This window comes from Medicago sativa, chromosome 2 (genome assembly GCF_051527215.1).
Source record: "Medicago sativa cultivar Bolivia chromosome 2, Bolivia_mono, whole genome shotgun sequence".
NCBI classification, from domain to species: domain Eukaryota; kingdom Viridiplantae; phylum Streptophyta; class Magnoliopsida; order Fabales; family Fabaceae; genus Medicago; species Medicago sativa.
In genome coordinates this window covers 5,595,933-5,666,570 of record NC_140750.1, presented here as the reverse complement: position 1 = coordinate 5,666,570, position 70,638 = coordinate 5,595,933, and the positions used below count along the sequence as shown (strand labels likewise).

The 70,638-nt window shown below is 33.7% G+C and overlaps 6 protein-coding genes and 1 non-coding gene across 10 annotated transcripts in view; 4 read left to right on the top strand and 3 right to left on the bottom strand.

Annotated features, from left to right (window-relative positions):
* The window catches only part of LOC146943909 (L-type lectin-domain containing receptor kinase VII.1-like), a 2,513-nt gene extending 931 nt beyond the window's left edge, over positions 1–1,582 (bottom strand). Inside the window, exon 1 of the mRNA XM_085742215.1 lies at positions 1–1,582. This exon is cut by the window's left edge and continues 931 nt beyond it. Within this exon, the coding sequence (XP_085598341.1) occupies positions 1–1,519 (1,519 nt within the window). The 5' untranslated portion in view covers positions 1,520–1,582.
* A 16,720-nt stretch (positions 1,583–18,302) lies between these two features.
* On the top strand, positions 18,303–24,763 carry LOC146943908 (putative hexosyltransferase MUCI70). Its single transcript, XM_085742214.1, has 9 exons — positions 18,303–19,088; positions 19,545–19,781; positions 19,999–20,212; positions 20,385–20,494; positions 20,574–20,773; positions 21,561–21,664; positions 23,657–23,844; positions 23,934–24,133; positions 24,346–24,763. Exons 1-9 carry the CDS (start codon positions 18,857–18,859, stop codon positions 24,574–24,576), a joined length of 1,716 nt encoding a protein of 571 aa, XP_085598340.1. The 5' UTR covers positions 18,303–18,856; the 3' UTR covers positions 24,577–24,763.
* A 9,903-nt stretch (positions 24,764–34,666) lies between these two features.
* On the top strand, positions 34,667–35,409 carry LOC146943907 (uncharacterized). Its single transcript, XM_085742213.1, has one exon. It carries the CDS (start codon positions 34,791–34,793, stop codon positions 35,226–35,228), a length of 438 nt encoding a protein of 145 aa, XP_085598339.1. The 5' UTR covers positions 34,667–34,790; the 3' UTR covers positions 35,229–35,409.
* An 18,455-nt stretch (positions 35,410–53,864) lies between these two features.
* On the top strand, positions 53,865–59,963 carry LOC146943906 (putative ubiquitin-conjugating enzyme E2 24). Of its 4 annotated transcripts, none has more exons than XM_085742212.1 (9): positions 53,865–54,012; positions 54,777–55,656; positions 55,810–57,272; positions 57,376–57,483; positions 57,645–58,055; positions 58,143–58,206; positions 58,444–58,583; positions 58,687–58,998; positions 59,526–59,963. In XM_085742212.1, exons 3-9 carry the CDS (start codon positions 55,821–55,823, stop codon positions 59,757–59,759), a joined length of 2,721 nt encoding a protein of 906 aa, XP_085598338.1. In that variant the 5' UTR covers positions 53,865–54,012; positions 54,777–55,656; positions 55,810–55,820; the 3' UTR covers positions 59,760–59,963. The 4 variants fall into 4 exon arrangements, with proteins under 4 accessions (XP_085598338.1, XP_085598336.1, XP_085598337.1 ...); XM_085742210.1 differs by having other exon boundaries at positions 57,376–57,513; XM_085742211.1 differs by having other exon boundaries at positions 53,865–54,165.
* Positions 59,964–61,285: 1,322 nt separating this feature from the next.
* Positions 61,286–64,464, top strand: LOC146943905 (DUF2921 family protein, putative (DUF2921)). Its single transcript, XM_085742208.1, has one exon. It carries the CDS (start codon positions 61,575–61,577, stop codon positions 64,365–64,367), a length of 2,793 nt encoding a protein of 930 aa, XP_085598334.1. The 5' UTR covers positions 61,286–61,574; the 3' UTR covers positions 64,368–64,464.
* A 2,214-nt stretch (positions 64,465–66,678) lies between these two features.
* Positions 66,679–70,638, bottom strand: part of GSL1 (glucan synthase-like 1) — a 6,777-nt gene continuing 2,817 nt past the window's right edge. Inside the window, exons 1-4 of the mRNA XM_085742207.1 lie at positions 67,942–70,638; positions 67,561–67,663; positions 67,276–67,462; positions 66,679–67,027 (exon numbers count right to left, since the gene is read on the bottom strand). The exon at positions 67,942–70,638 is cut by the window's right edge and continues 2,817 nt beyond it. Of these exons, the coding sequence (XP_085598333.1) occupies positions 67,955–70,638 (2,684 nt within the window). The 3' untranslated portion in view covers positions 66,679–67,027; positions 67,276–67,462; positions 67,561–67,663; positions 67,942–67,954. The remainder of the gene's footprint in view (positions 67,028–67,275; positions 67,463–67,560; positions 67,664–67,941) is intronic.
* Positions 70,236–70,314, bottom strand: LOC146943904 (small nucleolar RNA J33). Its single transcript, XR_015029561.1, has one exon. It is a non-coding gene; the product is annotated as a small nucleolar RNA J33 (small nucleolar RNA).

The following is a 70,638-nucleotide window of genomic DNA, read 5'->3' as shown; positions in this document are numbered from 1 at the left end:
CATGATCTTGCATTCTAGCTAAACCAAAATCACCTAACTTGCCATTCATATCCTTATCAAGTAAAACATTGCTTGCCTTAATGTCCCTATGCACCACTTTTACTTCCCACCCTTCATGCAAATACAAAACAGCATGAGCTACATCTTTAATAATCCTTATTCTATCTTCATAGTTTAACATCTTGCTCTCATCACAATCAAACACCCTTTTGTCTAAACTTCCATTTTCCATATGTTCATAAACTAATAAGAAATTTCCAGCATCTTTCTTACACCAACCTCTTAACCCTACTAAATTCCTTTGCTTTAACCTCCCAAGAGTTGAAACTTCTGCAAGAAATTCTCTCATACCATTATTCTCATGAGAAATGTGTTTCACAGCAGTCACTACTCCTCCTCTTAAAACACCCTTATAGACTTTCCCATTCCCTCCAACACCAATCACATTTTCCTCAGAGAAACCTTTTGTGGAAGCTTCAATTTCTTCATATGTCATTCTGTGTGGCCAATACTCTAACTCCCAATCTTCCATTTCACTTCTCTTCTTGTCTATCTTTCTCTTCTTTTGAATCAAAAACAGTACCAACAAAACCAAAACACAAATAATAAAGAAAACTCCTACACTAAATCCTGCAACAAACCCTTTGGACTTAAAAATTGAATCTTTTGGAAGAACAAAAGAAGGTAATCCACTAGTAACAAGGTCATCACTCAATGAAAAATTTGCATTGCTAAAACTCCAAGCTAAAATCTTGTGACTTTCAACTAATTGCCCAGTTGAGCTAGTAAATCCAACAAACATATCATCTTCAAAAACTTCAGATAAATTGAGAGAAACATTCAATAAAGGCCTAACAGGTCTTTTCATACCCAATTTTGCTATAGTAACGTTAATCAATGAATCTTCATAATCAATCCAAACTTGATAATTTTCACCATTATTCAACACCAATTTCTCAAAAATCTGATCTTTTTCAGTTTTCTCATCATCAACCCAAAACCCAACATCATGTGAAACAACAGAATTAAGAGAGTTTATGTCAATTCCAACATGGTTGGCATTGATATCATTAAACTCTTGGTTCATAAAAACATCAAACTCAACACCAAAAACATGGTTGTTGGAATTTCCATTGTTTGAAAGATTAAAAAGACCAAGATGTTGAGCTGAACTTGTACCTTCTATGCCTTTAACAGGTGTGAAGATGAAAACTAAGCCATGACCAGGAAGAGTATCTTCAAAAGGTGCCATGGAAAATATGAAAGAAGTAGAAAAAGGGTATACATAAGAAGAGTTTTTTGTGGGAATTTTTTGAGGGTAAAGAGCACGACCAATAGAGAAAGATTGTTGATGCGTGAGTGTTACAATTTGAGAATCAATGGTGGCATTGCCAAAGAGAAGCACGTTTGAAGAGTTGAAACCGTTGAAGATGAAATCAATGGCTGAGATTGAGTTGAAGAGAAGGGAGAAAATTGTTGCTGAGAGAAGAAGAAGATGAAGGTTTTTGTGTTTGGTCATGTTTTGTGCAGAGAAAGAAACCGTGTGTGTTAGTGTTTTATTTGCGACAAAAACAATAAAGATGAATGGTTGGGTTAGACACAAACACAAACAAATAAGGAATTAGTTAGAAATTTTTATATCAAATTGATCTTTGTCTGTCATTTTCAAATTAGTTCTGACTTTATTAATATTTTAAAATAGTATATGATTTTATTAAAAATTTATGAATTAAATCCTTTGACATGTGACAAAAACATCAAGACGGTGATCTAATTGCGAAACTTTTGACATTTTTCAAAATAGTTTTTGTCTTAGTCAAAAGTTTTGCAATTAAATGTATGATCAGAGATTTAATTAAGAAACTTTTAATAAAGATGGAGACTATTTTAAAATATTAATAGAGTTGAAGACTAATTTGAAAATAACTTATAAAAAGAGAGACCAAGTTGGTGGTTTAATATATTTTTTTGGATTTGATATTTCTTTGGTCAACCATTTGAGCTCATCGATTAGATTTTGTATTGTGGACAATGAGAATGGAGAACAGAAGTTAAATTATACTATAATAGTTATACAGTATAACAGAGATATAATAAATTATTTTGACATCTTTAAAAAATATATATATTTTAACATGTTGTGTTAACCTTTTTCTTATGAGAAGGATGTATTAACCACCTCTCAAAAACCAAAAGGGTGTACTAACTAATATTAAAATTCATTAAAGCTGTAGTGGTGGCCAAGTTTTCTTGCACTAGACAAAATCAAACCAAAACAACGACCACAACGACAACCAAGCCTTATCCCACTAAGTAGGGTCGACTACATGGATCAAATGACGTTATAGTGTTTTTATCAAAAATCATATTTGAATTCAACTCATTGACCTCTAAATCTTTTCTAATGGTTTCCCAATGGTTTTCTTAGGTCTTCCTCTATCTCTTTTAACCTGACCCTCCTCCATTTGATCTACTCTTCAAACTAAAGACAATTCAAAAATAAATAAAAATCAATCCAAATAAGTTTTTATCTACTTTGTTAAAGACTTTTTATTTTTTATTTTACTAAGTTTACTTGTCTTTTTTACTAGGTGTACTTGTTATAGAATTGACTATGTGACTTGTGGCTTTCTTGTTTATTGGGGTACACGGTTTATTAAATAACTTGTGGCTTTCTTGTTTATTGGGTACACGGTTTATTAAATATATAGTGCCACCATTGGTGGGTCATAAATTTATAGTTTGTGCCTTGTACTTTAGTACCCATCTTATATCCCTGTTGTTGACTTTTTTTCCTGTTGGTATAACTTTTGTGAGATCACATTCACAAGACTAATATTGATCTCTTCGAACATCTTCAATGGATAATTTTATGGAAGTTATTTTGAGTTTTATAACTACTAATAAGTGGTTTTACAATGTCAGATCATATTTATGCACCTCAAACTCTTCATTTTGTTTCGATGGTAAATAATGAAGGGTTAAATATGTTTTTGGTCCCTATATTTTGCGCTACTTTGAATAATAGTCCTTACATTTCAATAAATGTTTTTAAAATCCCTATATTTTACTTCCGTTAACACAAATGGTCCCTGCCGTCTATTTTTATATAATAAGCAAACAGAATGCTGATGTGGCTATATTTATATTTTATTTTATTTTTCTTATCAAAATTAAAATTGGGTTTGGGCCAAAATGGTTGTATTTGACCCGGTTCATATGAAATTGACCCATGTTCATCATTTTTCCACCATGCTCAATTTTGCTGCAAGTTCCATTCCAAAATTCACAACCGTAAAATCATTTTCCACCATGCTCTCTTCAGCTCTCTCATTGCTCTCTCTTGTAACCACCCTCCCTCTTACACGACCCTTGTCCCTCCACCATCCAGCCACCGCACCACCACCATCTTCGTCACTCTCGCTGCCGTAAGCGCCGCCCCATCACAAATCGGAACTCCCATCCTCTCTGCGCTCCATCGCATCCAAAACAAAACCTCACGAAGATGACGACCCGCTTCAAGAAGAACAGGAAGAAGAGAGGTCACGTGAGCGCCAGTCACGGTCGTATCGGAAAGCATCGCAAGCATTAGGAGGTCGTAGTAACGACGGAGGAATGAACCATCACCGTATCCTCTTCGACAAGTATCATCCATGTTACATCGACAAGATCGCTTCTCTCATTCCAAAAGATGTGAAGGAGAAAGCTTCTCCTGTGATTGATGTTACTCAATTTGGGTACTTTAAGACTAAGCTGATTTCGAAGATTGCTGAGAAGAAGAACAAGGAAGTTGTTGGTGTTGGTGTTCTTGCTGCTTACTTTTTGTGTATGGTATTTTGTTTCGAACAAATTAGGGTTTTTAGCCCTTTTTAATTTCGTTTGTTTTTGTTGTTGTAATTGAGATCTATGTTATGCAATATTTTTGGGATTTAAAAAAACAAAAAGAAGAAATCCATTTAGATTAATGTTGTTGATATTGCTTCTAACGAATTTAGAAGGAAAAGATGAGAAAGATGAAGGTCAATTTGGTCCATTAGATTATTTTTTTTATTTACAATATGCCTGCTACGTAAGACACAAAATGGGATCCACTCTTATGCCACACAAGCATTCCGTTTGATGATTAGGAAGTAATTGACAGCAGGGACTATTAATGATAACGGAATAAAAATGTAGGGATTTTAAAAACATTTATTAAAATGTAAGGACTATTATTCAAAGTAGCGTAAAATGTAGAGACCAAAAACATATTTAACCCAATAATGAATGACAACCTACCTTTGTAGATAGATGCTTTTGCTCTAAGTTTTAAAAGCTCATAAAAACTTATAAGAGTTTTTTTTTTTAAATAGAAAAAACTTATAAGAGTTGTGTTAGAGCGTTCATGATGGACGTCATGACTCTATCCTGAAAAGAAACAAAATTTTAAAATTTGGAAAACTGATTATTATTATTTTATTAATTATTACTATTAATATGTTGTAGAACGAAGTGGACAAAATACTAGTGTGCTATTCAAATTCGCACATGTAACTTTGAGGATCCAGGCTGAATCTCTTAATGAAAGTGTTTAGGTTTTATGAATTCAATTTGGTCTCAAATTTTTACATTGTATTTGATCGATGAAGACAAATAGAGAAAAGACTTAAAGAAAAAAAATGAAAAGAAAGGGAAAAAATTCTGAAAACATTATCTAGAAGTTTTGTATGAAAGGAAATGATATAAAAACTAAATATATGTATTTATAAAATAACATAAATATATTTAATTCCACACATGATGAAAAAAATTGAAAATAAATTAAAATATGCAGTTGATTACATATGTATTTTTTTTCTTTTACCATTTAATTTTAGGTTATGCTAACTTATGTCCTGAGTTAAGAAACTAAAAAAGGAATCAAAATATAATTTTTGTATTGAAAAAGTATTTTTTTAAGCTTTTAAAATATTGAATGAACGATTTTAAAATTATATTTTTATATTTGGTTTCTTATTTTGTGGTATAAGAGCACAGATTAGTATTTTCCTTAGTGCACAAATTCAATTTTACGTTTTTTTATAAGCAAATAGTGGAATTAAACAAGGAACACAAAGGAAATTCAAGTTTATGAGGGGGAAAAATGTAATTATAATCCCCGAGTTCAGGGCCGGCCCAAAGATTTTTCGTACCCTGGACGAAACAATAAATTGTGCCCTTTTAATTATTCAAATATTTTTTTTCTTGCATTTTTTTGTAGAAAAATATTCATTTATAATCAAAGTTATCTAAAAAATATATTTTTAATGGAATTAATCAAAGCGAATTAAAAAAAAAATATATATATATATATTACTAACTACTAAGTAAAATTAATAATTTTGGTGCCCCTAAAAAAATGGTACCCTGGGCTGTTGCCCCTCAAGCCCTTCCTCAAGGCCACCCCTGCCCGAGTTAAAGTTTGAGGGAAAACACCAAGTTTTTAGTGGAAGAAAATGTGATGTGTGCCAAATGCCAATCCGTCGGTGTGTTGTTATCTTTTCCCATTGTGTGCAATCTGTTGATGGATGATGTTTAGATGGAAAGGAAAAAGAAAAGGACATGACAATAAAACCATTTTAATTTGCATAACATAAGCAAGCAACTATTGACAAAAACTATTATCAAATGAGAAAACTACACTTTATTTTTTTTAACAAACTAAATTAGTTGACTCAAATTGACATCTTATTTGCGAGTTTGGAGGAGAAAAGAGGGGAGAGGGGTTTGGAAAAAAAGGAAGAGCACGTAGAAGAAATGAATGACATTGAGAGAAAAAAAAAACTTTGGGGATTAATTTTTTTCATAATACAAAATCATCACCATTTGTGGAATTCAAAAATTGTATTGGAGAAGAGTTTGAGAGGGTTTACATAAATTCTTCAAATTTAATCTATGTAGTTATAATTTTTTTTAATTAAAAATATATTAATCATAAACATTAATTTATCATTCTCTAAAAAATCCCTTTTTAAAAAAATGTGATTTTTTTTTTACCATTTTTCTTTATATTTCCAACCCTTCAAAGTCTTCTCTTTTCCTTCCCTCCAAACTCCCAAACAAAATCTAAACGAATCAAATTTAATTTAATGGTCACAAACCAACACCATCATATCAATATAAGTAGATTAAAACTACACTCTATTAACAAGCTTTAAATGTTTCAGTTCTTTCCGATAAGAACAAAATATAAAACGTTCCCATCCCATTGTTGTCGATTTGGTAATTAGAGATACTGAAGCTTAATTGCATTATAATTTTACTATCTCGTTCTAAAATATATGTCGCATTTTTGCAATGTGTACTATTCACATGATTTATTTTGGCCATACTTTTTAACTAATATTGTCGCGTCATTTTTCGGAGATCAAAACTATTTGGTTAGCGTTTGACTCACTTTTTATTTCACGACTTTGAAAAAATTTATTTAAATTGGGGGGTCCGAGGGTTGGTTATATTTAGGGAAGGTATTAGCACCCTAAATATTCGTAGTACTCTACGAGAACCTTTTGGTTTTATTTAACGTTTTGTGCTATAAACTTGCTTGCTTTTTTTTTAAAAAATGAAACTTTGAAATGATTAAAAAAAGGAAGACCTAATTATCTACATTTTATTGATTTGGAAGGACGAGTGTCCTCTGCCTACGTACCCGTGAGGGATCAAAACCTCGTAGTTCGGGGTTAAAAAAATGACGTTTGATTTGTTTTGGTGTTTTTTATTAATTTTGAAAAAAGGTTTTAAAATAAAAGTCAAGTGGCAAATGAGTATTTGTTTGTATTTTTTATATTGAAAGAAAGATGACTCAAAGTATGATTAAAATTGATTTGATATTTGGTTAAGAAAGAAAGTAAAAAGAACGATCACTTGATTGAAAATCAAGGTTTATTATGAAAATATTTTTATGATTTTTGTTATTTGAATGTTTTTGTTGTTTTGGAATAATAAATGAAAATTAAACTAACGGAGCAATAAAAATAAAAGCGCGTGGATTTTTGTAGTGACGTTGGGTCACCACAAAATCCCTAATCTAATTTTTTTTGTTTTTTTTGATATATATAAAGCGGTAAAGAAATAAAAGACACACACACACACACTTACTTTTCTCGTTTATATTTACATTGGACCTAAATACATTCTAATTGCTGGAAAATAAATGACAATAATTAAAATGCTAAATAAAAATAAAAATAAAATGCTAAAAAGAAATAAAATGCAAGAAAATAAAAGAAAGGGACAACCGAAGGGACAAAAATTACCGAAGGGACAAAATTCCGAAGGGACTTATTCCGAAGGGACAGAAAAAAGAGGGAGAAGAAAAGAAAAGTTCTTTAACAACTCAAGAGAACTTTTGGTGTCTGAAATTGTGAAGGATGAGAGCACTATTTATAGGTTCTAAGGTTGATGAAAAATGGAAAATTGGTTTAATGCACTTTGATGGGGATTTGAATGAGATTGATGGTTTTGGAATGTGATTTGAATGATTTTTCAAATGGGAGAGTTGACATGTAAAAATGGCATGATTGGTGACACACTTGAGAAAGAAAAAAAAAATTGGACCTTGACACTATATTTTTTGACAATTTTTGGACTCATTAAAAAAAAGTTAATAAAAACCTAAAGAAGTAATTAAACGAAAAAAATAAAAACAAAATGGTAAAATGGAAAATAAAAAAATATAAAAATCAAGACTGAATAAAAATGAAAGATAAAAATAAAAACTAAAAGTTAAAAAAAAAATGACTGATAAATTAAAAAAGTGAGAAGAGGTATTGATGATGAAACGCGTTCCTGATGAAAAATGGGAAGAAAGTTTTGACTCTACACTGATTATGGCATGGCTTGGAGGAAAAATATTTTGGACCCCTGGACACTTAATTTTGGACTCATTGACACTTTGGTTTTTTTTACTTGGACAATAAAATAAAAGTGACTAAAATAAAATATGAAAAATGACTAATTAAAAGCTAAAATAAAAATTGGAAATAAAAACTAAAATTATAAAATTAAATAAAAGATGGAAATTAAAGAGTAAATAACAAATAATAAAAAAAATAAAGAAAACTAAAATTATAAAAATATAAAGAGCGAAGAGGGCCCGACTCGGAACCAAACATGAGGTATTTTAAGATACCTTTCTGCTGAGATTTCCTTTGAAAAGTCAAAGACTATTCAGGGTCAGACAATGTATGAATGTAGGATGTTAGGTCAAAAATTGGGGTATGACAGATGCCCCTATTTAAGTTTTCTTCGTCCGAAGATTTGAAGATGAACTCTTTGAGTTGACGGGACGAAGAGACTTAAATACAAAAGTACACCAATTTTTGACCTAAGATGTTGTGAAATGCTCATGATGCAATTATGAACGCAGGACGGCAAAGATGATTTGACTGGGACGAGAAACAAACAACGGGATACCCAATTTGTTGAAGAAAGGGATCCGACTCCGCTAGGGAATTGCAGTTTCACTGGGGAAGAGATTGTCTACTACCGTATCGGTTTGGAACGATAGCTTAATGAAAACAAAACATTGTTAACGACATCACTTGAACAGCTAAGCTGGGGATGACACTGGAGAAAATAAAATGTGATTTCAAACTGTTCATTGGTTGGAACTGACCATGACGAAAGGTAAACTAAAGCGGTCCGTTGTTTAGGACTGGCAGCTTGAAACAAGACAAAAGGTAAACTCAAGCGGTCCGTTGTTTATGACTGACAGCCTGAAACAAGACAAAATGTAGACACAAGCGGTCCGTTGTTTTGGACTAGCAGCTTGAAACAAGACAAAAAAAGGTAAACTCAAGCGGTCCGTCGTTTAGGACTGGCAGCTTGAAACAAGACAAAAAGGTAAACTCAAGCGGTCCGTTGTTTTGGACTGGCGACTTGAAACAAGATTAAAAGGTAAACTCAAGCAGTCCGTTGTTTAGGACTAGCAGCTTGAAACAAGGTAAACGTTTGCGAGAATCCACCCGGCTTTTGATAAACATTTGCGAGAATCCACTCGGCTTTTGATAAACATTTGCGAGAATCCACTCGGCTTTTGATAAGGTTTACGAGAATCCACTCGACTTTTGCGAGAATCCACTCGGCTTTTGCGAGAATCCGCTCGGCTTGGTAAACATATGCGAGAATCCACTCGACTTTTGCGAGAATCCACTCGGCTTGGTAAACATATGCCAGAATCCACTCGGCTTTTGCGAGAATCCACTGGGCTTGGTAAACATATGCGAGAATCCACTCGGCTTGGTAAACATATGCGAGAATCCACTCGGCTTTTGCAAGGTTGTGCCGGAATCCACCAGGCTTTGTAAAAGATTGCCGGAATCCACCGGGCTTTGTAAGAGTTGGCCGGAATCCATCGGGCTTATAATGAGTGACATCTCTGGACCACACACACTGGGGATGACACTTTTGATGATAAGAAGGTAAATGTCAGATGTTCATGTGTAGAAACTTGCGGCTTGACGCAATGATAAGTAAAGACCGAACTGAGGAGACACGACCGAAACAAGATTTTGGTGACTAATGCAATCATGTGTGAATGATGCCGTGTGTATGTTATGTATGCATGAGTGTATGAATGTGTGAAAGTATTAACGTATGAATGTATGATTGTATGAATGCATGAATGTATGAATGTATGGACTGGATTGTGACAGGTGACTTGACAAACAAGACAAAACAGGTAAGATGGAAGGCGGACTGACATCGTAGTACAAACACTCGGCAAACTTCCTTGGGGATGATAGTATTGCGAACAAATCGAGCCGCTGACGGGGCAAAACCTGGCACAAGGTAGCAGCTGATGCTCCTGGGGATAAAGCCCATTGTTGACAAAGAGTCTGGAAGAAGTCGCCATTTGTAAATCGACGCAGAGTGTTCTTCCACTGGTATGCTTCAGCAGTCATGTTTTTTTTCTTTTTTTTTTTTGAAAATCCCTAACTTTTGCCTGGACCGCCCTTTCGGGTTTTCAGTCCAACGGGAGTATATTCCTTTTTTATGTCCCTAATTTTTGCCTGGACCGCCCTTTCGGGTTTTCAGTCCACCGGGACGCTCTCTATTGCCTAAGCCGCCTTTTCAGGTTTTCAGCTTAGCGAGCTTTTTTTTTTGTAAATTTTTTTATGTTTCTAAATTATGACTGCGTCTTGCTCGAAGCAGAGGTCCTCTCCATTGCGCTTAGCCATGTTTCTCTTCCGAAATGTAACCGTTTTCGAGGCGGATGCTGATGTACGCTTCAACTACTCACAAGTTCAAAGAGAGTGTGCTTGTTGTTCACACTTTTCAAAAGATGTAAAAAGTTTTGCATTTTGAAAATTTTTGCTTTAAGTATTGCCATCAAAAATAGAAGAAATTTTTCAAATAGAATAAATGAGAGTTCCAAATAAATGGGCACAGGCTCAAATTTGATGAATTGAGTGGTGACCTGCCAATGGCATGGCTCCACGGATCTTTGAAAAATTTGGAAAATGGTAAATATATGGGAAGATACACAATAACCGTTATTCTCCCTGACAACTTTGAATGCCCCTGTTCCGAGTCTTTGATCTGCAGGTGCTTTGAATCGGAGGTATTTTGATAACTGAAATGCCCCAAGTGGATTGTGCTTGCCTGATGCAGTTACTTTGTCATGATCCTTAAATTTTGCATAGATTGCCCTTTTCGGGTTTTCAATCTATCAGGATAATTATATATATATATATATATATATATATATATATATATATATATATTTTTTGTCTCTAAGTTTTGCCTGGACCGCCCTTTTGGGTTTTCAGTCCACCGAGACGCTCATTTTTGCCTAAGCCGCCTTTTTAGGTTTGCGACTTATCGATTTTTTATTTTTGCCAAAGTATTGCTTGACTGCACCAGCATTCATAGGACGTGCGAGTTTGTCACCATCCATAGTTGTAAAGGTCATTGCACACAAGTCATCATAATTAGGCGTCCACTTGCCCCTGACCTCTTTTGATATAGTTGTGCAAGGTCGTCATGCATTTTAAGTTTAATCAAGCTTGGATTCCAGTAGAACTCCTATTGACGGGACTTTGACCTCCACGGGAGGCACCACCTTCATGTTGTATACTTAGGGATTGGAGGGGGGGTTGCCCCAGTTGAAGGGTGTACTGCAGTACAATTGTCATGAAGTGTAGATGGTAGCATCTTGTGTAGTATTTGTAAATGAAAGCCATCTTCTGGACAATCTTCTTGATTTTTGTTTGCAGCTTCGACGGCTAAGATGCCCCAGTATGCGAGAGATCTTGTCGGAAGTCTCTTCATTCTTGTCTTCATCAACTTCAGATACAAGGAAACTCAAAGTTGGAAGAGAGTATAGGTTTAATGTGTTCAACGGGCTTATCAATGTTTAATCTGCATTTATGTTTGATTTTAGAAAGTGAATGATTGTATGCAGACATTTGAAAATGATTAAAGAAAAAGAATTTTTTTGGTTTTTTGTGTTACCATTTTTCCAGAAAAGGCACAAAATAAAAGCAAAGCCGGGATAAAAACGACTTTTTATTAATGATGGAAAACACATGAAGCAAAAAGCCCTACATAAGTTCACTTTTGTCTCGGGCGGGACGAAAGGATTTTTTTGAAAAGCAACAACAAACTAACTCATTATTTGAACATATAAGTAGTAGAAGGAACATCAAAAACGACCCAATTACAGCTATCCACTCCATATGTCACAATATAGTCCGGTAGTGGATTAACTTGCACATCCGAATTCAATCTTCGAAAAGCAAGATATTGGCTTCAATCAGTTTCTGGACTTCAATCTTCAAAGAGAAACAGTGCTCGATGTCATGGTCGGGTGCCCCTTGATGGAAAGCACAGGAGAGGTTAGGTTGATACCATACCGGCAACTCGTTAAGCACTCGAGGAGGCGCTCTAGTTTGGACAAGGTTCTTCATGAGCAAGATGGGAAGCAGCTCCGCATATGTCATTTGGATTGGGTCAAACTGCATCCTTGGAGCCTGTTGTCGAGGATGTTGATATTGGCGTTCGAGCCCTTGCTGGAACTGCGAGGCTACCAGTGAAACTACTAGGGTACTCAGTCTCTCTAACTCGGCCAGGAGTGTTGTTACCTCTTGTTCAAACTGATATGTTCCCTCTTTTTGTTTTCACGAGTGTTGTAGGTGCGAGTTGGCTTTGGACAAGGACAGTCCGACCACTTTTGAAATGGATTGACCTTTTATTGTGTAAACAACATAAGGAACATTGCTTCATTTGATAATTTGAAGTGTTACAAATAGTTTCCTTAAGAGCAAAAGAAAAGTCAAGGAAAGAGACCCCAACAAAAGCTAAGGTCTGGATAAGACTTTTGAAAATGTATTTCTCGATGTTCCTTTTACAAGGTTCATACTTCTGATGTTTATAAAAACTTATCGAAGTCCTTCGGTATTTAATGAGAAAAAGTTTATGAATGTATGCATGTATGCATGATTATGCAACAAGAACGGTGAAAACATGGTGAGGTTTAAGTCCATATGTTGGAGTCAAGGTAACACGCCATTTGGTAAGGACTATGGTTTTCAAATGTACCTGTATCACGGGTTCTACCAAGTTCCCAGAGTTATCAACCACTTCCGAACACCATCGGGTTACGGAAATACTTCAGATCCAACATGTTCGTTAGAAAGTCTCGTCTGAGTGTAGTATCGCGTATCGATTAAACCAAGATTACTCATGATTAGCCACCGCACTACGTCCTAAAAGGCCAAGAGGGGTTTATAGGTAACTAAAGGTCCTCAACTTCGACGGTCACTTGAAAATAACATGTCAAACACGAATACTCATGCCAACATAGTATATTTCCAAGATCCCTTAGTTGAGTGGGGTTATCACGTGTGTCACAAACCAAAATTCACTCTTGGCAAGGCACTATGATTATACCACCGTCCTATCTTAAATTTCTCTCAAGTCCGGGTGTAGGACTTATCTCACCACTCACGTTTTAAGAAAGGAGAAAGAAGAAGGAAGAACAAATATACACGTAATTTCCGTCTTTTATTTTTTGATTTTTTTAAGCAAGTTTAAAGCACAAAATTTTAAACAAAGCCAAGTTAGGCTTAACCCACTTAAGGTATCCCCAGTGAAGTCGCCATTTCTGTCGCGTCATTTTTCGGAGATCAAAACTATTTGGTTAGCGTTTGACTCACTTTTTATTTCACAACTTTGAAAAAATTTATTTAAATTGGGGGGTCCAGGGGTTGGTTATATTTAGGGAAGGTATTAGCACCCTAAATATTCGTAGTACTCTACGAGAACCTTTTGGTTTTATTTAACGTTTTGTGCTATAAACTTGCTTGCTTTTTTTTAAAAAAATGAAACTTTGAAATGATTAAAAAAAGAAAGACCTAATTATCTACATTTTATTGATTTGGAAGGACGAGTGTCCTCTGCCTACGTACTCGTGAGGGATCAAAACCTCGTAGTTCGGGGTTAAAAAAATGACATTTGATTTGTTTTGGTGTTTTTTATTAATTTTGAAAAAAGGTTTTAAAATAAAAGCCAAGTGGCAAATGAGTATTTGTTTGTATTTTTTATATTGAAAGAAAGATGACTCAAAGTATGATTAAAATTGATTTGATATTTGGTTAAGAAAGAAAGTAAAAAGAACGATCACTTGATTGAAAATCAAGGTTTATTATGAAAATATTTTTATGATTTTTGTTATTTGAATGTTTTTGTTGTTTTGGAATAATAAATGAAAATTAAACTAACGGAGCAATAAAAATAAAAGCGCGTGGATTTTTGTAGTGACGTTGGGTCACCACAAAATCCCTAATCTAATTTTTTTTGTATTTTTTGATATATATAAAGCGGTAAAGAAATAAAAGACACACACACACACACACACACACACACACACACACACACTTACTTTTCTCGTTTATATTTACATTTGACCTAAATACATTCTAATTGCTGGAAAATAAATGACAATAATTAAAATGCTAAATAAAAATAAAAATAAAATGCTAAAAAGAAATAAAATGCAAGAAAATAAAAGAAAGGGACAACCGAAGGGACAAAAATTACCGAAGGGACAAAATTCCGAAGGGGCTTATTCCGAAGGGACAGAAAAAAGAGGGAGAAGAAAAGAAAAGTTCTTTGACAACTCAAGAGAACTTTTGGTGTCTGAAATTGTGAAGGATGAGAGCACTATTTATAGGTTCTAAGGTTGATGAAAAATGGAAAATTGGTTTAATGCACTTTGATGGGGATTTGAATGAGGTTGATGGTTTTGGAATGTGATTTAAATGATTTTTCAAATGGGAGAGTTGACATGTAAAAATGGCATGATTGGTGACACACTTGAGAAAGAAAAAAAAAATTGGACCTTGACACTATATTTTTTGACAATTTTTGGACTCATTAAAAAAAAGTTAATAAAAACCTAAAGAAGTAGTTAAACGAAAAAAATAAAAACAAAATGGTAAAATGGAAAATAAAAAAATATAAAAATCAAGACTGAATAAAAATGAAAGATAAAAATAAAAACTAAAAGTTAAAAAAAATGACTAATAAATTAAAAAAGTGAGAAGAGGTATTGATGATGAAACGCGTTCCTGATGAAAAATGGGAAGAAAGTTTTGACTCTACACTGATTATGGCATGGCTTGGAGGAAAAATATTTTGGACCCCTGGACACTTAATTTTGGACTCATTGACACTTTGGTTTTTTTTACTTGGACAATAAAATAAAAGTGACTAAAATAAAATATGAAAAATGACTAATTAAAAGCTAAAATAAAAATTGGAAATAAAAACTAAAATTATAAAATTAAATAAAAGATGGAAATTAAAGAGTAAATAACAAATAATAAAAAAAATAAAGAAAACTAAAATTATAAAAATATAAAGAGCAAAGAGGGCCCGACTCGGAACCAAACATGAGGTATTTTAAGATACCTTTCTGCTGAGATTTCCTTTGAAAAGTCAAAGACTATTCAGGGTCAGACAATTATGAATGTAGGATGTTAGGTCAAAAATTGGGGTATGACAAATATATAAATATAATTGTTGTCATGTAAGATGTTGTTCGATTTGTCTCAATAAATATTTTTAAAATATTAAATTATTATAATTGTTTATTAAATAATTAAAGATACTAAATACATGTATTTTGAAACGGAAGGAGTGCATTATAAGGATTATCTTACATTATAGTATGGACACCCGAGTTAAATATGAGCAAGAAAATCATTTATTTTTTTTCTTTTTAAATTTAACAAATATTGTTTTATTTATATATTATTATTTTATTTTGAAAGGGGAATTGAGAGTTTGAATCTATGCAACACACAACTTAACTTTCACTCATAAAAATATAGATGATTTTGGACCACAATGTATATATTATATATATAGTTTTAATAATTATTTTATTTTGTTGCAAAAATAAGATGAAAGTATTCATTTTTTCTTTCTAAATTATAATATCTTTTGGGATGAAGAACCAAAGAATGGCCGTGAAAAATCATGTTGGGTTACCATGATTCTAGCACATCGATCGTGACATCAAACATAGTCTTAATCAACTATGATGAAAAGGATAAATTAATTATACTCCTTCATTGACTCTGTTAGAAGTCCCACATTGAGTAGATACATGTGTTCAATGTGGTATTTAAGCCATGAGACTCTTCCGCCTAAGGGACATGCCTTTTGGGTTGGACTCTGCTCATGGGTTTACGTCCTAACAATTTATGTTTTCATTGAGATTTTGACCACGAGAAAGACTACATATATGTTAAACTAAGGTGCTCTACCGAATACTGATAGGTCAGTGAAGTCAACAAAAAGATATGGCTACCATCGGATCAGTACCGATGGAGTGAGTGTCGGTGTGGACGTCGACTCTTAAAGGTAGTGGAAATTTTACGAGTCTGACATCAAGTAGATAAAAGAGTTCAATATGGTGTTTATGCTACGAGACTCTTTCACCTAATGAATCAGTCTTATAGGTTGGACTATCCTCGTGAACTTAAGTTATAACATGACAATTACAACGACTTATATTTTCAGAAAGAAAGTGTCGAACATTTCAGAAAATACATGTGAATTGGTCTAGTAGCAGTTGACTAAGGCTTAACTACTGTTAGTTAGCGAATCATAGGGCAAAATTTGGTTTAAAGCTTTAGCTTCTGTCTACAAATACTAAAATTATACATAACGAGTTAAGCACACAATCATTAATATAACTTCTATGTTTTGCTCAATTTCTTCTTGTTAGCAATTGAGTTATATTTTTCTTTAGTCAATAGTGCTTTTTCACCAATAACATAAACTTAACACTTTACTGAGTGGTTAATGAACTTGCAACAAAGTGACAAAAGGGTGATTGTATGCCAAAAAATAAACCAAAATCACTTCTTTTAGATAAGTGAAGGTGAATTTCTTTTAAAAGAGGATGTAGAATTTCTCTTTCTAAAAGAAACCAAGGTCATTATCATAAGAACTCTTATAGAGTAAATTATATTAGGGTTAATTAATTAAATGAACCCTATTAATATTTATAATTTTGTTTTTAATTAATCTCTACAAAAAATGCATTTTTTAGTCTCTCTAAACTTTCGACCAACATTTTTAGTATTTGTAAAATTTTATCCACTTTTTTCGTTCTTGTAAAAATTGTATCAACATTTTTGGTCCTAAAATGTTAAAAGAAAATGTTATAAGGATTAAAATGTGTGTGTGTGTGTGTTTTTTTTTATAGATATTAAAAATAAAATTTTAGATATTTATAGAATTTTTTTGAGTCAAGTGGCCTAGTCGTTAGTAATTCACCTTAAAAGGTGAATAAGTATAAAACAGATGAATAAGTGTAAAATTTGGGGTTCGAACTCTGTCCACAGCATATGAATGCAACGTTCCGTGTCAAGCGAGCTAAGCTCACGAAGACGTATGATCATTTATTTATTTATTTATGTTTCTCAGGCAAATAATCTAGTGGTTAGAATTCACTTTTTCAAGTGAATGAGCGGAGTGTTTGGGGTTCGAGCTTTAACCTTGTATATTACCATGCATTATCTCTACCAACTAAGTAACGTTTACAAGGGCCATATAATCATTTATTTAATTAATCCATTATATTATTATGTACTAACTAGCGTTCATACGGGTACTATGCGCTCGTTTGTCTGCTTTTTTTGCTACTTCAACACGTGTAAACTATAAGCAAGATTTTTTTATGAAATTTTGATTATGATTAAGATTATATGTATAAAAGTTTGTGACTTTTAAATAGTAACAAACAATTTTAATCTTTTATCAACAATATAATAAATAGATAAATATTTTTTTTTTTCAATAACATTAATATTATCACATTATCTTTTTTAGGAAATGATCTCTCCGGTGAGGATGGATGAGAGACAACGATGATAGAAAGTGCTTCGGTACGGTGGCGATGAGTCTTCGCGGTGGGGCGAAAGGTGCCTGCAGGCACATTAGCACTCCAACGCTCAAGTCAGTAATGGAACTCAGAAAGAATGTGTAAAAAGTGTGGTGAAAAGTGAATTGTACTTTGCTCAAAAAAAAAAAAAAGTGAATTGTACTTTGATGGTGAAGCTAAATCACCTTTATATAAGTGCACGTGAGGATAACCGTCTCCTGAACATGCAGCGTCTAATTAGGAAGCATTTACAGGACACATGTAGGGTGATTGTCGCGCAGAGACGTGCTCAAATATATACAATGCACTGATATTAACGTGTTCCTTCAGGCAACGTGTCTTAGTGCGGTGGACGTTAGTCTACGTGTTGCTATGGATTGATCTTCAGGCTAATATTATCATATTCTTAAAAAGTAAACTTGTTTAAATGTGTAATTATAATAATAAAAAATCCAATCCAATTCTTTTTGTATTCTCTTCAAGTATAAATATAAAACAAAAATAGGTATACTAAGAATATAAACAACACCAAGAATAAACACTAATCATTAAGGACAAGCTGTGCGCGGCAAAATGTTTATGGTATTATCACTAAACAAACCGTTTGTCATTAATTAATTATATTAATTAACTGTTATTAGGACATGCTGTCCAATGAATCAAAAGATTATATTGTACTATTAAAAATGAAATTGAATTAATAATAATTGACCTTATGTCTAACTTCATTAAGATGCCAAATGTGAACGACTGACGCAATGTAGCACCATGTATTTCTCTGTCATGTCACGCTGTGTTAATTAATACTGTCCAAAATAATAAAGATTTATTTTTTCACATAATCTTGTATATAAATAAATATATTCCATGAATATTTAGTAGTATTTTTCTCCTTCGAGATCAACACTGCTCAGTTTTCAAATTCAGCACCAAAATTAAAAAAAAACAATTTTCTGATCCCTAATTTCTTCTTCTCTGCTAAAAACTAAAAACCCTATAGTGTCAATCATTGAACCCTAGATTCATTCATCCCCTTGTTTGTTTCTTAAAAAGTTGCAATTTTTCTCGGGACCCATTTTTTGATTCAGTGTCGTATAATCGAATTTCACTTCAATTTTCTAAAATCACACGTTTTGATTCGATTTTGATCTTCTTCTCCACTGTGATATTATACATAATTTTGCATAGAATTTTCAATTTTCATTTTTCCTTGTTGAGTTGAAACTTAGTGTGGCATTGCTATAGTGCAATTTCATCAATAGTAGGTGAATTTGATTTGATTTCATGATATTGTAATTGTTAGGGTATTCTTTAAGTTTAGGGGAAATTGGTGAAGTGGGTTTTGTGTGTTGGAAGAATTTGAAAAGATGAAATTTTTGATGAAAGGGTGTAAAGGGCAATGAGAGGAAGGTATGATCGTGAGGTTTTAGAGAGAAGATGAGTGGTGGGTCATTGGGTATTCGTTCTGGTAGTTATGGATCTTTAGAGAAACAATTACAGAATGGTTTGTCTCCTATTCAATCTGCAAGGAAGCCTTCTAAGATGCTTAAAGAGAAAGAGAAGTTGTTTCATTGGATCTGTAAATTTGCTGGTCGTAAGAAGGTTGGAATGCTGTTTCTTTGTGTTATCTCTGCTGCTGTTTTCATCTGGGTTTTGTACGTTGGAAAAGGTTTCATAATTTCTCTCACTTTCTCCTGTTTTGATTTTATATAACTTTGATTGTTTTCTAGTTTGTACTTTGATGCCCTTTAGGTAGTTTTGTAACTTCATCAATTTGTGTATGAGTTAAGCAGTTTTTAAATTTCATTTTGATTAATGTGGTTCCTTATTGGATTTATTCTTTAACCATCGATCTAGGAATGCTTTGTTGATGGGGAAGATAACTTGTTTTTTGTGATTCATGCATGGTTGTCAATTGTAGATTGCGGAAAATAGATGTTTGTTTAAATTCTGCTCGCAACAATGTTATAGTGCTATAGCTGTGCTTTGACAATATTTTGTTTTTAATAGTGTATTGTGGAACAAGAGCAATTTGTTCGAATTCTGTTATGCTATAGCCTCTATTTAACAAAATTGGATTCATGTGATTTCAACTTTTGATTTACGTGACATGACTTGCTTTCAGGCGAAGATTCACAGGAGGGGAACGGTGTGCAAAGCATCAGTGTGAATGATAGTATGCCTATAAATGATTCTCCAGCTATGACCTCCACAGCAACGATTATGGATTTGGCTACAAACTTGGTTCTACCCCCTTCTCCCCCAAGTTATTTCCTGGGTTATAATCTTCCTCCGGGGCATCCGTGTAATAGTTTTACACTCCCTCCACCACCAGCAGATAAAAAGCGCACTGGGCCAAGACGTAAGTTCTAGTTTTGTTTTACTAATTGATGCTCAGATGTACTATATTAGGTTATTTTATGCCTAGTAATTCACAATAGTGTCCTTCATCCTTGTGAATATCAACTGGTTCCTCAAATTTGGATAGTTAATGATGGCATGGAAAGCTTAGGACATGTTTCAAATTACCAAATGTTAATGGTATTGTTCCTGAATATATTGGCTTGTTTTCTTTTCAGCATGTCCCGTATGTTACCTTCCTGCGGATGAAGCCAGTGGGCTCATGCCAAAGTTTCCCTCTCCGTCTCCGGTGCTTAAGAATTTAACATTTACTTACGAGGAAAAACTAAGCAGAGATGGAGAATTTGGTGGTTCAGACTTTGGTGGATATCCCACTCTGAGGCAAAGAAATGATTCTTTTGATATACGGGAGTCAATGTGTGTGCATTGTGGGTATGTATTAGTTATTGTTGGATTAACCACTTCTCTTTCCATATCTTTAGGCATTGTATAATATTCTTTGCGGCTATAATTCGTCTTCCCAGTAATGTAGGACGTTTCTCCTCCCCTTTTACTCACATCTGTCCGTTCTGCATCTTCAATGATGCATAAATACATCATTCAGATTTGTTAGAGGAATTAAACCTGGCCGCAACACAGGATTTGACATAGATGAAGACGACCTCCTTGATATGGAGCAATGCCGGGGCATAGTTGTTGCGTCAGCTGTATTTGGTCTGTATTATATGGTTTCTGCTTTTATTTAATTTTGCTTAATCTTGTACTTTCATGATGAATTAAATCTCTTGTTCAGGAAATTTTGATGAGGTAAATGAGCCAAAAAACATAAGCGAGCATTCAAAGCAGACTGTGTGCTTCCTTATGTTTGTAGACGAAGAAACAGAAAAATATTTGAGGAGTTCCGGCAGGTTGGGAACCAGCAAGAAGATTGGTTTATGGAGAATTATTGTCGCGCATAATCTTCCTTATACAGATGCAAGACGTACAGGGAAGGTCAGAAATATTTGTCAGCAAGCACTGTCATGATATGACTGTGAACTAGATATTATTAGCTGTTAGTAATATATGTTGATGAATTTTTTAATGATATGATCTGATCATTGTTGTCTTTATGTAATCTACATTGGAGTGTTCAGTATGTCATTCTGTCTGACCCTTAGTGTATATTTGGTTGGAGGGGAAGGAGGGATAATCCTTTGATTCAATATTTTGGAGGGCACGGGAGCAAAATCCCTCCTGATCCAAGTTTAGCTCCCCTCCATAAGTTGGGGATAGTTGGGGGTGTTTCGAGGGGGGAGAAAGTATTTGTACAAAATTTGTAGTGCTTAAATATCCTTTTATTTAATGTGAGCTTAAATATTACTTGGGTGAAAAATGTAATTTCACACTTTCCCTCTTAAAATTCCTCTCCTCCCATCGTCCAACCAAACACAAGATTTTAAAATCTCTCCCTCCTCTTCCCCCCCCCCCCCCCCAATTAAAATCCCTCTCCTTGCCTCCTATTTTTTGAACCAAACAAATCCTTATACCCAGAAAGGAACAAAGAAGGGGGGGGGGGGGGGGGGGGGGGGGAGGAAAGGCTTTAGATCAGTAGATGTAATATTGGCTAGATCCTCTTGTCTGAGCATTATGATGATTTTTTTAATTCAAAATATAATTTTAGCTTTTTGGTGTAAATTGAAATAGCAAAATATGTTGCCCACTTTCTTTTAACTGTTTGCCAATTAGTACTTACTAGTTACTACTTTTATGTACATGTAACTTAATAATTTTTTCACAGATTCCAAAGCTTCTATTGCACAGAATGGCTCCAAATGCCCGCTACTCTATATGGCTTGATGGAAAGCTTGAGCTTGTTGTTGATCCATATCAAATCCTTGAAAGGTATATTTCTGTATTGCTTGTGTGAAACTTATGAGTACATCCCATTTCACTCATACATTTGTACATCATCTGATACAAGGTTCACCTTTATGTTTAATTCTACTGGAGATTGATAGCATCCACTGTTTATGCAGAATTCCACGTTATATTGTATTTATACCATCATAAGAGTATAATTTATAAGAACTCTCCAAAAAAAAAAAAATCTCCAATAGAAGTTTGACCTCTCCCTATAATGTTTGTTTTATTTCATTTTGTTTTCAATTGAGAATAACTAATTTTAATTGATGAGAAAATTGAAAGTACCATCTTGGCCACTACCCTCTAGAAATTCTAAGCCAAATGATACTATTTACTACCACAGATGCATTAGGAGTTGTCAAGCTTGTTATATGCTTGTAATATATATCTCTTGGTTTTACCGATTATGGTTATTTGTATATTCTTCATCCAGTTTCACAATTGTTCTATTTGTGTTGTTTTGTCTAATCTTTGTAATAGTGATAGAATTAAATAAAGAACTAAGCTTCGAGTGTTGGCAGACTCCAGGTCCAGGGAATTGGGTTTAATTTTTCTGCCTTCATTCATAGATGACTGCATTTATAGGAAATTTCCCCTCCCTACCATTGCAGATCAATTCCAAGTCACTCTTGGAATTAAAATCTAGAAGCAAATCTGGACAGAATTAAAATGACATATTGGAATCCTATGGCTGTAAGCAATGTGTCCATTTTACTGAAGTCACACATAATCCTTCAATTATTGAGGTGTTTTCTCAACTCTTGTTGGCCCAGTATAATTAGGCTTGTTGAGACTGTTGACACAACTTGGGGCGTATCACTCTGTTCCTTATATATCTATCAATTCTTTCCGTCATTACACGATATTGAAAATTCTGAAAATTTCAACTTAGTGATTTGTTTCCCACACATGGTGGGCTCTAAATACTTTTTTACCACGCTATGCTTCTAGTTTTCTCTATAGTGTGGTGGCTGTAAGTTTGAGTTTAATGAAATAAATCTATGCCCCTACTCCACGTTTCAGTAGGCTGCATACCAATACATAAACATAGTGATTGCGAGGATAGCTTTAATCAGAAATTTAATTCATCTTATTCTTGTCTGGGTTTCAATTTATCCCCCAACGAGCAACAATGAACAGTTGCTCCGTTGAGCTCGCAATAAACCAGGCAAGTCATTTACCGTCTTCCTAATCTTCCAGGTACTAAAATATCCATTTTGATCCCAATGTAGAAATTTTCTTCCGGGCTGACATAGCTATGATTTTGTAATTGGTCAAAGCCCAAGTCCAAGAGGACTGACTTGGCCATCAATACATGCTGCAGTGCAGATAAGAATTGATCAGAAGTTTTGGTCTCAGCCTGCTCTTTGTGTAAATTTGTATAATTATCTCCATGTGAATTGTGATGCAGGCCTTCACTAACATTGGTTCACATCAGGAGCTAGCATAAATTAAGTTATCAATCCTCACCTTTTAGGAACTTTCATAAATCCATATTTTATAGGATGATAGATCTAATGTATCTGATTTGTTTTCTTGCCAAATGTCTACTTCAGCATATAGAACTATTAGTTTGAGACTGTAAAGTTTAATTGCAAGAAGCTTCTTCTGTTGCTTCATCTTTTTTACTTTCCGTCACATGATCATTTCCTTGAACATAGGTGTTGTTATTGACTCTTTCGATCCTTCTCTTTTGCCTGATTTATGCCAAGTCTTGTTTTCCTTATTGAGTGGTCATTCAAGTCCTACACTATGAAGACCTTACTATATACCGTATGTTACATAAAAATCAAAGTTGAGTTATTATTGAATTTTCCTGTGTAATTGGTTTGGGGTATGTCCCTGAATGTAATTTTAGGGGAACTTTTCAATTTTCATACCAATACATGCTTACTTTGTATTAGCTTTATTTTGCTATGTCTTGATAGGAATGCATATTTTGGCACCTAAATTCCTCTCATTCTCCGTTAGGTTTCTGTGGAGGAACAATGCAACTTTTGCAATATCCAAACATTATAGACGCTTTGATGTATTTGTTGAGGCCGAGGCAAATAAAGCTGCAGCAAAGTATGATAATGCCTCTATTGACTTTCAGATTGAGTTTTACAAGAAGGAGGGACTGACTCCGTACACGGAGGCCAAGCTTCCTCTTATAAGTGGTATGCCGAACTTCTGTTTAATTCTCAGATTAGATTCGCTTGTTTCAACTTTGACTATTTTTCTCATCCTTGATTGTGCTCAATTTCAGACGTTCCTGAAGGATGTGTAATAATACGCGAGCATGTTCCTATTAGCAACCTCTTCACTTGTCTTTGGTTCAATGAAGTTGACCGATTTACTTCTAGGGACCAGATTAGTTTCTCAACTGTCCGGGACAAATTTTTGTCGAAGGTGGATTTTCATTTTCACATGTTCTTGGATTGTGAAAGGCGCAACTTTGTAGTTCAGGTAATTCTTTTATTATTATCTGTATGAAATATCTTAGAAGGAAGAGTTCTGGCTTTGCAAGTAGACTTTTGGCTTCTGAGAAGTGATAATACAATAGTTCATATGATTGATCTTTAAAATCCAATTTTTGCACCATTCCCTAATATAAAACTCACTTACATACTTGACTATATTCAAATAATCAATATCAATTTTTTGTTTTGTGCTTACAGAAATACCATAGGGGTGTATTGGAGCGCCTAGCTGCACCAGTGGTTGCTCTCGATCCGCCACCACCTCCACCATCTCCCCCTCCTCCATTGCCTATGCTTGAAACTACACAAGAAAAAGTTGTTACTCCAACAGCTAAGAGAGGCTCAGGAAGACGTGGAAGAGATAGAAGAGCGGGTTCTAGGCGGCACCGCAAAGTTGTGGCTGGAAATAGGGACGTTGAAGCAAATTAAAAGTTTTGTTTTGGGTGATTATATCATAATTTTTTTGTTGTTTTTGTTTCGGCATTCTACCTACGAAAATGATTCATTGCAGAGCTGAGGGAAAATGTGGAACTAGAAGATGAATGTTGTACGGTTTCCACTTTCCACAAGGACACTCTCATTCTTTTTACTTTGTGCAATTGTCCATCTTTGTTGATTTTTTTGTTGTATATATATATAAAGTAAAATTTTCAATAATTATATGGTAATGGTTGCTACCTGTGACAAAAAATTCTAAGCATACGGTAACTCATTTTGTTGCTCCATAATTACAAGGAAGGGTATAGATGCTTGCAATTTCACTGCATTATTATTACAAGGAAACATTGTTATCCACATTAAATCTTGTTTCCTATATTTGGTTTTTGTTTCCAAGTTCCGTATCTTAATGAGCCAGGCTGGCATTAAAGTCAATTTTTGTATTGGTTATATCAATTTGTGATCCATAATTTATGGTACTAGTATGGAAACCCGTGCTAAGCACGGGCTAGAATTTCGTCATACTTAAGAAAGAGGATATTGTGATATATCAAATGCAGTTCAAGCTCAATATATTCAACAAATAAATGAAAAAACTCATACTTAAATTTTAATATGTTGGATGAAAATGTGGTATCATTCTCACATGTGTGGTTGAACTTTCTCAAATGTGTCGATTCACACCAGTGGTTTGTCCTTCAGAAGGCCTAACAGTTGTATGATATCTCAATTTAACATTGTGAGAGAGTGCACGGGCGTGGTTCTTTGTGGTGGATCACGAACACATATAGTCTGACATTTAACAAAGAGAAGTGAATGTATCAAGTTAGTTAAAATTTCAGTGTATGTCGGAGTAGATGTTGAACTACATATATATGATATGACCCATACACCTAATGTCTTAAAATTTTGGGTGAAGATGTGATGTCAATCTCAATTGTGTAGTTGCTTTTAGCCTAATATGATTAGCCTAATATGATTATGCAACCCAATAATCTCTAACAGAACTCTCAACATTATGATAAATTATTCTGTTAGTTTTTGGGATTTGTTTAAATTTTAGTTTCTGGATGTCATTCGCTTTCATGCAAAAAAAACATTATTTAATCTCTGTTACTTCAAATTGCTTCACTTTTGTTCTTTGGTAGGAACTGACGATGGAAAAGTGTAAATGTGTTCTACTGAGTTGACAAAATACATGTTTATTTTACAATTTGAATTGATGTGACATTTTTTCTTTAATAAGTATACTATTTTGGTAGCATAAATACCAATAATCTCCAACTCCTTCAACAAATCTGTAAAATTACCAACAACTTACTATTTCCTATACTCTCGCAAATGAAACTAACATTCCTTAATTTTTTTTCCTTATCATTTCTCTCTCATGTTCTAATTTCTTTTTATTGTTCTTTCTTTTTTGTTTAATTTACTTTCTATTTTTTCATGAAATAAATGAACAATCCCTCAAAAAAAAATTAACAAAAATATTTATCTATGAAACCGCTAACAACTCACCTTTTATTACCAAGTTGTGTCTCGGTCTACCTTTATTTGACTTTATTTGGATGCAATAGTAGATGTTGAGAAATGTATGAATGATATGATTAATATAACTAATGTCTTGAGGTTTTAGGTAACGATGTGGTGTCAATCTCATTTGTGTGGTTGCTCTTAACCTAATGTGATGATACAATCCATTGTAGGCTCCCTCAGAACTCTGAACATTATGATGAACGGTTTGGTTAGCTTTTAGATTTCATTTGTTTAATTTTTATATCCAATTTATTTTTTTGGGTGCCATCCGTTTTAATGCAACATTTTTTAACCAATTTCTATTATTTCAAATTCTTTCGATTCTGATCTTTGTTAGAATTTAACCAAATAAAAACGCTGATGTGTTATGCTGAGTTGACAAAATACGTGTTTATTAGACATTTTTAAATGTTCAACATTTTTTTAATTGTGTCTAATTTTTGGGTAAATTAATAGCCCATAAATCTTCAACTCCTTCAACATACCCATAAAATCACCAACAATTCATTCAATCTGAAGTTTCTTTTTCATTAGACATATTTCTCAATTTCAAATATATTTTTCATCTTCTTTCTTTTTCTAGTTTTCATTTTCTCTTTTCACGAAAGAAAATAACATAAACCTCCCTCCATTTGATTACAATCAAATCACCTTTTTGACCATGTTGTGCCTTCGTTTAACCTTATTTGACTATGTCACATAATTAAAGACGCGGAGAGTCACACACTTGAGGGTGAGATGTTAATGTGTCAAATTTGAGTAAAACTTATACAATGGATGAAAGAGTAGATGTTGAATAATATATAAGTGAGATTATCCACATATATTGATCTAAAGACATTTATAATTGATAAAATACATGCTTATTAGACATTTATAATTGATGTGACTTATTCTTAATGAGTCTAATTTTATGGTAGCATAATTATTCAATAATCTTTAACTCCTTCAACAAACTCATAAAATTACCGGTAACTTACTATCTTCCTTCATCATTTCTTTCGTCTTCTTTCTTTTTTGTAATTTACTTTCTCTTCCCTCGTAATTTATTTCCCTCATGAAAGAAAAGAGCAAAACATCTTTTGTAACTTACTATCTTCCCTCATCATTTCTTTCGTCTTCTTACTTTTTTACATGTTGTACTGACACCTTATTCGACTATTTCACCATATCATAGACACAGAGAGTCCACATTTAAAGGAGAGATATTAATTTGTCATCTGTGAGTTAAACTTTTATATTAGATGCAAGAGTAGATATTGAGCAACATGTAAGTAAGATGACCAATATACCTAATGTCTTAAGTTTTTTGATGAAGATGTGTTGTCAATATCATTTTTTAGGGTTTCTTTTAATCAAATACAATGATCCAACCCATTGCAGACTCCCTTATAACTCTGAACTTTATGATGAACTGGTTTGTTAGTTTTTTGATTCCATTTGCTTAATTTTTTTAAAAAAATATAAAAATTATTTCAAATAAAAATTCAAAAATTAGAATAATTTAAAAAGTGAAAATAAAATTATATTCATAATATACATATTGATTCATCCATCAGAACCATATCTAGATAGAATGGATGTGTGTCACAAATGACATCATGAACGAACCAAACATGAATGATTCGAATAACTTTGCTTCATGATTCTATGACCGAATTGATCTCAGAGAAGTTATAAGATCTTGGTGTAATGACATATTTTTGGAGCAAATTATCAAAAGTAAAATATAAACATAAGAAATATAAGAAAAGTTAAACAAAGAAAAATAAATAGATAGAAAAGGTTGCGAGTATCGAGATATTAAAATAAAATAAAAGGGTTATATAAATCCTCGATATATTTTTTGGTTGATATGTGATGCATTTCTTCTTTTCTTTTGATTGACTTCCACGTCTAAACTAAAGATCCGGTCAAAAACAAAAAACTTATAAACACAAAAAAAAAAAAAATTGAAAAGAGAGAATATGAATAACGATATAAGAAATCACAATATAAAGTAATATAAGAATAAGAAATGTTAAATAAATTAAACAATAAAACAATAAAAAATAAGAAATAAATAAATAAATAAAATAAAAGAGAATGGGGTTGGAAGCAATGATTTTTTTTATGGAAGAAAGAGGTAGATGAAAATAATGAAAATCAAATTGTCTATATATAGGAAAGAATATGTCATAATCAACTTTGATTGGTTGATGAAAAATAAATGAGTCATATGATTCATTTTGATTGGCTAATAGAAAATGAATGAGTCAAGATCCATTTTAATTGGATGATGAAAAAATATTAAATGAGATGGAGAATATGAAGACGCCATGTGTACTATTGTTTATAGATGTATGCTTTTGTATTATATAAAGATTGCTTTTCTTTCTATATAAGTATTACTCCCTCCGGTCACTATTATAAACAAAATTTCATTTTTTAGATACATTGAATAATTAATGTATCTAGTTTATAATAAATACTAGATACAGTAATCATTCAATGTATCTAAAAAGTCAAGTTTTGTTTATAAAGGTGACCGGAGGGAGTAGTTTTGAAAAAGTTTGGTTTTGGAAGATTTTATGTTGAAAAACGAGACTTTAATCAAGTTGAACGAGACTTTAATCAAGTTGATGTTAAAAAGACTTTAAAAATGTACCCTCAAATAAATAATAATCTTCCAGATACATATAAACACGACTATAGTTTTGAATCATATGTACTCCCTCCATCCCTATATCTAAGCACCATTTTTATTAGATGCAACGGAGGGAGTATTATATTAGATAATTGCTCCCGACAAATTTTTATATAATACAAAAGCTTACTTCTATGGGCAAAAGTACATGTGGCATCTTCACATTCTTCATTACATTTAATGTTTTCTTATCATCTAATCAAATTGAATTATGATTCATTTGTTTTTTTATTAGCCAATCAAGATGGACAATGACTCATTTAGTTTTCATCAACCAATCAAAATTGATCATGCCATGATTTGTTCCCCTATATATAGACAATTTGTTTTTCATTATTTTCATGTGTCTCTTCCCCCATCAACAAATCATTATTTTTTTCATTATTTTTTATGTGTTTTGAAATCATAGAAGTTTAATCACTTGGTCGTAGATTATGGGGTGAATTTTCTTTTTTATTTGTATCTAATTGTTAATTGATAATGTTACTTTCCCAGGATCTCATTGGAGAGCATGTGTCTACATTCTACGACTTCAAGATGTTCAACATCAACAATATAATTTTTAGTCAAGACAATGTCTTGCATTTGATATAGAATGAAGATGTTAGAGTTTAGATGCCTTAGGTTTATTGAATATTATTTAATGAATTTATATGTCGATAAACTAATCTCAATAAATTGATTTAGCCTTTATCTATATCTATTTTATGAATTTTTGTCTTGCACAAAAACGTATATTACACATGAACTCTTATTTGATGAATCCTACACATGAACTCTTATTTGATGAATCCTAATTGATGATTTTAAACACCTCTCCGGACATGTTAAACATCATCATAAAGGTTGCATACAATTGATTCACATCATCTAATTTGGACAAACCTTTTCTAATAAGAAGACATCTTAAATCATCATGTTTTACTATGACGACTTTTCACTTATCATAGTTTCTTCAATAGAATGTATCGAAAACTTCAATCAACCATTGAGCAATATACATACACAATCCTTTAAGTGTCATTTCATCTTATATATTTGACCATCAATATATGACTTTTTTCTCCTTTAATTTGTCAATTAGATAGTTACTATTAAATAATTTTTTTTGTGGGGACTACTAAATAATATTGTTAATTTTGTTATCTACCCTTTATTATAAATATCATCCATTTGCAAGCAATTCCACCCACCATTTCAATCAAAAATTGTATTATTTTCAATCTTTTATCTCAATGTCATGCCTTTTTTCTTTTTGTTTTCTTTCTTTTTTTTCCTTTCTAAGTTTCACGTATTTGGTATTTTTAACAAGCCAAAATGATTTTTTTTTTGAGAAAAAAAATCCATTTAATATAGTTCTCAAATATAACAAAAAATGAATTATATTAACACAAAATTTTCATGTATTTTTGTATACTTAATAATTTAACATAGTTCTCAAATATAATTATTTTCGCATTTATTAAGGATAATATAATGATAAAGCAATTTAAGAGTAATTAATATGTCATTTAAATTAGAATGATTATATAAAGGTTACAATGTGTCATTTAATTATTTAGAATGAAAATGCCTCATTTGATGGATCAGACAGAAAACAGAAAAAAAAATATTAAATGATAGCGTTAATTATAACCCTTAATTAAAGGAAACAACTAAACACTACCAAAAAAAAGGAAACAACTAAACCAAAAAAAAAATATGGAAACAAACAAATATTGAAGTAGTATATTATAAAAAATAAATGGAAGACATTTAAAATTCAAATAGTTCGATTTTCCTATCTGTATAAAAAAAATGAATTATCTGAATATTTTAACCTTTTAATTAATGTTTTATATTCATTTGTTTTAAGGGAATATTTAATTTACATAAAAAAGTTTTTTACAAATTCACAAAAAAAAAACTTCATTAAATTTTGATTTTTTTTGAATGGATTAAATTTTGAAATTTATATTTTTATAATTTAAATTAATTATATTTTATGTGTCATTTTAATTGGGTTGATCCAATAAATATTAAACTGTGTCGTTTAATAGGTCAGACAAATAATAGACTAAAAAATAAAAGGTTCTTTAAATAATAGTCATTAATGTGGTAATTTAAATTAAAATGATTCTGTTAAAAGTCTAATTTATTTAGTCAGATGAAAAAATGTTATTTAAATGATACCATTATATGATATCATGTTTTGATTCACTATTTTTGCTACTAATAATACTAATAATAGCATTCCTAATCAAGATTGGTTTTGCTAATAATGAGTTGACTCAATTTCAAGGGTGTGGATTCAATCTCCGCAATTAGCGTGAAGATATCTTTGACAAAGGATCTCTAAAAAATTTGTAAGTGCTTATTGAGTCATGAGACATGTCCTGACCTTGATGTGTCCTCAATTTTTTTTATGTAAAATTAAAGTCTATTTGCCGGTTCTAAAGGAATTTTTTTTTTTGTGAAATAATAATAACAAAGATAATTTAAAAGGAGAATTGAATGATATCTAAAATTAAATTTTACCAATAACTCGGTAATTTTTCAAATTTCAATTTTACGAATTTCCTATAATGTTTATCTTGATTTTTTTTTAAAATTATGTCATATGTTTTAATAACAAATGCACGTAATTGTCAAAAAAATAACAAATGCACGTAAATGTGTTTTAATATATAAAAAAAACTTTCTCTATTATAAAGATTTGGCTTCAGAAAATGCAAAAGTACACGTGTACATATATGGTGCTTAAGCTCATTAAATGTTATCAAACTAATCCACATCAGCATGTACATTTTCAGTTTTTAGTGAGAAAGGAATGCATTAATGTGATATTCAAGATTAGACATTTATCATATCATTAATCAACTATGCATTTATCCTATAAGATATCCATACATTGATCATATCACAAAATTAAAGGGGTAATTGATGTTTTTCTTTTTTGAGGGGAAGGGGGTAATTGAGGTTATTTAATTGATTTTTATTTTATAAAATATTGTTTCTAACTTTCAACATTTTCACACTGTTTCAAAATTCAACGTTCATTCTAAAATTTGAAATTCTTCTCGAATTCTCAAATCCCTTTTTCGTTGAGTGGAGAGTTTGGTTTTCGATTGTGTCCTCCTTCAATATACGTTGACATCTAAATGTAAATTTTACATATCATATTTGTAATTTTTTTTCTAAATTAAAAGCACAATTTAAAGAGAATATATGACGTCTCAACTAGACTTTATTCATTTGTGCTATGATCATCATAATATAAAGAGCTTACTTACTATCTCCTACTTACTAACTAGCCCGTGCTTGGCACGGGTGTCCAAACTAGTATCACCTATTTATATTCTCAAACTCACAATTTGGAAGGAGTGAAATTGAATGTTCACTAATAGGGGTGTAAGTGGTTCGACAAAACCAACGAAACCGAAAGTTCAAACCGAACCAAACCGAAAAAATATCCGACCTTATTTTGTTCGGTTTGAAACCGATCCGAACCAATTGAAACCGATCTAGTTTGGTTTGGTTCATGGTTTTTCATTTCGAAATCCGTGAAACCGATGAACCAATCTGATGATAACCACACTCCTTATTTTACTAATATTATCCTACTTCACACAAACTTATGTTTAAGCCCAAAATTAAAGTACCCCATTAAATACTTTTTAATCCATCACTTTATCTCATCATCATCTTCATCTCATGTCATCAGCTCGACTCTTTCATTTATATTAAAAAAGAAACCCTAGTCGTCAACCACACCAAACTCATTGTTCATCGCTACCGGTCACCGCTGAGATCGTTTATCTCTTGATTGGTTTTATCATGTTTATGCTATTGATTTATACTCATTATATTTCATTATTTTCCATGTTCATTTTCTACGTAATTGATTTATACACGTTATATGTCATTGTTTAGTGAAGATTAGAAAAATCCATTCAAAAAAGAAAGCATTGCGATTTGCAATTATCTTAGAACTAGAAAATGAAATAAAACTAAATAGAACACCGTAAAATTTTGATCGCGTGTGATATGTATCGATAAAAATTGAAATAAAACTATAAAATATATATATATACTACTGAATAAAAAGTGCATCCTTAGAAATTTTTTAAATTTGCACGCATAACTTTTTATTTGTTGGTTCAAAAATAATTTTATAAGTTTTAGAGATTTAAAAATATTAGAGATTAACACCGGTTAATTCTAAACTGATTTTAATTTTGATCTGTTTTGCTTCAAGTTTGATCTGAATGATGCATGTATGGATCATGGATGATTGAAATATTTGAGTTTGATGAAGTTGTTTTTGAAGAATGATGGATGAATGAATCTTGGATCATATACTGAGTAAGGTTAGTTATATATAAAAAGTTGTTTGAAAAATAGAGAACATGAAAAATCAAAATATGAAATACAATTATACAAAGTTCTATGAAATATTTTGTGAGAATATGATTTTTTTTAATTGTATTTTTAAACAAACCGATCAACCGAACCAATCCAAACCGATTAATTTGGTTCGGTTTCTTTTTTGAAAAACAGTGAAAACCGAACCAATCCAAACCGATGAAGGTTTCATCGGTTCGAACATTTTTTTGACTGAAAACCAATCCAAACCGAACCGTTACATGATTCAAAAATTGATTGGTATCACAAAGAACAAAAACAAGAATAGATAGATGGAGGAGTATACTACTCTTCTCATCATTTCATTGTCCTTTGCCGACGTTCTTGACAACCAGATATTCGAACCATCCAATTTCCACCGAGAATTACTCTTCACGGCACTACCATCTTCTTCCACGTGGACTATCTCATTCCACCGGGTCCCACCGGATCCTTATCTTCCAACTTTAGAATCTTCTTCATTTCCGAATCTTTCTCATTAAATTAAACAATAAATAAAATAAATATGAATAATTCAAATGCATGTTAAATTGTTTTACACCTACATTTAATAATTTATATGCACCGTGATGTAAAATAAATAAACTGTTTTACACCTACCTTTCAAAAAATAATACTCCCTCCGTTTTAAAATACATGTCCAAGTCAACCACTTCACATATGCCAATGCACAAAAAATTGTTCTATATATGACAAAATATTATAAAAATTTAATATTTTGAAAATATTTGTCGAGACAAATCAAACAACATCTTACATGCTAATATTTTGTATTTATACATTAGTTAAAAAGTATGGTCAAAATAAGTTAAGTGAATATTGCACATTGCAAAAATTGGACATGTATTTTGAAACGGAGGGAGCAATAAGGAAATGATATTTGTTAACTTTTAGAATATTTTTTTCTCTCTCTTCTTATTTTCAAAAACAATAGAGAGAAAAAAAGGAGGGTGAATAAGAAAAAACCTTAAGTAAGTATGAGAGAGTTGACCAAAATTTATCACAAAATCATTGTACAAATATAATTTTTCTTAATGATATGTTATCACATAAATTGAAATGGAAATAAATACTTAAGCCTTGGTTTCCGACCTCCACTAAATGACAAATTGTTCGGGAGAATCTAAATGTTATTCATATATGGAACAATTTTTTGTCATATTTTACTTCGTTTTCAAGCGTATTCTAAATTACTAGAAACTAATCCTCTGTAAAATCAAAATCGTTTACAAAGATATTTATAGAATCTTCACATTGACGACATACTGATTCCACAATATACATGCGAGTCATGTCACATCAAATGACAATTCATTTTAATGCAACAACTAACAACACATCATTAAATACATACGTAAAATAACTTTACATATGCAGGTTGTATATAAATAAATAAAAAACTAAATAAATTTTTCTACTATTAAAAAAAAACTTTCTACTATTAATCAACATTAACATTAATAGTAACAATTTTCCCTATTTCGTGAGCTGAAAGAGAATTAGGGTTTTATAGATTCCATTTTCCAATGTCTCATCCCTAAAAATTCGAATCTTCACAGACGAATCAATTTTCCGATCAATGTCATCATCATCGGCGTTCTTCGTCATCTGCATTCTCCACTCCATAATCGCAATCACCTCCGGCGCACTCATGATGTTCTACATGAAAGAAGTTTACACCTTCGGTCACGGCGTTCAAACCGCCACAAAGCTTCTCGGATCCACCCCTCACGATCAACTTCTCATCAAAACTTCCGATTCCTTCTCCGGTTTACTCCTTGTTGCTATTGGATTCCTCCTCTTCATGGTTTCATTTGTGAAAGATCGTGATTTTCAGCATTTCTTTGCGAAAGGTTGTTTTTTGTTGCATGTGTTTATGGCTCTTTGGAGGATTTACTTTGAACGGAAAGTTGAAGATCTTGCTTGGGATTGGTTGAGACAAACTGTTGGTGATGTGCTTTTGGCGCTTTCATGGGTTTTCTTTCTTGTTTACTCTTGGAGAGAGAAGTATGATTAGATTTAATTTCCTTTTTCATTTTGTTTATTGTCATCATTATCATTATGAATTTTCTCTGTAAAAATTGACCGATTATATCACATGTTTTCTTATCAAATCGGTATTTAAATCGTACATTATTATAAGTTGTGAAATGTGAATTACCATACCCTGAGTTCAATTAGGGTTGAAATTACAGAAATGTGTTTTTTTTATTGATTTGTTATTGTGGGTGTGAATGAATGATACATGATTGTTATTGAGTTTGTAACTTCAGTCAAGTTTGGATTTTTCATCGAATTGTTTAAATTATGCTGCTTGTTGTGAATTTTGTATGGTTTCCTTTGTAATCTTGAGTTGAAATTTAGCTGAATTTTTACCTGATTGTTGATAAGTGGAAAATTGATATGAAGGTAAGGACATTGATGGAAAGGTAGGTTATTTGTGTTTGCGGGTTTGTGTGAATAACAATCCAGTGTGTATTTATGCTGCTTGTTGTGGATATGTGATGGTTTCCATTGTAATTTTGAGCTGAAATTTAGCTGGATAGAGTGAAATTTGAGTTGAAATTTAGCTGGATTTTTATCCAGACTGTCGTTTTGTGAAAGTTGTGTTACTTGTTGGCTACGATTTTAGAATCACAGAAACTAATGAGTAATGATGCATCTTTCCTACTAGGGCATTTTATGTTCAATTCTTAGGATCATCTTTTCATTTCAAGACTTAACTTAAAAATCATGTTCTCGCTGTATTGAACTTATGTTTAGTATAGAGCAATTAATGGAAAAATATGGATGAAGGCATTTGTGAATTTAAGTTTAAAATTTCATTTCATTAACTTATTATATAAACAGTGGAAAGAATTGTTGAGGGACAGCAGCTGGATGAAATGTTGTCCTGTGGTGAAATTAAATTCCCTGCCAATGCTTAGAGCATTCTGATCTTTGCATATAAATGTAAATAAATGATAGTAAATATATATTACAACATTACTATTATATACGATCCTTGCGTGAATCTGAAATAGAAAATTTATACCGAAGTTAAACTTGTTATGGAATAATTAATATATTCATTACATTTGCCTCTTTTCATCAAAAAAATTAAACTTCATTGTAAATTGTTATAATAGTTACTTCTTTGTGCCCAAGTAAGACTTGCCCAAACTTCATTATAAACTGTATAATAGATATTCAATATAATTTGTCCACATTTTAATTTATTACAGCTCTGTGAGTGAATGTCTAAATCCAGTCACATCATTGAGTGTGAGAATTATTGAACAGATTTGTGAGTCTGATATATTCATATAATTCCTAGTATTTTCTTTGTAATTTATGTTCATGATCTTATTTTCGGGACTCGCTAGTGTACAGTATATATGTAATGTGTCAGTCTGGATTTCATCTTACTTACAATATTGTAAACGCAATCACATGTGGATGATGGTGTACTTATTTTTCTTTCAGACAATGTATTCTAGGTAAATTTTTAGTTAGGAAAACAGTTAGCCATTGATTTCTAATTTGATAACAAGTGTCATTTCATCAGTCTATGGCCAATTAAGATACTGTCAGTGTTATTATGTAGTTTTCTTGTGAATTGTTTTGGATTATATTGCCCGGTTCTTTGGGTTGAAGAAGTCCAGCTATATACACTAGTCTACAGGAAAAGTGAAAATTTTCAGATACCATTTTCCTACAGTCACTATGAATTACTATCCTCAGGCATTGACTATTGAATCGTACACAAATGTGGAGGAACTCTATTATCAATGATGACGTTTTCTTTATAGCTGTGATAGCAATGATGCTGTTAGATAGTTTCCGTTTTAGAAAAAATATTTTGCTGCAGTTGGTTTGCCCATTCCCTTGAGTTTTTTTTGCTTTAAATACTGCACTAACTGTCAGAGTTGCCTAATTTTTGAATGTTTCCTTGAGTCCTCTCTCTTCTCCCCCTTTCCCTCTCTTTCTCAATGGTCTTGCCACTGGTACCATCACTTCAACCAAACATTGACTGCCTGCTTCTAGATTGGGATTTCCTTCCTCTTTTCGTTATGTGCCAGAGAATAGGATATTTCTCTCTTTAAGTAGGTTTGTGTGTAAAGCCTGGATTTATTTACACGATTGATTCAACCACAAGCAGAGATTCCCAGTTTGAAGCTACTTTGGTTTCAATAGAATTGAGTCTTTGGAAGGTATTTCTCTGCTCTTAACTTAACATACAAGCCAATTTGTCTTCCCAGTTGACAGTTTTTTATATGTAGTGCTATTTATCATTGTTCGATTACGAGCTGCATCTATGCTTTTATAGAATTAAAATTGTATGTCTGTCTCTGTTAGTTTTTACAAAATATATCATGAATTGAGTACAAGAAATTTCTAACTGCACTATATATATGTATTGCATCTTTGTCCTTGTATTAAAAATCATCTAATGAATATATCTTTAGTGCACATATTTAGAGTTGAAGATTGAAAATGGATACAACCTTTTGTTGGAGCTCCGGTTGTTATCATAGGTGACTAGTGATATTCAAGGTTATCTTCGTTAAACCTTTACAAACACATTTTTATTCAATTTTTTTTATACAAATATATCTCTTGAATTTCTGTCAGAAGAGGAAGTTTTCCATTGCATCATATATATCTATTGGGAAACCATGAAAGTGGTTAACAGAAGAATCCTGCATTGGCCAGGATAGGGCTAAACGAAAATGATTCAAGAGACAACTCTCATGTACCCAATATTTTAAGGTTTTAGGTAATTATGCACTGAAGATCTCCCTTTGCATGTGTGCTGCCCTAGACTTCAACAGTGGTACAGTTCAATACTTGAAGTGGGGCTTTAGGCCTGAAAGGGAAATCGGGGACCTGAGTATTTTCCTCAAAGAGGCTCTGCTCTGCTCCAAGGGAAACTTAGCAATGCGGAGAGACAAACCTGGGGGTGTTATTGGGAATCCATGTGTGAGTTGTAAAAAAGAAAGCCCCACATTGGTTGAGAATCTATCTCTTTTTGTTGCTTGGCCAATTGGAGAATACCTCCCTGATTCCGTGCTCCCATGGACCGCAAAGAATAGCATCTTTTACCCATTCTTTACTCTCTTTTACAGCTGACCTAATAGAAATTTGTTATTTCCGTATAAAGTTGAATAGTTGGATCGAAATATGGTTTATGATAGAACATTATGGTGGAATTTAATCCATGTAGCCGACCCCATTGAATGGGATAAGGCTTGGTTGTTGGTGTATAAGGCTGAATGGTTGAAAGGGTATACTTAATACGTATATATTGCGAGTTGAACATGGTTACTTACCTTGGTTTTAATGGTTTGCTTAATAGACTTTCTATGTTTTTGTTTCCTTGAAAACTTGTCGATATTGCTAAAACGGTGCATTTGATGCTTAAACTTGTCGACATCTCAAGTAGACAACATAGTATAAGACATAAGTAGTCAAGTGTTTGATGGTTTATGCATAACACAAGTATGGAAGAGGAGGGGTGAGGGAGAGAAGCATTAAGAAGGGGAAGAAAAAAAAAATTGGGTATGTATGTTTGACCATTGGATGATGTGTATGTGGGGTAAAAAGTTGTCCTTGTCTACTGCGATCTTAGTCAAAAACAAAATTAAGACTTTTATCCTGTGCTTCATCTTTTGTTCTGATTTATGCATAACCATTTTAAAAATGAATATTGAACAAGCACGTTAGTTGTACAGTCCTCCATTTTGCAGGAAATCAAACATTTCCGTTTACTATCAGGGACCCATATATAACTTAAGTAAGATGGCTATGGACAACTCGTGTGGTGGAATTCCGGTATGAGATTTGTTTCTACATTTGAGTTGATACAAATTGTGTAAATGCTTATTCAATGATATTGTTTTTACTTGAATAACATGTGCCTTGTTTGTTCTATACAAATACATATTTCTTAAACTTCTCAGTATATCTATAGAATACTACCTAATTCCATTGTTGGTTGGGAGCTGCCATTTACTTTGCTATCATCCAAAGATTTTCTCAGTGTGGATGGGTTGTTAATGGGTTGGTAAGAGTCAATTTTAGCATCCTTGCATGCATCTATAACATACTTGTCCTATTAGGAACCTCTCTACAAGTAATTTCAGAACCAGAGTTGGCTATGAGTAATTCCAGCAGCACATCTATTGTCTTTAGATCCGCGGAAAGTTTATAGAATGCTCTATGATTAGGGGGGTCACCAACATAATCTGTAAGTTTCTTTCTCTGCTCTATGTATTGAAACAAATTTTGTAAGGAACACAACAACTACCATTCCGGGTCCTCCATACATTTTTTGCACTCTAAATCCTCCTCCTTGGGTGACAGTTATTGATTAACACTGAGGGGGTATTGCTTGCCGAGTGCTGGACTGAAGCACCCATGTTGGTGTACATAGAGGTGAGGTACCAGAAGGAGAAAATGTGGGCCATCAACTTGCATTTGCATAATCAACAAGTAAACCACCAAATTAGTCTCTGACTTTGTAGGACGATTGGACGATTTCATGTAGGGCCATGAAATTATAAATATCTCAAAAGTCTATGCTTCAATTACACCGTCAAATTGGTTATTATATTGGGTAAACCATCAAATTGGTCCCTGTCTTTGTACTAAATTTTTGAATTGATCCATGACTCTATTAATAACTCAAAATGGTCTCTGTCTTTATCAAACGTTTCTCAGATTGGTTCCTGACTTTATTAGTTGTTTTGTATTTTAAGTCATTAACGTATCAAATAAGATCCAAAAGGCATTATGTCATTAACCACTAAATAATATCCAAAAGACATTGAACCATTAACGTTCAAAATACAAAACAACTAATAGAGTCAGGGACCAAAAATGTTACTTTAAGGAAAATATTATCAACCAAGTAAAAAAAACTAAACCAAAACATTTTAAAATGTGAAACAGTGAAGTTACTATATTTAGGTTGGAATTGGAAATGTCGTTTTTTCTATTTCTAGTGGGCAATGTTTGAGCACTAGTCAATTGATTCTTAAACAGTTTTCAAGGTCTCATGATCTTTAATATTGAGTCATCTTTCCTGTTTTCTTACTCTTTCAATAAAAAAATGAAGGGAAAAGCCATAATGCGATGCTTGAATGGAAGGCAATGTTTGATCCATATTGTGATATTGACCAAGATACAGGGTTGGAATTTATGTTACTGTGTTCTTGTTTGCTAAAAGTCCTTTGCTTAAAGAATTGAAACACGTGTTTCTATTGGGCTACACCTTGAAAAATAAAAAGGAGACAAATTGATTAAGGGTTGAAATTTGAAGCTTGAGAGAACATGAGAATTTTTTTTAGAGGATCTCTTTCCCCTGGTAGACTTGGAAAGTTGAATTGTCCTCTTAGCATTTGATCAAATTTGTTAACAAATAAATTATGATCCAACTACAAGCTTGTTGGATTTTTTGCTGGTTAGCAGACATCAACTAGGCTAGTTACCTATTTAACTAAACAAATATGGAAAATGCTAATAATGTTCTGGGACACTGGTTAGCATGACCAGAAAAATATCTATGGATACGTATGAATTGACAAAAACAATTTTTTGGTATGGAAAAATCCCTTTCCTTGATGCATGACAAGTCTTTTTAAGCAAATTAAATTGAAGATCAATATGTATCACAAGTCATAAGCAAATTTGTGTCTATTACTAAAGGAATTATAATAGAGATGATGAGTGAGCACAATTTCCTATTTTGACAAAAAAGATCCGGGCAATGCACTTCTTACACCAAATTCCTTCTTGTTCTTGTTTATTTGACAATATTAAAGCAAAAGTGAAGAGGGGACATGTCACCAAAGTTGACTTCAAACTTAATTAGGATGAGCATTTTCCTGTTGGGACCATTTGGCCCTTTTTTCCCTACCACTTTCTCATTGGCTAGACCCCATAAACCCTTGTTGTCATAAAGCTTTCATATCATTATTGAAAGCTTGGTCAGCAAGGAATTGTATTCGTTACTATCTCTGCAACTATGGACCACTCTCACAACTTTAACTTAAATCAAGTATGGCATCCTATTTTTTCAAATGAAATATATGGCATCCTTTAATTTATAAATCGTTGCAAACTTTTCTTTTGACTGAACATATAAATTTTACAAACTTAACACTAATTTCCATAATTAATCTATTTTTATGGGGTCATAAAGAAAGTCCAAAGGATTGAGTCAGGAGCGCCATACAAATGAGCTAGACAACACATCTTAACCCAAAACCTTAAGACATTAAGTTTAGAGGATTTCTAAATCCACCCCCATTTTTTAAAGATTATTCATTGCTATTTTGGTAGTGACTAATCATTGTTGTAAATTTGTTCGCCATGTAAAATAGATTTTCTTCTTTCAACTAGGTTTTTTTCCATACACATTAGGGATAGAACATCTCACGACCAGCTTAAGGTGTCATAGTCACTTGGACCAACCACAATAAAAGGTGTTTTGTTTTTCTCAATTTTATTTGGTTTTTATCATCCAAATAGTCTTTTGTGTGTTCTTCTGTTCAATTTGTTCTATGGATTATACTATTATAAATGCTAAAATGAAAAAATATTTCCTATCATGGAATAAGTGTTGCATGTGGTGGAGTCATCAATTTTCTCTAAGTTTTAATTTATGTTTGGTTTAGCTTTTTGAGGAGAAAACACTGATTTTAGAGATGTAGACTTAATTTTGACATATTTAGTTGTTTTAGAGTTGATGAATTGATTCTAGCTTGAAGTTGAAAATTGGATCTTTTGATTCTAAAATTATTTTATACATTTAATTTTTTTTTGAAGGATACATTTAAATTTATTGTTTAATTTATTTTTACAAAAATATATCGAAAAATAAATCATTTTACTTTCAACTCATTTTTTTTGAGCAAACTTTCAACTCATTTTTTAGCTAAAATAAACTTTAGATGATGAGTTCATTCAAAATCAATTTTTATTTCTGAAAAACAAAACATACACTTAACATACCTTAAAGCACTTCTGCAGCTTCCACTTTGTTTAAGTTATGATTATGATTAAAGAATTTGTTGTTGCAACAGCTACTTCCACTTCTTTCCAGCTTTCCACCACATATATGTAGAATATATAGCACTTATATTATGTTTGTACTTATCCGATTTACTATTAAAGTTTGAGAATGTGATGAACTTAAGGTTCCATTTGAGTGATTTGACTATGATTTTGTTTACACTATTTGTTAAGAGACATAATTTATCCTTATAAAATCGACTAGTAAAATGATGACTAGCCTCATTTATAAACAAATGTTCAATAGTAGACTCTTCTCATAACCCACATCTCTCCTATCGAAAACTTGATATTCACAAAAGACTACATGGGTAGAAACGGAAAAAAAAAAGAATATCGAAGTTATTTGAATAATTCAATAAAAATTATTCATGAATTAAACTTCGACTAGATAAATGAAGAATGAAATAATTAAGTCATAATTTCTTGGTTGATTATATTATTAACTATTTCTTTTCTTTATTTTATTTGGAGCTGTCATGATTGAGTGGCTCAACGGCGGTGACAAATAAGTGCCAAATTTACAAGTAATTGATATATTTTGAAAGAATTTACTAACTTAGGTAGAAAACATGTGCTTTTTGCCCCATCTTTGTATACTTTTGGTTTTAGGTGATTCAATCATGAGTATTGTGATCCATACATCATTTCTGGTTTATAGATGTAAATGAAGATTAAGCAAAGAAGGAAGGAATATGTTAAGGATATCTCAAGTCAAAAATCGAAGCATCAACGCAGAGGAAGTCAGCTTATTCAATCTGAAATGGCTAAGCAAATATGAGACAAAAAATCCGGTACAATAATCGACTAATCCAAAAGTCCATTCTCTTTTTGTTAGGATTAGATGTAATTAATCATACTTTCATGTATCTTTTGTGATATATATATATATATATATATATATATATATATATATATATATATATATATATATATAGAGAGAGAGAGAGAGAGAGAGAGAGAGAGAGAGAGAGACACACACACTATACTTATTCATTAATATCCTTATTTTTAATACTTGTTGTGACTTGATCCGTTATAATTTGATAATTGATTTGATTTTTTATTCGAATATTCTCTTTAAATATTTGTAAATTTATTGTGTTTCATTTGTTTCGATTATTATGGTTTTTATAGGAGTAATGATATTTTGACATCCATTTGATGACAACTTTGTTGACAACCTTGTTTTTCTCACTTCTTATTGGTCAAAAACAATGGAGAGAGAAAAAGAAAGAGAGATGATAACAACATCATGTGAGTTTAAGAGAGAAAGTTGTCCATAGTTGTCAAAAAATAGTTGTCAAAATATCATTTCTCTTTTTATAAATCGGACAACTCATCAATCCACCATCCCCGTAAAAGGACAAGGACGAAGTGAAAGTTTCATTTCACCTATTTCAGTTGGTCCACCTAGTTTCACATTAGACGTGTTGATGGTGGAACAGATCAAACTAAATGAATTGGTCCGTTTTGGCACCCTAAAATGTGTGCAATTAACAAAAATTCTAAATGTAGGTACTAAAAATTCAATTTTTAAAAAATAATAAAAATATATGAAAAGCGGTTGTCTTTAACAAATGCATGTGTGAAAGTCCATATTTGCCTATGAATGTATTTTATGCATATTAAGAAGCACTATCTAGTTAGTGGTTCTATAATTCAATTGGAATGATTATTTTATTAATCATGGAAGACCAATTGAAAGCCTACCTTTATTCTGCAATAAACAAAAGATTTTCTAACCAGTGGATTCCTCTCCTGCTGCCATCTTTCATTTTCTAAATTGCAAGTCAGAGTGGATGCACCACTAACTAATCACAAAAGCTCTACAACTTAATATAGCTATTTTTCCAATTTCCTTTTAACCTTCCCTAATATAAAGTTTGCAAAACAGATGTTGTCCCCAAATCAAATTTGCTTCAAACAGTGGTCCATCAACTGAAATTCTAAAACTTTATGCTATACGACAGGTTAAACAATTAGGTAAATAGATTATGGGAATCTTCAAAATAATAGAAATTTATTAGTATGCATGTAATTTTTCCTCCTAGGATAAAGTATCATATCACAATTTATGTTGTAATGCTATAATTGTTTATTAAAAGCATCTTGCTCTACTTAATCGATGAAAATTTAGACACCACAACTTGATATACTACTTTTGTGTTTTAAATGTCAGCAGATACTATCAATAAATTATGAGAGTATATTTTCAGTGCTCAAAGTATCTTCTTAATATAAAATAATTTTTTTCATTCAGTCATAGACAATAAACAGCCAAGCTTGGCACTTTTGAATCAGTTGTGATCTTGATTGTAGGCTTTGTTTGTTCTCAACCTTTTTCTTTTATTATTATGTTAATGTTAATCATTATATTTTTTTTCTTCTTAATTTGGTGTATTTAGTATATGTTTATATGATTTGTCCGGAGATTGGGTTCAAAGCTTAACCTGCCCACTTGTACATAATGGGCCATTGGGATCCATTCATTTTGACTCCTTTTTTTCTACTCTATTGATTTCTTGCGTCCTATGCACTTTGAATTATAGAATCCGAACGACATAAACACCGCATAAAAATCTCAGAAAATGTTAAAACGTTTCAAATTTTAAAATCTAAATAGGGCGCGCGAGAAACTCACATGATGAAAAAAGTAATAATCATTCATTTATTCCCTACAATTTGCCACTAAAAAGACACTTATAAAACGAAATGTGTTAAGACAAAAAAAAAAAACGAAATGTGTTACACTGTGTTAATTCATTTTTTGAGTTTTATAATTTTATTTATGAGACTTAGGTTTTTCAAAGCACTTACGCCAATGCTATTGAATTTGACGCATTGATAATTTAGTGACCGACTAGATTCAGATATCATATTAACTTAAGCATTAGAGCACTAATTAACTAAAGGAGGAGCCCTCGCCACTACCATCATCCCAAACACTTATTGCTCTCAATCTTAGACATGAACAATTATGCAATAAATTGTTCACACTATTTTAATATATTTCAAGTCTTTGATTACTAGAGCAGAAAGTAGGAATCAAAATTGGATTAAGTATTTTCCCATATGTCTAGTGCAGCTTATGTCATTCTATGGAGTTTGACAGTTTTGATGTTTTAAAACACATTTTATCAAAAACAAATGGATGATTCTGAAACACATTTCTAGGATATGGTTTCCCCACATGCCATGAGCATTAATGTTACGACTTAAAATTATATATTAGAATTAAAATAATACTAATAATACTGTGAAAAGGAAAACCCCACCAGTGATATGCAACTTAGTGGTAGAATATTGGGAGGTAGATAGACTCAATAGTTTTATTTCCACCTTCATCGGTTAATATCTCTCCTTTTGCCATAACACAATTCCGCACAAATAACCACAAACAAAATGGACACGTACTCACCCATTTCAAATATATTTAATTACTATAATATTTTGAGAGGAATGATTACTATAATATTAGTTAAATCTTGGTATCCAAGAAACCTTGAGCTTACTACTACTATCTGTTGAAATTTAACAATAAACCAAAAGGGAAGGAAAATTATATTCCTAGTCTTCTAACTTAATTTCATGTTACAATTTGATCTTTAATACTTTTTCACGTCATTTTGGTCATTCATATATGTTATAGATTTTCAAACTTTTTCTTTTGTGACATAATTTATATTTAAGACTAAGAGTTTCATAGGAAAAGAATGACAATAAATTTGTAACTTGAAATTCATCTCTAAACATGGGTAAAAGACCAGAAAAAAAATGATAAATGGCTAAATTTTTACCTAAAATCATAGATACAAATATACAATATATTATGATGTTAAAATATATATTTGCCAAGAATGTGTACCTTATAACATGGATAGATCCATTGAGTTCGTGTGAGAAGTGTAGACCTCTTATGATGATTGATGCAGCTAGGTTAAACTGATCTAATAAGATAGTCAAAATATATATTCACTAGACAAGAATAGGGATCTCTCCACAGGCTAACTAAAAAAATAACTCAACCAATTACATGTCATCTACAACTACCGTCCAATGCAATATTCATTTATGCGACCAAATAAGTATAATAACAATTTAATAATTGATTTTTTTAATATTTTAATTAATTAAAGTAATCCATAAAATTCAACACTACCAGTATCTTGAGCTTATTACTACTACTAATATCATTTAAATTAAACAAAATAAAATATAGAAACTTTCTAGCAAATACTTAAAAACCTCCGATGACACAATCATTGTTGTTTGAAGTTGAGGTGATTGAAAGAAACTTTTTGTGGTTTGATTTAGGTTGCTTTCTCCTGAGAATATGATATAGAAATAATAACAAAACAAAAAAATTCCTTTGGAGCATTTTCTACTGAATCAAGAAATTAGAGTCAAAGCATGTTGCAACTTAAACAATATGTGTTCGCGCTTTGAGCCAATAAAATTGCGCTTCACCATTGGTACTTCTTAAATGCTTGTCTATTGAAAAAAAAATTGTTGATGCCCCTATTACTTTGTCCCCAACAATCATCTAGGAGTCATTGGGATTTCAAACCAAAACTTAGGTACATACACAACAAATATAAAAAATAAAAAGAAAACAGTTAATCTGATATCCACTAAACCTAAAAAGAGTAAAGAAAATGTATAAAACTCTAAATAGTCACTGTAATTAAGAAAAAGTTGTTAGGAATTAGTCATTTTCACTTAGTGGTATGTTTTAATTAACCTTTCCATTTGGACAATGTGTTAGTGCTGTAACTGCTGTTCGGCCTAGTCAACATTGTTCCTACATTTGCAATTAGTTTAGAAAAGGAAATACTTCTAATCTTTTGGTTTGGTATTTCAGTTCATACGTACATATGTATATAGAACCAAATGATTCGTTCCTAGACCTAGTTAATCTCCAGTCCTTTTGTTATTTATTTAAAGTAATTGTATATCTAGCTAGTGCAATTTATTAATAGAAAAATCAAAAGGTTGAAAGATACTTGTCTACAAACATTCCTAAATAATTGTCCACCCCTTTTGTCTTGCTAATGTGAACTAGGTATCTAAATTAGAGGATGTATAAATTATAATTAAGCTAATTTTGGACTAGGTTGATAGTTGGTCTACGGTGAACTCTAGTACTTTTTTTTTTTTTTTTTTTTAAATCTCACCAAAGTTTACGGTTTACATGGAACTGATTTGATAACGTTGTATTTTAAAAGAGGGATTTCGCGATCCTTTTTGTATAAATATTAAAAATTAATGTTTATTGGATATGCAATATGTACAAACAACATAACAAGTAAATTTTACTTTTTTCCCTAAAAAAAAAGGAAATTTTACTTTTTACTCCCTCCGTTTCAAAATGAGTGTCGCTTTGGCCAATTGCACACATATTAAGGAATGGAATAAAGTAGTTAAATGTCATAACAATTTTACCAAATTATCCTAATCAACTATTGGTTTGTTTTTCATTAAAGAAAAAATAATACTTTGGAAGTAGTGTAACATAGTATTAATTGAAGGGTACAATTGAAAAGAAAAAGTTATTATTGCATTGGAAACTGAAAGTGACATTCATTTTGAAACAAATTTTTTTGGCTAAAACGACACTCATTTTGAAACGGAGGGAGTACATTATTATCGAATCATAAATATCATAGCAAAGACCTTGTGATAAATATAATTGGATGAAAAATGGCGCAAATGGCCCTCACTCTTCCACTTTCTTTGTTGACAATTATTAGAAAAAAATTACACGAAATCTCCCGCATTTGTATGTGAAATTATATAGCAAAGATATAGAAAAAAAAAAAATCAACTACAAAGCCCAATTTGCTTGTTTTTAATAAATTGATCGTGACAACGTATAATTGCATACATCTGTAAAAAGAGTGTTACATTGATAGTATATATAAAGAGCAATGCTATATATCTAGAAAAAAAACATCAAGAATTCTTCAAGAATAAAGAGCAACCAATCACAATGCACTATTTACCACAATTCAAGGAGGTGTGGCTGAAAAATAGGAAGTAGACAAATTAATCATGCAATTAAAACTTGCCACATGTGTCTTGAAAAATTCTTGATGCTATTTTTCTAGATAAATAGCATTTTCCATATATAAATTAAGCTCAAAAGAGCAATGTGTAATTATTCAGTATCACATTGCCATTTTTACTCATGTACCAATTACAAAGTTGTGTTATTGGTTTGTTAGAGTACTCATTCTACTCACTTAATTGTATTTTACTTACAGCAAAAAATGATTTTGTGTAATATGCAGAAGTAAATCAGTTTTACACCATAGACAAGTGTGCTTTTTCTCCTATTTAGCCTATGTGTGCTTTGACGGTGGAAATTTCACTGTTGCGGATTCGTTGTGAAAACCACACCAATAATAAACTTGATGTGTGGAGCAAATTAATACCAAGCAATCAATTGAAGCGGATGACACAAAAAAGAAATAATTCAAACAAAAATAAACAGCAAGAGAGGAGAGAGAGAGAACACAATAATCTGTTTACCCAGTTCGGTCTAATGATGACCTACTCTGGGGGAGAGAGCAGCTCTCCGTTCCACTATAATGATATGAGTTTCTTTACAAAGAGATGTCAGAGGGTTACAAGAATCAGTCTTCAAACCTAATTCTACCCAAAGTCCCAGCCTCTTCCCGTGACCAAGAGACTCAATCCTAATAGTGTTTTGTTCAAGGTGAATCGAAAACAAACCCAACCCTAGTGTTGTTGCCAAGAGAATTCTCTATAAACCCTAGTTTTTATGTTGGCTTCTAAACCCTGTTTTCTACTCTATTTTCCATCTGATACAAGACTTATATTTATAGTAAAAGTAACCCTTAAAATATGGAACAAATCTGTACTGAAAATACGTTTTCTTTATTTCCTTCAGCGTACCATCATGCCACGTTACGATTCCATCGTGGCACGATTTTTCCAGTGCTTGCCTCAGGATCTGAAACCACCAATCGTGGCACGTTGCTCTCCATCGTGGCACGTTGCTTCTGAAATTCTGAACCTGATTTTAAGTTAACTCTTACAATTCTCCACCTTGACTTCAAATCAGTGATGATGCCAATTTAACCATCAATCACCTTGCTGCTCTCTCCAACCTTCATCTATTCTTCAATGAAGTTAATCAAGTCCAAGCAATGCTTGAATCTTGATCTTGGTAATGATTTGGTGAACATGTCTGCTGGATTTTCTTCCGATGCCACTTTCTCCACTATGATCTCTTTTGTCTCAATCATGTCTCTAACAAAGTGCAAACGAATGTCAATGTGTTTTGTTCTTTCATGATAGACCTGATGATTTGCCAAATGAATGGCACTTTGGCTATCACAATATATCTTCACACACCCTTGACTAATCCCCATTTCTCCAATCATACCTTTCAACCATATGGCTTCCTTGACCCCTTCAACAAGGGCTATGTACTCTGCTTGAGTTGTTGAAAGAGCTACAACTGATTGTTGATTTGCCTTCCAAGTTACTGCTGTACCGAACAAAGTAAACACAAAACCTGATAGAGATTTTCTAGTGTCTACATTACCTGCATAGTCCGCATCCACATATCCTTCCAAAGCATCCCTTCCTGGTTGTGACCTTGTATACTTCAGACCACCTTTCAAAGTCCCATTCAAATATCTCAGAACCCACTTCAAAGCTTGCCAGTGCACTTGACCCGGATTTGCCATAAACAGACTTATCACACTTATTGCATAGGATAAGTCCGGTCTACTACAAACCATACCATACATGATGCTTCCAACCCCATTTGCATAGGGAGTACCCTCCATCTTGCTTTTCTCTTCATCGGATTGAGGACACTGCTTTATTGACAACTTTGTGTGATGACCAAGAGGAGTGCCAACGACCTTAGAATCTTTCATTCTGAACCGCTCCACCACTTTCCTCAAGTAACCTTGCTGAGATAAGAACAGCTCACCTTTGTTTCGGTCCCTTATGATATCCATACCAAGTATCCTCTTTGCATTACCAAGATCCTTCATCTCAAATTCATCATTCAATCTTTTCTTGAGCTTCTGAATCTCTTGCATGTCATAACTTGCCATAAGAATATCATCTACATAGAGGAGAAGGTAGAGAATGACTTTCTCATTCCTTCTCATCATGTAAACACAACTATCATAGTTGCTTCTCACAAAACCAGCCTTTATAAGGAACTCATCAAACCGACGATACCACTGCCTTGGACTTTGCTTCAACCCATACAAAGATTTCTTCAACAAACACACTTTTGTATTATCTTCCACGAAACCTTCTGGTTGTTGCATATAGATAGTTTCTTCCAACTCTCCATGTAGAAATGCGGTCTTCACATCCATTTGTTCTAACTCAAGATCATACATGTTAACAATCGCCATAAGTACCCTTATAGAACAATGTTTTACCACCGGTGAAAATATTTCATTGTAATCAATCCCTTCCACCTGAGTAAAACCCTTTGCTACAAGTCTTGCCTTATACCTTGGTGCTTCGACCCCTGGTATACCTTCTTTCTTCTTAAACACCCACTTGCTTCCCACTACCCTTTGATTCTTAGGTAATGAAACAAGTTTCCAAGTCTGGTTCTTTTCCAATGAAATTATTTCCTCATTCATTGCCTTCAGCCAGTCCTTGCTCTCATTGCTTTCTAATGCTTCCCTGAAGTTCTTTGGTTCCGAGTCTTGCAATTCTTCAGCTGCATTCAAAGCATAAGATATGAGGTCAGCATATCCGTATCTAACAGGTGGATTAATTTGTCTCCTTTGCCTATCTCTTGCTAGCTGATAGTCAGGATCAATTTGGCCTTCACTCTCATCAGGTACTGGAGTCTCATCCTCTTCCCTTTCATCAGTGGTAGGCTCCACCTCAAACTGAATTTTCTCTACCCCCGTTTCTGAGCTTGTATCCAAGTCTTTGCACTTCATCCCCATGCGGGTCTCATCAAAAGTAACATCCCTGCTTATAATAAATTTTGATCCTCCAGGTTCCATCTTCCACAGTTTGTAACCTTTCACACCTTCTGGATAACCCATGAAAATACACTTCACAGCTCTAGCATCAAGTTTGTCCTGTCTCACATGAGCAAATGCTAAAGCTCCGAAAACTTTCAAATTAGAGTAGTCTGCCGGTCTCCCACTCCAAACCTCTATAGGTGTCTTGAGATCTATCCCTGTTGATGGACATCTGTTAATCAAATATGCTGTAGTACTAACAGCTTCTCCCCATAAACTCTTGGACAATCCAGCTCCTAACAGCATACACCTCACACGTTCCAACAAGGTCATGTTCATTCTTTCAGCAAGACCATTCTGTTGAGGTGTGTATGCCACGGTTCTATGCCTCTTTATACCTCTTTTCCTGCAAAACTCATTAAACTGCTCTGAAACAAACTCCAGGCCATTGTCAGTTCTCAACACTTTCAGTTTAGTTCCAATCTGGTTTTCTATAAGTGTATGCCATTCTTTAAATTTTTCAAAAGCGTCACTTTTATTCTTCAGAATGTAAACCCATACCCTTCTAGAAAAATCATCAATAATAGACATGAAATATGAACCTCCCCCATGAGTTTTAACTGATGTTGGACCCCAAAGATCCGAATGAACATACTCAAAAGGCCTACTAGATTTATGCACACCCACCCCAAACTTCACCTTGTGTTGTTTTCCTAATGTGCAATTATCACAGAAATCTAGTTTGTTCAATTTTTCATTCCCTAGCAAACCTTGTTTAGCTAGCTCAACTAAACCCCTCTCACTGACATGACCTAACCTCAAATGCCACAGTTTAGTTATGTCCAGAGTGTCTACACTAGCAACCGATGCATGACCTATAACAGTGGAACCATCTAAAATATATAAACCATGTATTTTAGACCCTTTAGCTATAACTAATGCACCATGAGAAATTCTCATCATACCACGTTCAATTCTAGTACAATATCCTAGACCATCAAACATGCTTATAGATATTAAATTTCTCTTAAGTTCAGGAATATACCTCACATCCTTCAAAAGGAAATCACGATCATCAATAATCTTATTGAATTCCGTCAGTTGCTCCATTATAGGTTTTGACTCCACCATTCGGTAAAAGTAGAGTTGTTGTTTCAGACATTGTCTATGTGCCAAGGACTTGGTCATGTACAATGAATCAAGTTTATTCCACATAGACACAACAGTAGTCTCCCTTGCTGCCTCTCTCAACACCTTATCACCAAGACACAGAATGATAGCACTGACCGCTTTATCATTCATCTCCGCCTTCTCAATAGGTGTCAGATGCGCAGGCATCTGTGCTTCTCCCTTCAATGCTTCAACACACTTTTGTTGAATTAGAATTGCCCTCATCTTTACCTTCCACAACCCGAAGTCGTTACTACCGGTAAATGTTTCAATGTCCCACTTCGAACCCATGATACCTGGTTATTGATTTGACCTTTGCCCCACGGTGGGCGCCAATTGTTGCGGATTCGTTGTGAAAACCACACCAATAATAAACTTGATGTGTGGAGCAAATTAATACCAAGCAATCAATTGAAGCGGATGACACAAAAAAGAAATAATTCAAACAAAAATAAACAGCAAGAGAGGAGAGAGAGAGAACACAATAATCTGTTTACCCAGTTCGGTCTAATGATGACCTACTCTGGGGGAGAGAGCAGCTCTCCGTTCCACTATAATGATATGAGTTTCTTTACAAAGAGATGTCAGAGGGTTACAAGAATCAGTCTTCAAACCTAATTCTACCCAAAGTCCCAGCCTCTTCCCGTGACCAAGAGACTCAATCCTAATAGTGTTTTGTTCAAGGTGAATCGAAAACAAACCCAACCCTAGTGTTGTTGCCAAGAGAATTCTCTATAAACCCTAGTTTTTATGTTGGCTTCTAAACCCTGTTTTCTACTCTATTTTCCATCTGATACAAGACTTATATTTATAGTAAAAGTAACCCTTAAAATATGGAACAAATCTGCACTGAAAATACGTTTTCTTTATTTCCTTCAGCGTACCATCGTGCCACGTTACGATTCCATCGTGGCACGATTTTTCCAGTGCTTGCCTCAGGATCTGAAACCACCAATCGTGGCACGTTGCTCTCCATCGTGGCACGTTGCTTCTGAAATTCTGAACCTGATTTTAAGTTAACTCTTACATTCACGTTAGGCTAAAATCACGACAACTCTGCATTTACAGTGAAACTAGAAATACCAACTTCTCAAAATCATGTTGAACTTTGCATAAGGACGCGAGAATACAAGGTTCAACGTCAATCCAAACACATGCTTAATCTGTAAGTCTTATCATATTTTATTTTTCTAATATAAAATTAATTGATGAAATAGTGGAAATTCATATGCAAACTTATCTCATTTGCATATTTTAGAATAGAAAGAAAAAAAAAACAAAAAAAACCCAAACAAGTCATATATGAGATTCTCAATCCCAATCAAACACGCTTATTACTTAACTGTCTTTATCTACAACAACAGTATCTCTTGTCTCATACTGTTCTTTTTCCATTCTTGTTGTTCGTTATAACAACAATAACCATACCTTTCCCATTTCTCAAAACTGCAAAACTTCACAAACAGAGAGAGAAAAAAAAAAGAGTGTCTCTAAAATGGTTCCAAAGTTCAATGGTGGCGTTGACTATGGTGGAACTGGGCGTGGAACAAAGCCTATCTGAATTAACAACACAACCCACCTTTTGAAACTGTAAAAAGATCGAATTTTTAGTTTCAACTTGTTATGTTATGTTCATTTTTTGAGTGTTTAAAATCATGGGCTATCTTGGTTTCTTAGCTTGGCTTTATAAACTCTAATTCTAGCTTTTATGGGACCAACCTTCTTGGTGGTCCAAACCAAATGGTACAATCCCTTCTTCTCCAAACTCATTCTCTTATTTTGATATGTGTAAACTCATTCTAGTGATTTAGATATTTGGTATTTGACTGTGTTTCGAATTGAATTCATTGTGTTGATTAAGTAAGTAAGTTCAAAGTCATTTCATATGGATTCTGAAGGTTTAATATTATTTATTTATTTATATAATCTAAAGGACTTTTTTGTATCATTTTCCCTACAAATAAAAGTTAAAATCATGGTTTATTTGATGATATATTTTATAAAATAGTTTGGATGATAATTAAATATCAGTCTTAATTTGGATCCTTGCTCTGTGTTGTGTGCAGTGGCTGCTTTACCAACTGACTTTTATGTTGGATGCTAGAAGCAGCTTATATTGACTTACACACATAGGAATCTTAATCTTAATAAAGTGATTAGTTATTAATTTTTTAAAATGTTTTCTAGTTTTATTTAATCAAACATAGGGATTCTTAATAAAGATTTCTGTTCATGAAAAGTAGTTGAAAATGTTGTCAGCTTAGTTTATAGATATATGTTAATTTTGTTGTTTTCATTTGCTTTTTCTTATTGAAAATGATTAGAGAAAATAATCACTTGTCTTCTTGTTGCAGGTTCAAAAGAAATGATCTGGTATTAAAAGCTCTTTCGACTTTTGGCAATTGCAGGCGTGTTTTGAATCGGACTTTGTTCTGTCAGAAAGTATACGTTTGATTTGTTTTCCGATGATATTCTTAGTTTCAACTTCAAAATTTTGTTGATTCTGGATATCGATCAATCTCCCTTAATACCAGATAGATCTGGTAGAGTGTTTAGCTTCATCGTGGGGCAAATCTCCTTTGGCAATATAGCTTCCGAGTCACGATCTTGGAAGAGGCAAATTTATTAACTAGTATCTGGAAATTACTTATGTTTGAAGATTCACCTGTATCGGGCAAATCTCCTTTGGCAAAAGTTACTTAATTTTCTTTGTGTTGATTCTTAGCATATCAAAATAGTAGTTTTCATCTTCTATGAAAGTATCACCTTTCTAAAGTTATTCCACACTTTCACTAGGACAAATCTCCTTTGGCATCTTTTCATTATCTTAGTCGGTTTCCTCAAACATGTTTAAAGTCTCCTTCCAAAAAATCACAAAAAAAATCTGATAGTTGTAGCTCCTTGATACTAGTTTTGCAAACCTCTCTCTAGTTTCTTTCTGTGGAAATTCCAGTGCAAACTGGGCAAATCTCCTTTGGCAATTCAGAGTCGTAATAGACTCCAGTTATCCCTGTCCTGTCGGGCAAATCTCCTTTGGCATTTAATTTTCAGTTTCAGTGGTGAAGGTATTCTTCCGTTTCAAGAAACTAGCTTTGTATCTGTGACAAGCATAGGTATCAATCAGACACATTTTGTATTGTATACAAATATCCTCTGAAGTCAGTATCGACTCATCCATTGTTGATTGCAATACATACGGACTCTGGTGTTTAATGTTTCTATTAGCTTGAAAAGGTAAGGATCTTCTTGAATCCTTATTTATTGTCAATATTTCTTTACGGATTTGTTGAGATTTTGCTACCTAAAAATACCATTATTTCCTCCTTTTATTGTGTCTTGAAGCTATTTTCTTGTAGCACTGATGTTAACTGTGACAAATTATGACAGGCATAGAGTTGATGGAAGCTCAGATGACTGATTCAGACTGGGAGTCTTCCAGTGAGAGCAGCGGTAGTGACGATCAAGAGGATATTGATTTTCTCTATGGTGGCCAAGCTCAGAGCATATTATCAAGTTTAGAGGAAAGCATCGGTAGGATAGACGATTTCCTCTCATTCGAGAGAACATTTGCTTACGGCGATGTTGTGTGCTCCTTATCAGACCCATCTGGACAGATGGGGAGGGTCGTAAGTGTTGACGTATTAGTGGATTTGGAAAACAATCAAGGAAATGTGTTAAAAAATGTGAACTCCAAGAAACTTCTGAAGATTCGTTCCATTTCCGAAGGTGATTGCGTAATTAATGGGCCGTGGCTTGGTCAGGTTCAAAGGGTGGTGGACAGATTAAGTGTATTGTTTGATGACGGGACTAAGTACGAGATCACTACCTTGGAAAATGATAAGATTTTACCACAAAATCCTAATTTTCTTGAAGATTCGCAGTATCCATACTATCCAGGGCAGAGAGTGAAGGTTAAGTCCTCGACTGCTTCCAAATCAGCTAGATGGCTATGTGACAATTGGAGAGACAATCATGATGAAGGAACTGTTTGTTCTGTGGAAGCAGGTTTGGTGTATGTTAATTGGCTTGCCTCGGTTCCTTTAGGTTCTAATTCAAATGTGAACACTCCTCCATGCTGGCAAGATTCCAAAAACTTGACCTTACTGTCATGTTTTTCGCATGCAAACTGGCAACTTGGTGACTGGTGTATGCTTCCAGTTGCAGACCAAAAGGAACAAGTTGAACAGATGATTCGAGATTCATCAGATAGTTATCTTCCTAATAAGCATAGTATGGCTAGAGAATGTAGGAGAAGAAACCTCAACTCTAGCATGGATGAATTGTTTATAATTGGGAAGATAAAGACCAAGGTTGATATCATATGGCAAAATGGGGAACATACTTTGGGCTCAGATCCGCAGAATTTAGTTCCTGTGAATGTCATAAACACTCATGAATTTTGGCCTCATCAGTTTGTGATGGAAAAAGGTACTTCTGATGATGATAAGTCTAGCAATCAAAGATGGGGTGTCATTCTATCGGTCGATGCAAAAGAGCATACGGTAAACGTACAATGGAGAACAGCTCCCACATCCAAGCCAGATGATTTGGCTGGAGAACCAACGACAGAAACTGTGAGTGCCTACGAACTTGTTGAGCACCCAGATTTTTCCTGTTGTTTTGGCGATATTGTGTTCAAGGCGGCTCAAAAACAGCCCGGTTACCTAGCTGAAAAATATAATGCAAATTCAATGAGTGACTTGAATGTGGAAGCTCCTCTGAAAAACCTGTACCAAATCAGTTATCCGAATAACTCTGTAGGTAACTGTCACCTGTCCTGTATTGGCAATGTTACTGGTTTCAAAGATGGTCATGTGGAGGTGAAATGGGCTACTGGTTTAATGACCAAGGTATGCCCTCAACTTTTTGTGAATATATTGTTGTTAATGATGCTACTTTCTATATATAGCGATGTTACTCGGGAAGTTTATGGCGCTACATTATTTTGAACAGGTTGCGCCCTATGAAATATTTCGGATTGGTAAACATGAAGCTTCGACTGTAACTCCTGTTTCTTATGAAACAAATATTGAGGAGTTGGTTGAAGAGATTACTGAACATGTAAGTCTGCCTTCTGACCAGAAGGGAAAGGTAAGGGAAATAATATAATTTTTAAACTTGTCAAAAATAACATCTAAAAATGACATTTTTCAATGAGATTAGTTGTCGAGATTAACATAAGGATTGTCTAATCATAAGCTGAATCTCACTTTGATGATCAGGGCTTGTCAGATTGTAACAGTGATAGAGATAAATGTGAAAAGCATCAAGGAGAGAGTAGTTCGTTTTCCCTGCCTCAAGCTGCCATTGAACTTTTCTCCAGCATTAAAGCCGGCATTTTCCAAAAACTTGGCATGACATCATTTTATGGAGCTGTTTCCACAGTCCCTACATTTGAAGAGGGAAATGCACCTGATTTTCTCGACAAGAAAGATTTGGAAACTTGTGGCCCTGAGACCGATTCACATCCTGCGAGCACGTTGCAGTCTACTGAAGACCCAACTCCATATTGTGAAGTTATTCCGGTTTCTTTAGACAGCAATGGTTCAGATCAGTTGAAGCGGTTTGATGTAATTGATACTTGTTCAGATCACCACTTTTTCAATGAGAGAAAAGGGTTGCCGATATCTCAGGTTATAAAATTGACCATCACTCAAGTAACATAATTATATTGAAAGCATTTTGGCTTATTTTTTTCCCTCTCCATTGCTCCTTTGTAGGTTAAGAAAGATTGGGCGAAAAAGGTACAGCAAGAATGGAGCATCCTGGAGAAAAACCTTCCTGGTGCGTACTTCACACTTTATTTATTATAACTATCTCAGCCTAATTAAACCAACCAACTATCTCACTAAATAAGCAATGTTTATTGTCCATTAATATTTAATCTGAAAATAAGTAGCCTATTGAGTAAATAAATGTCCAAGTTAATTTACTTACAAGAAAGGGAAATCACTCGAAATATGCTGTAATATCCATCGCAGTTTCTGCTAATTGACATACAATCTTTATATGCTTAAACAGAAACTATTTATGTCCGTGTTTTCGAAGAAAGAATGGATCTCATGCGAGCAGCCATCGTTGGTGCGTCAGGGACACCTTATCATGATGGATTGTTTTTCTTCGATATATGTTTCCCTCCCGAGTATCCCAATGAACCACCTGTAAGCTTTCGAATGTATTTTTTTGGGTTCTCTGTGAATTATATTACTTTTATGCTTCAACAATTTCTCATTCTATCATTATGGCCTTTGAAATCTCTTGCAGATGGTGCACTACATTTCTGGCGGATTAAGAATAAATCCTAATTTGTATGAGTCGGGGAAAGTGTGTTTGAGTCTCCTAAATACGTGGAGTGGTACCGCGACTGAAGTGTGGAACCCTGGAGCTTCCACAGTTCTTCAAGTCCTTCTCTCTCTGCAGGCTCTTGTCCTTAACGAAAAGCCTTATTTCAATGAAGCTGGATATGACCAACAGATTGGTAGAGCTGAAGGAGAGAAAAATTCTGTGAGTTACAATGAGAATGCTTTCCTCCTCACCTGCAAATCCATGTTGGGTCTACTAAGAAATCCGCCGGAGGTAAAATAACTATACTTCTTTACTTTGATTCTTCCTGTACTATAACACCCCAGACTACATGATTTCCTAGAAAGCATTGACAATAACTCATTGCATGTCTTAGACTTATTTAATAGAGGAAAATTATTAGTATTATGGAGAGGCTATTATTGAGATGTGTGCATGACCCTTTGGTTTCCAATTAACATTAGTTTCTTGAAGTTTTCAGTTTTCATTAAAAAAAAATTGTGTAGTTGATTACACTAAGGCTATAATATTTTCAAGTATACTCTATCCATTACACAATAATGATCATCATGAGATTTTTAGTTTCTTTCAAATTAATTTTCATTTTATTAAACTAAAAAGGCATTGATTGATTGATTTTTTTCGACTTTATCCTTATCTTTTCGGATCCTCCCCAAGTGGAATAAGAGTAATATAGTCGAATAAATTTATATTTACTTGTCCTTGAGGATATTTAATGATTCTCTCAATCTTCGTACGAAACAACTTTGAAATTATGACTAAACTGATTGTGATTGCAGCATTTTGAGGCATTGGTGGAAGAACACTTTCGACAACGCTCAAAACATATACTTGTTGCATGTAAGGCATATCTTGAAGGAGCTCCTATTGGAGGTGAAAAAAGTGAGCATGAAAACCAAAAGGGAACTTCGACAGGATTTAAAATTATGCTTGGTAAACTCCTCCCTAAGCTTGCTGAGGCATTTTCTGATAAGGGAATTGATTGCTCCCAGTTTGTTGACATCCAAAAATGAAAACTCGACGAAGTTGAGTTCACCATCAAGGTTTCTGGTTCCAACCTAATGTGTAATATTAATTTGTTTTCATGTATCTGTATAATATATCAAGTTAAGCTTGAAGAATGAAATTGTAACAAAAATAAAAACCTTGTGGTGTGTCATATGGCTTGCATATGTGAAAATTTATAATGAGAATAAAAACAGTTAATTCTGTGAACAGTCTTATCATGTCTTTATGGTATCAGAAATATAAATGAACACAAAAAGTGACACCGACACCGTATTTCTATCCGGTCGGTGGTTCAATGTAGCATTTTTTAGCTTGCATCGGGGTTCCGTGCAAGACTCACACTGCTTGTATCACCTCAGTTGTCGCATACGGTATCGGTAAAAATTGTGTTTAAAACAGCAGCGTTCTTAAGCTATATAATGCTTGTCCATACTGATGCTTTGACTCTTTTCCTAAGTTTGCAAGAATTACTTAATTTATGTGAATAATACTACTTCAGCCATCACTGATGTCAATATCATTATTAGATTGCTTCTGAGATGTTATTCAATGTGATGGAATATAATAAACTTGGTTTTAACTAATAAAGATGCATCAATATTGTGTTGAGAATAAAAAGGTTGAATGCAAGTTATGTGGGAACAAAATCAGGAAAAAGTTGTTTTCTTTCTTCTTTATGAAAGGTATAAAATGAGTTTAAAGGATAAGCATATTTGATTTGTCGAGCAAACAGCATTAACGTGTACATTTTTTTTTTTTTTGACAAAATTAACGTGTACATTATTCATTGTCAAATTAATAACCCACCAAACATGGCATAATATATTTAGCAGACAATTGAATTTCTGAAAAATGTGGTAAAGGTTTGATCTCAAACTAATATGTTATTTCTACCCAAAAAATAATCTCAAACTAATATGTTATCAAAGATTATCGGTCGAATGATAGCAATCCTTTCGGTAAAATTTCAAATCAAAACTATACATTGAGTCCTCCCAAAACTATACATTTTTTAACAAGGTAGTTTTTTTTTAGTACATAGACGAAATAACAATAATCATTATAGACACACACACAAGTGGAAGAGAAAGAGTTCGAGCCTCAATCACGCGCCTAACAATTTTAATAGGCTTGTGGACAAGCCATCGTAGTTTTTTACTACTTTGAGTTTGCACTTCCCAAACAATTCTTTAATTTAGAATAATGTTATAAAATGTGAAATATGCAAAGTCTACATAGATGTGATTTTATCACTGGATCGATAAATCTCACTATTAAATTAAATGAAATATGATAAGATTTAATGATCTGATTATAGAGATCAAGCTTGTGCATTGTGCAATACCAATTTATTTAGACAAAGTCAAATATAGTATAGTTCATACAAAATCACATTAAGATCAAGATCTCTGTTCACATAATCAATCTGAATTCTGATTATTATTATTATTATAGTATGAAGATCCTTGCTAGGTGAGATGATTTTGAAGTAAATAATTTACTATTTAAAACCAATTAAATTATTAGTCCATTATGCTTTGGTAGAGTTGAGTGCACTCACTACTAAACTAAACAAACACATGTTGTTTTGTTCAATACAGTCTGGCTCACTCCAATGCTTTCTTCTTCCTCAAACACACGCTACCACTTCCAAAACGGAATGAGTTAGTAATTAATGTATATGCCAATAAAAATATCAATCAATTATGAATGATATTGTGATTCTAATTGCACTGTTATCAGCAGTTACGCGCAGAAATATCCGAACTAAATACTATAACATAGTTCAAGTTCAAAAACCCTAAAACTTGAAATCATCAATGGAGTTTTCTTCAAATTCCTTATTCTTCTTCATGTTCTTCATTTTCTTCTCCTTTGTAGCTTCAAATCCTTCTGATTCATCTTTCAGAACCACCTATGATCATCTCTGCAACGACGTCGTTCCCGCATCCACAACTCCGCCCCATGTTGAAACCTCCCTCGATTTCGCCGAATCTCTCCGAATTCTGTCTGGATACTTCTCCGGCGGCGATCCAATTTTCAACAATTCCGCCGCCGATGTAATTTTTAACAATTACGCCACCGAAAGCTTCTCCAACCACTTCACGTTTCGCGCCACCTCCGTCCAGAGAACCACCACCGACGACGTGTTTGAATTGCAGGCGCAAGTGTTTATCACGCAACAAAAAGAGGGCTACGCTCATGATAGATCGCTGTTTAGGGTGAAAGTTACGCAGCGGATGAAAGTTTCTCTCAGCGGGTTTTGGTCACAATCTTCCGGTAAGATTTGTATGTTTGGAACAGGTTCTTATGGTTTAAGAAATATGCAAAATGTTAATGTTGTTCTTAAGCTTCGTTATCCGAATAATGTTACGATTTTCGATAGTTTGATTACTGGAACTTTGGAAAGCTTTGATGAAATGAAGAATAGTTTGAATCATTTTGAACCCGTTTCGATATTGGTTTTGTCTCATAGTTCAAGTTACAATTTCACAATGATTGGGAAGGAAAATGGTAATGGTAATTGTGTGGCGGGATCGAATGGGGTGAGTTTAAGCCTTAGGAATTTGAACCGAGGTGCTTGTTCTGTGTTTTTACGACGTACTGATAAGTTTCAACTTGATTATGGAAGTCAATGTAATAATGTTAGTTGTAATCCCCTTGGTGGTGCTGGTGGTGTTGAGAAGTTGCCTGCTTTCATGCATTTTTCTGGTGTTCGGTGTGTAGAGAGGCAGAAGATTCAGATTTTGTTGGCTTTCCCTGACTCGGTTTACAGTGGCCATGCATTTCCGTTTCGTCCTAACACAACGTTGATATCTGAAGGGCTGTGGGATGAGAAGGGGAATCGGTTATGTGGAGTTGCGTGCCGGATTTTGAACTTCACAGGAACTCCTTATGTTGGAGATTGCTCGATTAAGTTCACGTTATGGTTTCCTGCTGTGTTGTCTTTGAGAAACAGGAGTACTGTTTTGGGCCGGATATGGAGTGATAAACTTGTTGGTGAATCTGGCTACTTCAGTAGCATTGGATTTGAGGGTAGCTGGAAAGGATCAAGAGGTCTCACTGGTTTACAATACAAGTATACTGAAATTGACAGAGTAAGAAAATCATGTGGAGAAAAGGTGACTGCTAGAGGAAAAGGAAAGAAGTATCCAGATGGATATTCTTCTGATACATCATTTAGTTTGTCTGTGACAAACAGTAAAGGTCAAGTAGCTCGAGGTTACTCTTCACCACTGTTTGTTGGTGATCTACGTTATAATGGGCAGCCTTATGGTATTCCATTTGTGCCAGTGAATGGAAACTTGAAAGCACACAGTTTTCAATACAACAATTCATTGAATGTCAGCTATAAGATTATCTTTAACCCTTCACCTGATTTTAAGTTTGGTAGTGAGGTCTCTGCAACAGAAGTTAAAATTAGTGCAGAAGGATTGTACAATAGGAATACTGGAGTTATGTGTCTTGTAGGATGTCGGGATTTGAGGACAAATGGCAAAATACTGTTAAAGAATGAGTCTCTGGACTGTGAAATCATGGTTAATATCCAGTTTCCTCCATTGAATGCAAAAGGAGGTGAATTTATTAAAGGGACCATAGAAAGCACGCGACAAAATGCAGACCCTTATTATTTTGAGCCCCTTCAGTTGTCTTCATATTCTCTATACAGAAACCAAGTAGATGCATCGATTTGGAGAATGGACTTTGAGATAATTATGGTATTGATATCAAACACACTTTCTTGTGTGTTTGTAGGATTGCAACTCCTCCATGTGAAAAAGCACACAGAAGTACTTCCTCACATTTCCATTGTGATGCTTCTTGTTATTACTCTAGGTCACATGATTCCTCTGGTGCTGAACTTTGAAGCCTTATTCAAGGTGAATCATAATGGTGTGCAGAATGTTTTTCTTGGGAGTGGAGGGTGGCTTGAAGTGAATGAAGTAGTTGTGAGGATGGTGACAATGGTAGCTTTTCTTCTAGAGCTGCGTCTTCTACAATTGACCTGGTCTTCAAGACAGAGTGAGGAAAGCCAGACAGGTTTGTGGGCTTCCGAAAAATGGGTTCTTTATATGACTCTACCATTGTATTTTGGCGGTGGATTGACTGCATGGTTCGTGCACATATGGAAGAATTCTCGCCGGAAAAGCTCACGTCCATTCCATCTTTCACGCCACAGGTTTAGGTTTCCTCGTGGACATCCTTATCCACTTCCTTCGCTCTGGGAAGACTTCAAATCTTATGCTGGTTTACTCCTTGATGGGTTTCTGCTTCCACAAACTCTGTTCAACATAGTGTCTAACTCAGAAGGAAAGGCTTTGGCATCTTCATTTTATTTTGGAACAACCATTGTTCGTATACTGCCCCATGCATATGATCTCTATAGAGCTCACAGTTCTGCATGGTACCTTAATATATCATCCATATACGCAGACCATAGAATGGATTTTTATTCCACAGCTTGGGACATCATAATTCCAATTGGTGGTCTTTCATTTGCTGTCCTCATATACCTTCAACAAAGATTTGGAAGCCGCTGCATTCTTCCAAAGAGGTTTAGAAAAACTTCTGCCTATGAGAAAGTACCTGTTATTGGTAATGATGATTTGTGATGATAGCCTAATATTGATTACATTTTGTAAAATGATATTTTTTGTTGAGTATTAGAAGACACTTATTGCAATGGCAGATATACAGTTCAGGATCAAAGACTATAGAATTTTGCCCATAGCATTTTTTGTATAATCTCTTGAGTTTTGCCCAAAGCTGGCTGCCATGAGACAAAATGCTGTTCATTTTAGTATTTAGCAAGTTAAAAACTTAAGCTGCATTTGGCAAATTATCATTGTATTTGTGTTCATGGGGAATTTTTGAAGTTATATAAATTAATCGCATATAGCTTTTTTCCAAAAAAAATTAAATCATTTGCGTATAAATTAGGGTAAATTACACCAGGGTCCTTTAAGTTTGAGGTTTGTAACATATTGGTCCTTTAAGTTATTTTGATCGCACATAAGTCTTTAAGTTTGAGGTTTGGAACAAATTGGTTTTAAGTTATTTTGGTCACAAATAAGTCCTTTAAGTTTGTAAACATTTTCGATTTAGTCCTTCTATTAACCAAACGATGATGTGGTAGAAGGACTAAATCGAAAACGTTTACAAACTTAAAGGATTTATTTGTGACCAAAATAACTTAAAGACCAATATGTTACAAAACTCAAACTTAAACAACTTATGTGTGACCAAAATAACTTAAAGGACTGATCTGTTACAAACCTCAAACTTAAAGGACCCTTGGTGTAATTTAGCCTATAAATTAATTACCAAGTATAATCTGCGTTTTTTTTCCTTCAAGTTTTTCCCAAAGTTCCCTGCTACGAGACAATGTTGTTCATTTGTGTATCTGGCAAATTATCATTGTATTTGTGTTTATAGGAAAATTTTCAAGTTATATAAAGCAATTGCGTGTAGCTTTTTCCAAAAATAAAATAAATTCAATTGCGTAGAAGTAGGTACCAAGTATATACGGAGTATTATTTAAAGGGAAATGTTAACGAGTGCCCCCGGGGCACTCTTTAAGGGTCTTAAATAGTAACTTTTTATGAAAAATTATGTATTCAATGCATTGGAAATTGAACTATTTGACTTTTTCAAAGAATAATTTCCTAATTTAGTATGCTTAAAGAGTGTCACGGGGGCACTCGTTAACAAGACCCTTATTTAAACCATCTTTAAATTTTTATTTAAGTATGATAATTAGATAAATTTTACATAAATAAGTTGACATTTGGCTTGATTCCTTGATAATAAGTTTATGATTGAATTGCTTAAAAAAAAGCTTATGATTGAACTAAGCTTATGATAATAAGCTTATGATTGATTCCTCTGAATGGCGCGGAAAGAATAAATAACGTTCAGGTGACTTAAGATAATGAAGCACGCATATGGTCGCACGATGATGACACTCAGTAGTTGAATCATAAAGCAAATGGCCAATGACACATCTATGATTCTATATGCAGCAACTTCTGAAAAGGGGAACCATTGTCGTGCTAAAGCTAAATTGAAGGATCAATAGGAATGTTAGACGGTCATTACTGGCTACTTGGTAAGGTAGGTTCTATCTCAGATTGCAAAGGATAAGCGATAGAAGTTGTGGCATTGCAAATATAGTCATGAAAGTGAAGAGGTTGTGATTTTCCCTAGTTGATTTGTGTGATTCAGGTCCCACAATGGTTAACTAAGAAATTATGTCGATGATTATAATGGGGATGTGTGAGGATTACAACCACCGGGTTTGGTAGCACAAGCTTGTGGTCTATGCGGAGGTATTAAGGTGTTGGGAGTATGTTAGTAAAAATGATTGCATTCGGCCAAGAGTTTAAATAATGGAAGAAAAAAAAAATGTGTGCAAGTCTACATTGTTCAGGTCTAACTGAGGGAGATGCCACTCGAGAACTCAGGCTTTCCAACATAATGTTAAATTCGGCAGTCCTACTCACCTCCAGTCACTTTACCCCTGGTGGTGGGTCAACAAACTGTCATGACTTTTTTTTGTTTCCAAGGTTGCAATCTCAAGTTCCATTGCTTTTATCCATCGAATATCTTTACTGTCTAGTTGGTAAGGTAGGTTCTATCTCAGATTGCAAAGGGAGGATATTAGTGAGGTGTGGTTCAGAAATATGGAAATGTGAAATGGATGAGGACAAAGGATAAGGATAGTGGTTGTGGCATTGCAAATATAGTCATGAAGATGAAGCTTGTATTTTTCTCTAGTTCATTTGCGTGGCTCAGGTCTATCTCTAAAGATCATTCCAAAAATCTATAGCATTTTCCATGTAAACATCTATTGAATTTCTAGCCGCTCTACGCTAAAGAGCTTTAATACCATCTAAGTAAAAAAAAACTAGCGAAGAGTGAAAATAGCAGAATGAATCTTCTTAACATCTAATGAAAAATACAAAATGTGTTCATAGAGCATAATCTAAGTGCATAACTAACTTCTCAATTTACTAGCCAACTAAAAACCAACTAGAAAGCATAGCTGCCTTGAGTTCATCTTTATTAGCTAATAACTAGGTTGCACTACATATGGACAATATATACAGCAATTAGATCATCAATGAGAAGCATGGTAATGTACTGGTGTGGGAGACAATCACAATCAGCCTCCTCCCTTAATAGATCGGTCATCAATAATGTCATGTAATTGTACAGAAGTCACCATTGTCATGGAAAGAAGCCTAAACCTTAGCTCTTGATATTGCATAACCTGAAAATAAGTACCAAGTTTGGATTAGAATTGAAATATTCTAATAAAAGCAAATATATGACAAATGATTGCTTGGAAAAAACATGCACGTGCGTTGTTATAAAACAGCATGACACACATTTATATTATTCACCAATCTTTATGGTTAGTGAGGTACAGAGATTCATTATACTTGAGATTGTTGCTTAACTAAATTCATTTGGAAATGTAGTTAAGAAAACAATGTTTTAGTTCTGATAAGTACATACATTAATCTGTAGACATCCATTCACCATGGCAAAACGAGGCTGGAATAGCCACAAGCGACCTTCTGCTTAAAATTAGTATCTTGTACTAGTACACTAACAAGTTGATGCTCCTACATGGGAAGATATAGAAACATGTATCTTATTCTCTCCCAGCGCCAATGAACACACCCTTTGTTTTAAGTATGACCTGCACATGCAATGTAAATTATTATAGAATGTCACTGCAAATAAGCACATTTCACATTTACAATTAAATTGGACCAAGGTTTTGCTTAAAATTAGTACCTTGGACTGCTACACTAAGTTGATACTACATGGGGAAAATACATAAACACGTCTCTTATTCTCTCCCAGCGCCAATGATAACACCTTTTGTTATAGGTAAGACCTGCACATTTAAATTATTAGAGTGTTACTGCAAATAAGCACAGCAGACATTTACAATTAAATTTGGACAAAGATTCCAGAATCGCACAATCCAAGCTGACTCGATAGGAAAATGCTTCAAGAAGCAAATCCATTAGCTATAAATCATGGTTCATTGCAGTTTACAAGGTAAAATTCCACTTCAACTTAATTACATAGCAAGGACAAATATCTTGATGTCTTCATATTCAATTAAGGAAAAACTATATAATATCGCTACAAATATGATGCATAAATTACCTCCAATAACATCTCAAGCAGATTTCTTGCCACTAACTATTCGAGATATCTGGAGACCCCTGCTGAAAGCTTCATTAAAGAGAATCCTAGTTTGCATGGATTGAAATCCAGGTAACCATGAGAAAACTGCCATGGGGGCCATAACAATAATCCCAAACAGTAAATCATAGAGTCGTGCCAAGGAAACCACAGTATCCCACACTATAGTTGACTGCAAAAAAGGCCTAAGCACCTGGGCTATTAAAATCATTCCCCATCCTGTGGGAATGAATGCCAACGAGCTTGTTAGAAGATCAACAAAACTGAAGCGGGTGAACTCCAGTAAGAGAACAATTACTAGAACTGTGACCATAATCACAAGAAGCTGCACTAGACGATAATATATGTGCTCATTTGTACCATATTTATCCCGTGCATATGCTATGCTGATATAAATCGCAACAACAGCAACCATGAATATCCATGACAGCAAGTAAACAGCTATACTAGTATTATGATTTGCAATGCCGAGCTGGTAAACAATGCCATACTGAAAGAAGAAAAATCGAAGGTCTAAAATGATTTCTAACAGCTTTCCCCATATACCGGTTGTTTTTAGATGATCTTGCTCCTCATACCACCATGTTTCCCAGCTGTATTCTGCCTTTTTGAACGGCCCACCCGGATACCAAATCCAATTCACAAAGTCTTCAAAGTCATATACAGTTTTCAGCCAATCAAATCCGGAGGGATTGAAGACAAAAGGAGACATTATCCATGAAACTACAAGAAACCAATTTGAGAGTGTCATAGCTATGTACACAAAAGTAGCCTTAGGCAAGGGACTATGAGAAGCATACACAATTAAAATAATTCCAAGTTCAATGGCCTTGACAAAATGGCTTCTAGCATATAGCCGATAGTTCTCAGCAAAACTCTTGTGCTCCACCACAAAACCGCGACCTGTGGCTCGGTACTTAGCACCACCATGAAGTATAGTCCGACCAAAGAAATGGGTGCGAGTTCCCAAAGAGAATGTAAAAAATAGTGATCCAAGCTGCAACTGCATTGTCAAGAAGTCCCATACTGCAGGAAGGAACCCGTGCTCAAGAGTATTTTCAACAACCATTGGGAGTGCAGTGAAAATACCAAGCTGGATTATAAACTGCTGATTTACTATTGCACCAAGGGCTTTATTGTTGCTAGCATTGTTTTGGGCTTCCTTTTCAATGCCGCTGAGGGCCATATAAAGTCGGCCCCAAAGAAAGGCATAGACTGTCATTACAACTACCATGGAGTTAAAGTAAAATCCTATAGTTGTGTAGAACACTGAAAGCATGCGGAAGAAGTCTAATCTATGTCCTAGCCGGTAGACATCTCTGCTCAGCACCTGCTCGCCATTGCCACTTGCGACCTTGGCCTCAAACATGGATATCTGATTCAAGCCAACATCTCTTCCTTTACCTACCTGTATATATTCATGATGTGTCACATTGCCACCTCGCAATGTACAATTGAAACCAGCAAAAATATCTTCACTAATATTGATCACTCTAGATGCCTTGCTGACTCCACCCCTACACAAGAACCAGAATCTGTCAAACACATCCGGATGACCATAGTGCATCCGTACTTTCAAAGGGTTTGCCAGAAATCGCTGGCCCAGTGTCACAAAACTTGTCTCTTGGGATGACATGAACCAAGCAAGCGACGAAACAGAGCCTGTGAATATATTCTCTCGAACCCCCAAAATGGTTGGCTTCTTGATACCATGGTAGACATTGAACTCCTCCAACAGATTCCGCATTTTGAGAGCTTCCTCAAAATAATTGTCTTGATTCATATCTATGGTCTGAATTGCATCACCCCGCGTAAAGATCATTGCATGATTCTGATTTTCTGGTTTCCCTTCTCCAAGTTTTAAAGGACCAGGCAATCTGACCCGAAAGATCTCAACCTCACTCTGCAATTGCTGATCAAACTTCACAAGAACAGAGTAATATTCAGACTCTTCCCTCCCCAAAGAAATCTCATCAACATATGCTACTCGAAGGGCCTCGTTGTTTTTCATCAGATACAGTATATCATCAGCTCGGGGATTCTTCTCTGCCTTGTGGCGTCCATACATCTGGCATGCCACAACATATGAGAACTTCATCATCGCACTCCCATATTCATCTCCCTTGAATAACAGCGTCACACTGCTATCTGCCCTTCGCAATCTCCGTAGAGATGGATGCACATCTGAGCGTAGAGTATTCAGACGGTTGTTTGCGTTTGTTGAACCATATGAAGTAATATGCTCGGATCCCTGTCTTACATCCATCTCAGATGCTGAATCAAGAAAAGCGAGCATCTTAAGGGCGCTATAATAGTACATCATCCCTCTGACTGTGCGAGACAATGTTTGACCTCTATAAGATACCCAAAGGCGAAGGTCCAAGGATTTTGTTGTCCAGATATCATCCTCATCTTTCAAGCCCTCTCTACGCATTCTTTCCATAAAATTGTTCCATTCATCGTCATAAATCTTCTGCAAATAAAACAGAGTAGTAATGCCATCCTCATTCTCTTTTCGAAGAGACTCTTTGCTATACAAAACTTCCTCATCATAATATGGGGTCAAAACACTGAAAGCCATCATTTTTTCAACATAGGGAGCACGGGGAATGTTCATAAACAAAGAATTGCTAAAGAAAGCAATCCGCCGTCGAGCCT

Coding starts and splice junctions, on each gene's coding strand:
- LOC146943908 (XM_085742214.1), top strand. CDS start 18,857: ATGAGTGGTGGGTCATTGGGTATTCGTTCTGGTAGTTATGGATCTTTA. Junction 20,774..21,560: donor ATGCAAGACGTACAGGGAAG/GTCAGAAATATT, acceptor ATTTTTTCACAG/ATTCCAAAGCTTCTATTGCA. Junction 24,134..24,345: donor GGCGCAACTTTGTAGTTCAG/GTAATTCTTTTA, acceptor TTGTGCTTACAG/AAATACCATAGGGGTGTATT.
- LOC146943905 (XM_085742208.1), top strand. CDS start 61,575: ATGGAGTTTTCTTCAAATTCCTTATTCTTCTTCATGTTCTTCATTTTC.
- LOC146943907 (XM_085742213.1), top strand. CDS start 34,791: ATGTCATCATCATCGGCGTTCTTCGTCATCTGCATTCTCCACTCCATA.
- LOC146943906 (XM_085742210.1), top strand. CDS start 55,821: ATGGAAGCTCAGATGACTGATTCAGACTGGGAGTCTTCCAGTGAGAGC. Junction 57,273..57,375: donor CTACTGGTTTAATGACCAAG/GTATGCCCTCAA, acceptor TATTTTGAACAG/GTTGCGCCCTATGAAATATT. Junction 58,207..58,443: donor CCTGGAGAAAAACCTTCCTG/GTGCGTACTTCA, acceptor ATGCTTAAACAG/AAACTATTTATGTCCGTGTT.